This window comes from Hyperolius riggenbachi, chromosome 7 (genome assembly GCF_040937935.1).
Source record: "Hyperolius riggenbachi isolate aHypRig1 chromosome 7, aHypRig1.pri, whole genome shotgun sequence".
Taxonomy (NCBI): domain Eukaryota; kingdom Metazoa; phylum Chordata; class Amphibia; order Anura; family Hyperoliidae; genus Hyperolius; species Hyperolius riggenbachi.
In genome coordinates, this window is record NC_090652.1 from 312662577 (window position 1) to 312734665 (window position 72089).

General features: G+C 46.9%; 1 protein-coding gene across 2 annotated transcripts; it reads left to right on the forward strand.

Moving 5' to 3' along the window:
• The first annotated feature begins 4601 nt into the window (after positions 1–4601).
• Positions 4602–43351, forward strand: RALB (RAS like proto-oncogene B). Of its 2 annotated transcripts, none has more exons than XM_068246147.1 (5): positions 4602–4745; positions 31728–31897; positions 33903–34111; positions 41158–41335; positions 42468–43351. In XM_068246147.1, exons 2-5 carry the CDS (start codon positions 31784–31786, stop codon positions 42585–42587), a joined length of 621 nt encoding a protein of 206 aa, XP_068102248.1. In that variant the 5' UTR covers positions 4602–4745; positions 31728–31783; the 3' UTR covers positions 42588–43351. The 2 variants fall into 2 exon arrangements, with proteins under 2 accessions (XP_068102248.1, XP_068102249.1); XM_068246148.1 differs by lacking the exon at positions 4602–4745 and adding an exon at positions 23574–23674.
• The last annotated feature ends 28738 nt before the right edge of the window (positions 43352–72089 follow it).

Genomic DNA, 72089 nt, shown 5'->3' on the forward strand with positions numbered 1-72089 from the left:
AGAGTTTTCCCTTTGAAACTTTAAAATCGATTTTCTCAAAAACTATAAGCTCTTTTTGCTAAATTTTTTTTCCCTCTTGTACCCACTCCCAAGGTGCACATACCCTGTAAATTTGGGGTATGTAGCATATAAGGAGGCTTTACAAAGCACGAAAGTTCGGGTCCCCATTGACTTCCATTATGTTCGGAGTTCGGCCATGTTCGGCCCGAACCCGAACATCTAGATGTTCGCCCAACACTACACGTGACCCGTTCGGCCAATCACAGCGCTAGCCGAACGTTCGGGTAACGTTCGGCCATGCGCTCTTAGTTCGGCCATATGGCCGAACAGTTTGGCCGAACACCATCAGGTGTTCGGCCGAACCCGAACATCACCCGAACAGGGTGATGTTCTGCAGAACCCGAACAGTGGCGAACACTGTTCGCCCAACACTAAACCCTAGTAGGAAATCCACTGATCTTTCTGTTAGAATTTTCACTACCACTTGATAGATATATTATCTGTCATTTAAACTGCATTAAAAAACGTCAAAAACATTTTTCCTATTATCTGACTTTATAATCGATTTTCTCAGAGCATGTACTTTGCATGCTAACCGCTAAAGTTGGCGGCGGCGGCGCTATGAACTTCAGTATAATTTGGGAAAACTATTTCGGCAAAAATGAATCGAAATGACCGGATGTTTGAGGAAAATTCTCGCTCATACCTAATTATGGCCTCAGTAAGCTGAATTCCATCGAGTTACTGACTGAAAGTAGCTTTTATCAATCTGAGAGAGCAGCACCTGCACAGCTCCAAACAGCGCAAATCTAAGACTGGGGTCTCACGTCTCCATGTGCAAAAGCATCCGTTTTCTGCCATGACTGTTTCTGCATTTTTTCCTGCCTTTGCATTTTTACGGGTTCGTTTTTTTCCTGGATTTTTCAGTTATGGGGTTTTTTTCTACGAAGATTCATAATGGGCAAGTGTAAAAATACTAATTTTCAAATAATTGTTCCCCCCTTTTTTTTTAAAAAAAACACACATATGAGGCATAAAAACAGTTTATTTCCCTTAGCTGTCAAACTTCTGAACTCTCTCCACATAACTGCCCATCCCCACACCACAACACCATGTCTGCACTGAGGCACTCTGCAGGTGGATAGACGGCGCCCTAGCTCAAGCTGACTTTTTTAGGTTTTTTTTGTGTTGTAACTTATGCTACATTGTCTTTCTCTGCGTCTGGTATAATGTTCTGTTACTTTCTGTTTGACTTGTCCTGTATCTGTATCTATATTCTGTATCAGTACCCTGTACGTGCCAAGACCAATTCCCGGCACGACCCAGTCGTGCTTGGCGATAATAAAGATTCTGATTCTGATGAGCCCATATAACGAAATCTTCCAATAACGGTTTTGAGGAGTTTTGATCCACTGTATAAACATTATATTGTTTACGTACATCCTGGGTCTTTATAGGTTGGAATATTCTGCTGGAAATCCAATCAGAGTTGCAACAATTGACACAGCAGTTCCCATTTAGGTGTTAAAATGACCAACCATTCCGTGCTCAATGGAACTAGCAGCTGGCTATAAATATTCCATAAAGCACCACATGTGCCAAGACTACCTCTGGGATAGCTCCCAACCAAATTCCCCTGTCCCTCTTTCTTCCTCATTTGTCCCTCTTTTGGAACTCTTGTACAGATCTATGTAATTTTAATTTTATCTACTGCAAAAATGACTCTAAACCACAGGTGCTGAACTCCAGGCCTTGAGGGCCAGATCCATGCCAGTGTTTAGGATGGACTGAGAAAGAGAGGAATGTGTTCTACCTGATGGACCACGCCCTTCCTGATTCAGACGCAGCAATTAATTTGAGCTGTGTCAAAAATGTGTGAGGATCTTGGCCCTCGTAGGACCGGTTTGACATACCTGCTCTAAACTGTATTCCCATCCTCTAAGTTGATATATTTCTTATTTTCCTAGAGAACCAGAGATGAAGCACCCTCATGTATTTTACCATATATAGCAGTGGGAACATTAGAGAAAACACCTACCCTGCTCTCTGTTTCATCCTTCACTGCTCAGTCTGCTTGTTATCAGCCCTGATAAAATCCCAGACTGAGCATTCAGTCTGGCTTTGCTCAGGAATCATATATATAATTTATAGCTGAGTCTGTCTTCTCTGATGTCTTTTCAAGCCCAAGCCTGCCCCCTTCTGGCTCTGCTACAATGACTCAGCTATAATGATTCCTGAGCAAAGCCAGACTGAATGCTCAGTGGGGGATTTTATCGGGGCTGATAACAAGCAGGCTGAGCAGTGAAGGATGAAACAGAGAGCAGGGTAGCAGAAGCGCACGGAAGGGGTTGTTCCGGGTGTACAGAACACCCCCCTGCACCAAGACCGGAAGTCTCCCTCTAAATCTGAGCAGCGGCAGCCACAGATGCACAGCTGCCGCCTGCTCATATCTGTGTGCGGCGAGAAGGACTCTGACTAGAGCGAGGGGCCCAGGGATGCGGGAGCCGGCTTTATTCCTCGCTCCCTCCCTCCCTCTGAATTCCCCTCACCTGCGGTGATTGTGTGCCCGGCTCCCCCATGAGTGTGTGCGCAGCGGAGCGGTAGGTCCTCTTACCGCAGATCACAGGCGCACCGGCAACTAGTCTCTATGCTTCCTGTGACGTCATGGTAAACAGGAAGCAGGAGACTCCAGTTGCCGATGCGCCTGATCTGCGGTAAGAGGACCTACCGCTCCGCTGCGCACACACTCATGGGGGAGCCGGGCACACAATCACCGCAGGTGAGGGGAATTCAGAGGGAGGGAGGGAGCGAGGAATAAAGCCGGCTCCCGCATCCCTTATTGGCGCCGCCACAATTTTTTTCTCTCTTCTCTTCCCAGGGCAATCTTCTCCCCACACAGGGGCACCTTCCTCCACCTATCTAGTCTATACTGGGGGCATATACCTATCTAACCTATACTGGGGGGCATATACCGATCTAATCTATACTGGGGGGCATATACCTATCTAATCTATACTGGGGGGCATTTACCTATCTAATCTATACTGGGGGGCATATACCTGTCTAATCTATACTGTGGGGCATATATCTGTCTAATCTATACTGGGGGGCATATACCTGTTTAACCTATACTGGGGGGCATATACCTATCTAACCTATACTGGGGGGCATATACCTATCTAACCTATACTGGGGGCATATACCTATCTAACCTATACTGGGGGGCATATACCTGTCTAATCAATACTGGGGGGCATATACCTATATAACCTATACTGGGGGGCATATACCTATATAACCTATACTGGGGGGCATATACCTATCTAACCTATACTGGGGGGCATATACCTATCTAACCTATACTGGGGGGCATATACCTATCTAACCTATACTGGGGGGCATATACCTATCTAATCTATACTGGGGGGCATATACCTGTCTAATCTATACTGGGGGGCATATACCTATCTAACCTATACTGGGGGGCATATACCTATCTAACCTATACTGGGGGCATATACCTATCTAACCTATACTGGGGGGCATATACCTATCTAACCTATACTGGGGGCATATACCTATCTAACCTATACTGGGGGCAACTATATGGGCTACCTATACTGGGGGGGGGGACCTATAGCTGGCTACCTATACTGCGGGCACCTATACCTGTCTAAACGTTGGGGGCGCATTTTACGCCCTCACCCTGGGTGCAATTTAGCCTAGAAACTGCTAGTATTTGGCTCCACCCACACCATGTTTTGGCCACGCCCACACACCGCTTTCAGGAACCCCCCCCTTGGAAATCCTGGATTTGCCCCTGGGTAGGTGTTTTCTCTAATGTTCCCACTGGTATATATGGTAAAATACATGAGGGTGCTTCGTCTCCGGTTCCCTATAAAGGAAAATGAACCAGGATAGGAAGGACCAGGGTAGATTGAATTATAAAACAAAATATTTTTCTCATGAAATCTTTATGGTATGTGTGTCTAGGGGTGTGATGGGGCGTGGCAGGGGTGTGGCTTAAGTGTCCCTCTTTCTTATCTCACAAACTTGGGAGGTATGCTCTGAGGTACCCTCTGCTGCATTTGTCACCCCAAGCATCTGCCTGGTATGCCTATGCCTAAAAACGGCCCAGGGGGTGTACAGGTGTTCCTGTGGGTCAGCGCCCTGTGTGCATGCCCTGTGTGCCTCACACGTCGCCCGGTCTGCACACATACAGGATAGGAGGGGGGGCAATGCTCAGGTGGGCCTTCCAGCCGCCCCTCTGTCACCAGGTGTGTCACTCCATGCCCTGGAGAATGTGACAGCAATTCACAGGGGACACAAACAGCAATAAGAGACAAGCACAGTCAGGGAGGCTGGGGAAACCTCAGTTATAATATGGAGTATGGGGTTCCCTCTGACGTCATTACCACACACAGGGATGGGGGTCTCCATAGCAACCAGCCAGCAGCATCCAGGACCCGGAGAAAAGCGCTCCACAGGTTGACAGAACGCGCGCATGCGCTTTTTACCGTGCCTCTCCGGACACAGCAGTGCGCCTGCGTAGTGAACTCTCTCCGGAGACTGCACAGTGCGCACGCGCCATGTGTCAGGCGAGGGAGGAGGAGGAGGAGTGTCCCGGCCGGCGCCCCGTACCAGTGCTGTGAGGAGGAGAGTCCCTGCCCGGGACCCGTAGCGGCTGCAGGAAGAGGGGAGCCGCCCGGAGAGGGAGCTGGAGGCCGAGAGGAGGAGACCCTCGAGTATGTATCTCCTCTCCAACTATATGTATTACCCCCACACTGTTACCTCTGTATGTACCCCCCCCCCCCCCCCCCCTCACACACACTCTCTCTATTACTACTGTTTGTATCTCCCCCCACCTATTATGTATACGTAATGCATACAACTATATGTATTTCCCCCACACTGTTACTCCTGTAACTATTACTACTGTATGTATCTCTCCACCCCCACCACTAACCTAACACTCCTGTATGTATTCCCCCAACTATTACTACTGTATGTATCTCTCTCCACTAACCCAACACTCCTGTATGTATTCCCCCAACTATTACTTCTGTATGTATTACCATATATATATATATATATATATATATATATATATATATATATATATATATATATATATATATATATCTCAACACTGCTACCTCTGTATGTACCCCACACACACATACTATCACTCCTGTATGTCCCCCACCCTCACAATTACTCCTGTGTATCCCTCCCCCCAACTATTACTCTATGTATGTGTCCCCACACTAATACTTCTGTATGCATTCACCCCCTGCTATTACTCCTGTGTACACTCACACTCACCCCCTAATTTGTGACTATGGCACCTGGTAAGAGGTGGAAGCAGGGACAGTATTTTAGGTAATAATATGCAGAAAGCAAGAAAAATGGGCACATCTTCAGTCACTTTGGGAATGGCAGAATGCCCTAGATAGCTCATGGTAACCCTTGAGGGCAAGTTCACAGTGCTTAGCTGCGTTGCAGAATAATTCTGCATGACATCTAGCTGCCCATACAATCCTATGCTGTAACGGATCACTCTATTCTAACCCACCGCATGCAGGCTTTGTGTTAAAGGGGTTCTGTAGCGGTATATAAAAACAAAAAGTGTCACTTACCTGGGGCTTCTAACGGCCCCCTGCATATATCCTGTCTCGTGCCGTCACCCAAGATTCCTCCGTTCCCCGACGCGGGTCACCTTCCAATTATTCGTCTGACTAGCGCCTGCGCAGTGAGTTCCCGGAGATGCATTTTGGAGTGAGGACACGCCCGACTTTGGCCGTGCAGCCGCAGTGACATTCGTCTAGTTAGACGAATAATTGGAAGGTGATCATGCAGGGGGCCATTATAAGCCCCAGGTAAGTGACACTTTTTGTTTTTATGTACCGCTACAGAACCCTTTTAATTGCCTAGCTACTGCTCCACACCGATTGGCGTGAGCAGCGTGGCAGCCCTAGGATCACTCCACGCCGATTGGCGGCAAGTCCTGGGCCGAAGATTGCAGGGGATCGCGCCCCACTTGAATCACGGAGCCAAGCTTCGTCATCGGTCTCCCAGCGGCAAAATCTAAGACAGCACTGTACTGGGGACAGCCATGTGACATGGCTGTACCCTCTGTAGACAGGGACGTGATCCGCTGTCATAGGCTGATGCCTATTATTATTATTTAGTATTTATATAGCGCCGAGATCTTCCGCAGCGCTGTACAGAGTATATAGTCTTGTAACTTACTGCCCCTCAGAGGAGCTCACAATCTAGTCCCTACTACAGTCATATGTCTGTGTATGTATCATAGTCTAGGGCCAATTTAGGGGGAAGCCAATTAACTTATCTGTATGTTTTTGGTATGTTGGAGGAAACTGGAGTGCCTGGAGGAAACCCACGCAGACACAGGGAGAACATACAAACGCCTTGCTGATGTTGACCTGCCTGGGATTCGAACCAGGGACCCAGCGCTGCAAGGCGAGAGTGCTAACTGCTATGCCACTGTGAAGCCTATGACAGCTAATCACGCTGATTGGCTGGCGGAGGGAGGGAGGAGTACAAAAAAAAGGAAATGTATTAAGAGTTAAAGCAATAAATATTTATTAAAAATAAACAATCTTGGCAGCGGTCAGAGCCCACCAATAGAGATCTCTGTTGGTGGGCAGAAAAGGGAGGGGAATCAGTTGTGTGCTGAGTTCTACGGCCCTGCAGCGAGGTCTTAAAGCTGCAGTGGCCTATTTTGGTAAAAATGACCTGGTCACTAGGGGGATTTTAGGCTGGGTACACACTATAAGATTTTCTGGTCGATTTACTGTTAGATCGATTTTTTTCCATCATGTTCCATTTGCTTTCCGATCGATTTCCGAGCATTTTCAGATCAATTTATGCGCACTTTATAGGTAATCAATCGAAAAATGCTCGAAAATCGATCGGAATGCAAATCGGACACTTTGGAAATAATCGATCTGACAGTAAATCGGCCAGAAAATCACATAGTGCGTACCCAGCATAAGACCACGGTCCTCAAGAGGTTAATGTCTATGTCCAGTCTCCATTGAAGTTCACACTCATAACACGTGTTATGCCACTGACCACTGTGAATCCAGCCTAAAGGGATCAAAGAGACCAAGAAGCCCTCTTACTGTAGAGTAATGCCGATGTGGTGAAAATTTTTGCAACTTTATAAAATTTTGCAGCTGGTTGCATTGATTTATAGGTATAGCTATCAGAAAGTGCCACCTAAGCATTGACTTAAGCTATTGTTATCAGAAAATGCAACCCAACCTAATGCTGGATACACACCATGCGTTTCCGCATTCGATGCGTCCGGCGATACGCATCGATTCGATTATTTCCGACATGTCCGATTCAAGATTCGATGGATCGTTAGGTCGATTTGCCACACTTTACAGGGCAATCGACCTAAAAACCATCTAAATGCGTTCGGAAATGCTCGGAAATAATCAAATCGACTCGTATCGACGGACGCATTCGACGCAGAAACGCATGGTGTGTATTCAGCATAACCCTATTCTGATACAGAACCCTCCTCAATTGGACAACTAATAACCCCTTACTGGAGGTAACTAATAACATGCGATGTATGGCAAGTTGCAAAAAGTAATGGTTTGATGCATCATGGGAAACCACAGCTGCTCCCTTTTACTTTTAACATTGACCATCCCTAATCGGTCCATGCCTTGCCTCCATCCCACAGTAATCCTATGCAGGAAGGCTAGAGAGGAATACATTGCATGGAATGTATTGAATTCTGCTCTGCTCATTGTGCGGTAATTCTGATTACGGCAGTTTAGTGAGTACACCCCTATGTGTGCTGAAAGTGGAGCTGATCTCTTGCACAGGACAGAAGGGAAACCTAGAGAAGGGCACCCTGTGTGTATTTAGAGAGTTTAGCCTGTCTAATTCCACCTCATCTGTCACTAATCACAAGTTGTAATCTGATTAGTTCAGCTGTGTCAGCTCAAGAATCTCCTCTGCATGGCAGAGCTGCTTACTGGATGTTAAAGAGGAACTCCAGTGAAAATAATGTAATAAAAAAAGTGCTTCATTTTTACAATAATTATGTATAAATGATTGTCAGTGTTTGCCCATTGTAATATCTTTCCTCTCCCTGATTTATATTTTGACATTTATTACATAGTGACATTTTTACTGTTGGCAGGTGATGCAGCTGCTGCATGCTTTTTTGGCAGTTGGAAACAGCTGTAAATAGCTATTTCCCACAATGCAGCAAGGTTCACAGACAGGAAACTGCCAGGAGTATGTACTTTTCTTGTGGGAGGGGTTTCACCACAATATCAGCCATACAGCGCCCCCTGATGGTCTGTTTGTGAAAAGGAAAAGATTTCTCATGTAAAAGGGGGTATCAGCTACTGATTGGGATAAAGTTCAATTCTTGGTCGGAGTTTCTCTTTAACCCTATGTCTACTTCCATGAAAGCAGGAAGTAGTCGCACTGCAGATTTATTGCAGTATTTGTATCCGCTGTAAAGAAGAAATGTTTTTCTTTAAATGTTATTATGCTGGTGCTTATCTTTTAGAGCAGAAAGGGAGTTCTGAGATAAGGTCCACTAGAAGTATTGGTAAGATGGGAGAATGAGTGCGGAGGGATCATTTACAATTACAGAGGGACCGTTTGTTGGATGTGATCTCGTGGTCGAGCGCTGTAATTACAGAGCAGCAGATTTGGGCGCAGCCGGCGCCACCGTAGACTGTAATAGGAGTTACGGCTTTAGTGGAGCTCAGTCAGTAACTTCGGCACCATCAGAAGAGGGAGCTTTTAAAATACTGATATTTGGCCGCCAGGAATAGCTGGAACCGATTTACATCATTCTCCACTATCCATGTAGACCTGGAGGGGGAATAGTAATTACCGCCACTGGGAACTTGTGCAGCAGCAGGATAAACCGTATATCAGCTGTATCCTGCGCCCAAGTCTCCCAGCAGCTAATTCATATGTATGCCTCGTGGTCCCTGCCATGTATGAAGCCGCTAGTCCATGAGCTGCTCCATGCTATTGTGCCAGTTCACGCAGATGCAGTACGTCCGCAACTGTGAACTTTCAGGGGGTCTTTTCCAGCGGCGAGGGGGAGATGAGGACGTAGGAAGCCTCTGCAATATCCACTAGCTTCCACCTTCTTAGATAAGTATCCATCTCTTTATTTATTTATTTATTTTTTACAGGTCGGGTTTTCTGTAAAGCAGACCTAAACTCAGAACTTCCGCTTTGCTCTTAAAAGATAAGCAACAGCATAATTAACTTTAAAGCAAAACATTTCTGTTACAGCAGATACAAATGCTGCAATACATCTGCAGTGTGTTTACTTCCTGCTTTCATGGAAACAGACATACGGTTAACATCCTATGTTTACATATTGGCTGCTTTGTGGAGAGATCAAATTACACTTGTGATTAATCACAGATGAGGAGAAATTACAGGCCTTCAGTATGTATAGTATGAACTGTTACTCTGTGCCTGTACTGATAGTAATCTAGCTGCAGTGTGTGCTGATCTCTTCTGCCTCCATTATGTACAGTATAAGCTGTTACTCTGTGCCTGTACTGATAGTAAACTAGCTGCAGTGTGTGCTGATTTCTGTTACCTCCAGTATGTACAGTATAAGCTGTTACTCTGTGCCTGTATTGATAGTAAACTAGCTGCAGTGTGTGCTGATCTCTGCTACCTCCAGTATGTACAGTATAAGCAGTTACTCTGTGCCTGTACTGATAGCAAACTAGCTGCAGTGTGTGCTGATCTCTACTGCCTCCAGTATGTCCAGCATAAGCTGTTACTCTGTGCCTGTACTGACAGTAACCTATCTGCAGTGTGTGCGGTCTCTGCTACCTCCAGTATGTACAGTATAAGCGGTTACTCTGTGCCTGTATTGATAGTAAACTAGCTGCAGTGTGTGCTGATCTCTGCTACCTCCAGTATGTACAGTATAAGCGGTTACTCTGTGCCTGTACTGATAGTAAACTAGCTGCAGTGTGTGCTGATTTCTGCTGCCCCCAGTATGTACAGTATAAGCTGTTACTCTGTGCCTGTACTGATAGTAAACTAGCTGCAGTGTGTGCTGATCTCTGCTACCTCCAGTATGTACAGTATAAGCTGTTACTCTGTGCCTGTATTGATAGTAAACTAGCTGCAGTGTGTGCTGAGCTCTGCTGCCTCCAGTATGTACAGTATAAGCTGTTACTCTGTGCCTGTACTGATCGTAAACTAGCTGCAGTGTGTGCTGATCTCTGCTGCCTCCAGTATGTACAGTATAAGCTGTTACTCTGTGCCTGTACTGATAGTAAACTAGCTGCAGTGTGTGCTGATCTCTACTACCTCCAGTATGTACAGTATAAGCTGTTACTCTGTGCCTGTACTGATAGTAAACTAGCTGCAGTGTGTGCTGATTTCTGCTGCCCCCAGTATGTACAGTATAAGCTGTTACTCTGTGCCTGTACTGATAGTAAACTAGCTGCAGTGTGTGCTGATCTCTGCTGCCCCCAGTATGTACAGTATAAGCTGTTACTCTGTGCCTGTACTGATAGTAAACTAGCTGCAGTGTGTGCTGATTTCTGCTGCCCCCAGTATGTACAGTATAAGCTGTTACTCTGTGCCTGTACTGATAGTAACCTATCTGCAGTGTGTGCGGTCTCTGCTACCTCCAGTATGTACAGTATAAGCTGTTACTCTGTGCCTGTACTGATAGTAAACTAGCTGCAGTGTGTGCTGATCTCTGCTGCCCCCAGTATGTACAGTATAAGCTGTTACTCTGTGCCTGTACTGATAGTAAACTAGCTGCAGTGTGTGCTGATTTCTGCTGCCCCCAGTATGTACAGTATAAGCTGTTACTCTGTGCCTGTACTGATAGTAACCTATCTGCAGTGTGTGCGGTCTCTGCTACCTCCAGTATGTACAGTATAAGCTGTTACTCTGTGCCTGTACTGATAGTAAACTAGCTGCAGTGTGTGCTGATCTCTGCTGCCTCCAGTATGTACAGTATAAGCGGTTACTCTGTGCCTGTACTGATAGTAAACTAGCTGCAGTGTGTGCTGATCTCTGCTACCTCTAGTATGTACAGTATAAGCGGTTACTCTGTGCCTGTACTGATAGTAAACTAGCTGCAGTGTGTGCTGATTTCTGCTGCCCCCAGTATGTACAGTATAAGCTGGTACTCTTTACCTGTACTGCAGCTAGTTTACACATGAGAATAGGAAACAGAACACAGACTGGTTTCTAGGCAGGATCAGTGATATATATACAGTGTATATATATATCTACATTAGTCCTGTAGTGGTGCGTGTGACCTGTAATCAGCACCCGCACTGCACACACCCCGGCCAGTGACACGTGTGTGCAAACACAGATATACAGGCCGGTGACACCCTTCCTCTGGCCAGGCTGCAGGCCATACACCCATAGATTTCCACCCAATGTCCCAAAACCGTGCATTCCTTGCTGGAAGGAATCGATTTCTGCCGCACACAGCAAATCAATTTCTAATACATTCAGGAAGCGAATCTTTTGAAAATCGATTGAATGTTGCACTATTCGTTGCATTGTAATGCTTGAGGACACCGATCTACCTAAAGGTGGCCACACGTGATACAATAAAATTATCGGATTTTACGGCAATTCAATAAATATGATCGTATCTCCCAAAAAATGACAGCTTTTTTTTTTCGTTCGACTGAAAAATGCAATTGGATTTGCTGTTTTTTTTTATTTTTATCGATCCGGAATGATGGAAATCTTTCTTCAATTTTTCTAAACATTCTAACACCGTGTTAGATTGTCAATTTATAAACGTACACAACCTAGCAATTTTCTCAGTTTCCAATCATTTTTATCATAATTGGGGGAAAATGTAACGTGTGTGCTACATTGGTCAGATTTTTGAAATGTTTAAGATGTGATAGTTTGTGTTGTAAAAAATTGAAAAATATAAAATACTGAAAATTTGATGTGAACGTTTTTCATATTTTCCGATTAATTGACCAGTCAATGACGTATTATGTATTGACGTAATGAGATTTCTGTGGTCGAACAAAAACGGGAAAAAAATTGTTTGGCCACTTATTTCCATCCTGTTCAATCGATGTGGCGATTGTGGGAAATAGATTCACAGCTGATAAATAGAATCTGCAGAGATTCAAATGGGAAAATTGATGAGTGTATGGGCACCTTAAAGGTCAACAGAAGTGAGAGGGGTATGGTCCATTAACGTGGACAAAAACTCCTGCACAGGACAGAAGGAAACCTAGAGAATGCACCCTGTATGTATTTAGGCCTGGTGCACACCAAAACCCGCTAGCAGATCCGCAAAACGCTAGCAGATTTTTAAACGCTTTTTTTTATTTTTATGAGGCGTTTTGCTAGCGTTTTGCGGATTGCTGCTGCGGTTTTCAGTATAGTAGATTTCATATATTGTTACAGTAAAGCTGTTACTGGACAGCTTCTGTAACAAAAACGCCTGCAAAACCGCTCTGAAGTGCCGTTTTTCAGTGCGGTTTGCGTTTTTCCTATACTTAACATTGAGGCAGAAACGCATCCGAAATCCAAAAAATGCCTCACCCAGGCATTTTTCGTTTCTGCAAAACGCCTGCCGCTCTGGTGTGCACCACCCCATTGAGATACATTGACCAAGCGGATCCGCAGCCGCAAGCGGATCTGAAAACGCCCAAAAAGCCGCTCGGTGTGCACCAGCCCTTTGAGAGTTTAGCCTGTCTGATTCCCCCTCATCTGTGACTAATCACCAGCGTAATTTCATCTCTCAGCTGTGTCAGCTGACTGCCTTCACAGAGCATATATAGAGGATATTGAGGCTGACATTTATTTCCTTTTAAACAATGCACATAGCCTGACTGTCTTTCTGATCCTCTGCCTCTAATACTTTTAGCCATAGACCCTGAACGAGCATGCAGATAAGACGTTTCTGACTGAGGTCTGACTGGATTAGCTGCATGCTTGTTTCAGGTGTGAGTCAGACACAAATACAGTCAGGGCCCTTTTCCACCAGCGCGTTTGCGCTGGCTGAATCGCAAAGTCGCAAACCGCTAGCGATTTTACAATCGCTACGGTTTGCTTTTTAACATAGGAATCGCGGTAGGTCATTTCCACTACCGCGATTCGTTTTTTACCCGAACGCGAACACGCGGCAGAGCGATATTTGCCGCGATTTTGCTATGCAGTGCATAGCATAGCAAAATCGCGGCCGCAAAACGTCGTGGAATCGCTGGTTTTGCGATTCAGAAATCGCTAGCGTTTAGCGTGAACGCTAGCGACTGCAGGTGGAAAAGGGCCCTCAAAGAGATCAGCAGGACAGCCAGGCAACTTGTATTGTTTAAAGGGGAACTACAGCAAAAAAAACTGTAAAATTGAAAATATGTGCAAACACATACAAATAAGAAGTACGTTTTTTCCAGAGTAAAATAAGCCATAAATTACTTTTCTCCTATGTTGCTGTCACTTACAGTAGGTAGTAGAAATCTGACAGAAGTGTTAAGTATCTAATCAGGTTTTGGACTAGTCCATCTCTTCATGGGGGATTCTCAGTGAGGCTTTTATTCTTTATAAAGATATTCCCGAAAAAGGATTTAAACAATGCTGCTGGCCAGCTTCCCTACACAGTTTTTTGGCAGTTGGACAGAGCAACTGCCATTCACTAAGTGCTTTTGAAAATAAATCCCTGAGAATCCCCTATGAAGAGATGGACTAGTCCAAAGCCTGTCACTTCTGTCAGATTTCTACTACCTACTGTAAGTGACAGCAACATAGGAGAGAAGTAATTTACGGCTCATTTTACTCTGGAAAAAATGTACTTATTTGTCTGTTTGCACATTACATTTTTTACAGTTTTTCGCTGTAGTGCCCCTTTAAAATGGACCTGAACTCTTGCACAGAACAAAAGGAAATCCTAGAGAAATGCATCCTGTAAGTATTTATAGAGGTTAGTCTGTCTAATTCCCCTCCATCTGTGACTAATCACATCTGTAATTGTATCTCTCCGCTGTTAGCTCAGGAATCTCGGTAGTCCTTGGCAGAGCCGCTAATTTGTAAACACAGGATGTTGATCCTATATCTGCTTGTATGAAAGCAGGAAGTAGGTGCACTGTAAATTTATTGCAGCATTTGTATCAGCTGTAACAAATGTTTTTCTGTAAAGGTCATTATGCTGCTGCTTATCTTTTGGAGCAGAGAGGAGGTTCTGAGTTCAGGTCCGCTTTAAAAGCAAATAAAACATGGCAGCCTCCATGTTCCTGTCCCTTCAGTTGTCATGGCTTGGGATATACATAGAGAAAGCCTCATATAGAGACTAGCTGCCTGTATCAGTAATGATGGGATTACTCTGTACTCTACATCTCTCTCTGTGTCAGTATAAGTTTCATTCTATGTTTAGCTAGAGTTCTGATTTAACGCAGGAACAACCTTTTGTCAGACGATCCCTGCATTAGAGAGATTGCTGGTTTTTTTGTTAATGCTTCTAAATGTATACATCTGTAGGTCTATTCTGCCCAGATGGAAGAGGGGATTGTATAATCTCCTGCCTGGCTGGTTTACTTCTTGTGATAAATGATTTGGGGGCACGGAGGGGGGGGGGGGGGGGTTGCAGGGACTGGTTTGGAGGAGTTTGGCGGAGGGCAGGCCTGGGATAGCCTGCTTTGCGTTAGCTCTGGGACCGCGGCCTCGCCAGTGACGTCGTAGAACGAGAAGCTGAAGCCGGGGGTCTTGTGAAATGTTCAAGGAAACTGGACTAATGATGAGAACAGCTGTGAGAAAACAGGAAGGATGACCCGAGGCAGGGCCGACATGTCTGAATCGCTCCACGGGCCGATCGCTCTATTATAGGCTGGCTGAGATCATGCTGATGTCAGAGTTTAAAGGAAACCTGCTGTGAAAAAAGTGACCAATCTGGGCAGCTACCTACGTAGAGGAAAGCCCCTGAATAATCCAGAGGCGTCCTCGCGGGGCACTTCTCTGCAGACTGCCTTAGTGGAGAGCAAAGTAGCATGTGTACAAAGTATGTGTCATCTGTGGACTTCCCTAGGCAAGCAGATGCAGCAAGCGTGAGTGCGCAGAGAATAGTGAGCAAAGAAGATCCGCGGGGCGCTCCTCCTCGCTGTTCCTGTTCTGGGTGCAGCCCAGAAAGGCGTCAAGCACTTGTCGACGGCGTTTGCCTTCCAGTATCACGGACAATCTTGGCTTTTTCCACTGAAGGTCCGTGCTACAGTGCAGGCGAAATGCGTCGGCGCTCGTGTCCATACGGAAGCGCAACTGCAAGCTTCGGGAGGACGCGCCGCTGGAAGGAGACTAAGGAAACCTCTGGATTTAACTTTTTATTGTTTGCAAACCTCAGGGGTTTGCTTTAAAGGTGACCTAAATCCAGCTGTATGACTCAAACTACCTACAGAAGATTGGTAGAAGCTGCCCACACCAATCATAAGTGTATCTTTCTAAAGTTAAAGTAATGGAACCATCTCATGTGATGACATCCTGTCCCGTTAGCAGAAATTACCTACAGCCAAGTCTTCTCTGCACACTCATGCTTGCTGCGTCTGCTCCCATAGCAAAGTACTCAGATGACACAGACGCTGTACACGCACTATCACTTCTTGGTTCTCAGCTGAGGCAGACAGTAAGGGACACCTCTGTGTGTGTGTGTGGCAGCCTTGATGTGTTAGTGAAAGATCTGATCATCTGAGGCTATTCTGTTGCATCAGACATGCATAGCATTGCTATAATGACATATCCGCCTTCCATCCTGTCGGGGAATCGTCGCAGGTGTCACAAGAGTGAGTTCCACTCGTCACAATGGACACAACACATTTGTGCAAATGGGCTTGTATGAGGGCATCCCGCATGTAACATAGGATCCGTCAACATGGCTGTTGCGGAAAAAATAAACTACCCAGTATGTATGTAAGCAGTTACTCTGTGCCTGTACTGATAGTAAACTAGCTGCAGCGTGTGCTGATCTCTGCTACCCCCAGTATGTACAGTATAAGCTGTTACTCTGTGCCTGTACTGATAGTAACTAGCTGCAGTGTGTGCTGATCTCTGCTGCCTCCAGCATGTACAGTATAAGCTGTTACTCTGTGCCTGTACTGATAGTAAACTAGCTGCAGTGTGTGCTGATCTCTGCTGCCTCCAGCATGTACAGTATAAGCTGTTACTCTGTGCCTGTACTGATAGTAAACTAGCTGCAGCGTGTGCTGATCTCTGCTACCTCCAGTATGTACAGTATAAGCTGTTACTCTGTGCCTGTACTGATAGTAAACCAGCTGCAGTGTGCTGATCTCTGCTACCCCCAGTATGTACAGTATAAGCTGTTACTCTGTGCCTGTATTGATAGTAAACTAGCCGCAGTGTGTGCTGATCTCTGCTACCACCAGTATGTACAGTATAAGCTGTTACTGTGTCTGTACTGATAGTAAACTAGGTGCAACATGTACGAATCTCTGCTACCTCCAGTATGTACAGTATAAGCTGTTACTGTGCCTGTACTGATAGTAAACTAGCTGCAGTGTGTGCTGATCTCTGCTACCCCCAGTATGTACAGTATAAGCTGTTACTCTGTGCCTGTACTGATAGTAAACTAGCTGCAGTGTGTGCTGATCTCTGCTACCTCCAGTATGTACAGTACAAGCTGTTATGCTGGGCATACACGACTCGACGGCTCGATTAGCTGCTGGATGGACTCCCGGCGCGTCCCTGCGGGCGGCCGGATCGATTCCCACTCGACCCCGCGGGCGCTCCTTATCTTCCGCTCGATTCCCCGCTATTGTCTGCTATGGGCTCGATTGATAAAGGTGCATCGGCCCATGTATGCCCAGCATTACTCTGTGCCTGTACTGCTAGTAAACTAGCTGCAGTGTGTGCTGATTACATTAACGTGGACCAAAACTTTTGCTACCCCCCAGTATGTACAGTAAAAAGTATTGTTCTTTGTGCAAATAGTAAAGATCTCTGCTGCAATGTAAGCTGTAGCTCCACATCTGTAACTCAGGCTGAGAGCTCTTGGTTTAGCCTCACCTCTATAATTTGCCCCCTTGGTGTACTTAGCGTTCTGCTCTTGCCTTCTTCTCTCTATTAGGATCCTGTAATACTGGTTCTGCTTGATTGTTTTTCCAGCCATAAGTGAACTGCTGTACCGTTCTGCCATATATCACCAGAATATAATTTATGGAGGAAATAAGCCATTCAGATTTAATCCAATCATGGCCGTAATTGGGCCTTAATGTTGTGATAGATGTTTGCAGTGGAATCTATGCGGCATCATGGCGTGCAGAGCGCAGTGCGAATGTCTCCGGTGAGGACTGGTGGTATAATAACCTCAGCCGAACTCTGCACTGTGTGTGACAAGACCAGAAAGGTTCATCCCAATTCACTAAGGTCAATAGCAAAGTCAAACTGAGACCCTGGCATTCTAATCCGATAAGTAAAGTCTTCCCATTTATTCATCGAGAATGTGCCATGGGAGGTTTCAGAGTCCTTTTAGAACCCCTTCATCAAGATAAATGCCCTGATGAAGGGGGCTTCTGTGACTACGAAAACCTCACTCTGCACATTCTGGATGAGTGTATGCAACCTGTATAGGTAGTCAGCGGAGGGTAGGACAGCCCTATTGCTCTGCATTGGGAAGCGGCCCTGCTGCTTACTCCTTCAGCTAGTCTTTTCCCCGTTTTTATTAAAACAGGATATGTACAGGAAGTGCAACATTTAAGAATTCCGCTCGCTAGGCTATCTTTTTGTTATTATTATTGGATACTAGCAGACCTAAGTCCGTTTAAAAAATGGGCTCTAGGCCACCCTCACAACAACCCCACTCCCCTCCCGCCTGTGTCTGCCGCCAGCCGCATGTCAGCACCCATGCGTGCGCACCGTACACATGCGCAATAGCACAAAAGCATGGACACAGGGACAGGAGGGGATGCGGAGACAGAAGCGAATTATTATAGGGCCCCGCGGGGTTGGCTGCATAAAGTAGTACAGCTTTACACACCTTATCTGAGAGTTTTGGTGAGCTTGCCTAAATTGAATGGTGTTACGCCATTGGTCAATCATCTAGTCTATGGGCATCTTTACTGACACTTTCAAATGATAAATTGCCCTAAAGTGGTCACGTTAATCAGAGGCATATATGGGGGCAGCAGTTGTCTGGCAGGTTTGCAGTGATTTTACTCTCCCCTCCGTGCGCGTCCTGATGCCACCCCTGTTCTCAGGGCCTCACCCCTTACTCTCTACCCCATGCCCCCCCATGTGTCACATTCCGTCACGCACTCACACACACCAGCGCATCTAGTAGTTTAAACATTCCAGCCATTTATATCTGAAGAAGTTGATTTGGCTGGGAGCCAGGAGGTGGGCATACCCTCTGAGAGCTGCCTTTGCTCATCCCGGGGTCAGTATGAATGAGGCCGGGGGACACAGAACTGAGCTGCCTCTGCCCATCCCGGCGTCAGTGTGAATGAGGCCGGGGGACACAGAACTGAGCTGCCTCTGCTCATCCCGGCGTCAGTGTGAATGAGGCCGGGGGACACAGAACTGAGCTGCCTCTGCCCATCCCGGCGTCAGTGTGACTGGGGCTGGGGGACACAGAACTGAGCTGCCTCTGCCCATCCCGGCGTCAGTGTGACTGAGGCCGGGGGACACAGAACTGAGCTGCCTCTGCCCATCCTGGTGTCAGTGTGAATGAGGCCGGGGACACAGAGCTGAGCTGCCTCTGCCGATCCCGGGGTCACTGTGACTGAGGCCGGGGGACACAGAACTGAGCTGCCTCTGCCCATCCCGGGGTCAGTGTGAATGAGGCCGGGGGACACAGAACTGAGCTGCCTCTGCCCATCCCGGGGTCAGTGTGACTGAGGCCGGGGGACACAGAACAGAGATGCCTCTGCCTATCCCGGTGTCAGTGTGACTGAGGCCGGGGGACACAGAACTGAGCTGCCTCTGCCCATCCTGGTGTCAGTGTGACTGAGGCCGGGGGACACAGAACAGAGCTGCCTCTGCCCATCCTGGTGTCAGTGTGACTGAGGCCGGGGACACAGAACTGAGCTGCCTCTGCCCATCCCGGGGTCAGTGTGACTGAGGCCGGGGGACACAGAACAGAGCTGCCATTGCCTATCCCGGTGTCAGTGTGACTGAGGCCGGGGGACACAGAACTGAGCTGCCTCTGCCCATCCTGGTGTCAGTGTGACTGAGGCCAGGGGACACAGAACTGAGCTGCCTCTGCCCATCCCGGCGTCAGTGTGACTGAGGCCGGGGGACACAGAACTGAGCTGCCTCTGCCCATCCCGGCGTCAGTGTGACTGAGGCCGGGGGACACAGAACAGAGCTGCCTCTGCCCATCCTGGCGTCAGTGTGAATGAGGCCGGGGGACACAGAACTGAGCTGCCTCTGCTCATCCCGGCGTCAGTGTGACTGAGGCCGGGGGACACAGAACAGAGCTGCCTCTGCCTATCCCGGTGTCAGTGTGAATGAGGCCGGGGGACACAGAACTGAGCTGCCTCTGCCCATCCCAGCATCAGTGTGACTGAGGCCGGGGACACAGAACTGAGCTGCCTCTGCCCATTCCAGCGTCAGTGTGAATGAGGCCGGGGGACACAGAGAAGCGATTCCCTTCCTGACACCTGACTGCAGCATTTCACCGGCCGGTGCCACAAAATTCACACAGCCTTCAAAGACTGTCAGACGTCTCTGGAATGACAAAACCGTTCGGAGGCTTCTTTCCTCGTGTGCTCGGAGCAGTGTGACTAATTCATATATAATGTGGCTCTTCAGCATGCACGGAGCGCAGAGGGGGTGTTGTGCTGAATTACTACCCTAACAAAATTATAGTTCTACTTGTATAACTCTGACATCTTCTGCAGCACATTAGAGTACATAGTCATGTCACTGACTGTCCTCAGATGAGCTCACAATCTAATCCTACCATAGTCATAGTCTAATGTCCTACCATATTATTATTATTATGTATTTATATAGCACTGATATCTCCTGCAGCACATTACAGGGTACATAGTCATGTCACTGACTGTCCTCAGATGAGCTCACAATCTAATCCTACCATAGTCATAGTGTAATGTCCTACCATATTATTATTATGTATTTATATAGCACTGACATCTTCTGCAGCACATTACAGAGTACATAGTCATGTCACTGACTGTCCTCAGAGGATCTCACAATCTAATCCTACCATAGTCATAGTCTAATGTCCTACCATATTATTATTATGTATTTATATAGCACTGACATCTTCTGCAGCACATTACAGAGTACATAGCCATGTCACTGACTGTCCTCAGAGGAGCTCACACTCTAATCCTACCATAGTCATAGTCTAATGTCCTACCATATTATTATTATGTATTTATATAGCACTGACATCTCCTGCAGCACATTACAGAGTACATAGTCATGTCACTGACTGTCCTTAGAGGATCTCACAATCTAATCCTACCATAGTCATAGTCTAATGTCCTACCATATTATTATTATTTATTTATATAGCACTGACATCTTCTGCAGCACATTACAGAGTACATAGCCATGTCACTGACTGTCCTCAGAGGAGCTCACAATCTAATCCTACCATAGTCATAGTCTAATGTCCTACCATATTATTATTATGTATTTATATAGCACTGACATCTTCTGCAGCACATTACAGAGTACATAGCCATGTCACTGACTGTCCTCAGAGGAGCTCACAATCTAATCCTACCATAGTCATAGTGTAATGCCCTACCATATTATTATGTATTTATATCAGGGCTGTGGAGTCGGAGTCGGGGCAATTTTGGGCACCCGGAGTCGGAGTCGTCGTTTCAGAAACTGAGGAGTCGGAGTCGTATGATTTTTGTACAAAATCCACAGCCCTGTTAAGTATTAGACTAAGGAGTCGGAGTCGAGTAGTCGGAGTCTGAGCAATTTTGGGTACCCGGAGTTGGAGTCGGAGTCGTGGTTTCAGAAACTGAGGAGTCGGAGTTGGGAGTCGGAAGATTTTTGTACCGACTCCACAGCCCTGATTTATATAGCGCTGACATCTTCTGCAGCACTTTACAGAGTACATAGTCATGTCACTGACTGTCCTCAGAGGAGCTCACAGTCTAATCCTATCGTAGTTCTATGTTCCTCCCATATCCTAGAACCAGTTAACTAGAGTAAACTGTAGTGCAGAAGGGAGGGTGAGTGGCAGTGATATCCACACCCCCATCAGAGTGAGCAGCAGGGGGAGGGTGAATGGCAGTAGTGGTGTTAGCCATGCCTCTATTTCACCTTTAACTGTAGAAATGGTCAGTGAGCTGCTAGTAATCCCAACCTGCTCTGTTTTATTGGAAATTATCAGCTTTGAACCAACCGAATCAAATGCACTTCCTGCTAATTTGGTTTAGGCAAGTCCCAAGTTGCATTAAATTTGCATACTAGCTGTAACCATTAGCAACTCATCCCCATCTCTAGTGAACAGCTGGAGGGGTGGGGAATGGTGGAGGGGGTGTGGCTTGTGGCACATCTCCGCCCAGATGGCGTAATGCCATAAGTGACCACCCTCAAGAGGACCTCAAACACCAGACAGGAATTATGACATCACCATTGAACTTCCGAAGGGGATTTTGTGTATGGTCCTGTTTTAGCTCTGTGGACTGGGTGTGGTTTGGATTGTAAACATTTCCTTTTTCCTAGAGGTTCAGGTTCCTCATTTCCACTTTTCCTGTAATTGGCTTTCTTTTCTCCCCTCAGACCAGGCAGTGAAGAAGGGGTTAATTCTCTGCCCTGGTCTCTGCCTTGATCTTCTTCCGTTTTCTGTTCTGCTTTTCTGTGGAGATTCTTGTGGCTTGTGTATGTAGGGAGTCATCAGATGATAAATATTATATTGTGGATGGTTTTAGCACCACACTTCCTATTTTATAGATGTTTCTGTTATGCATAAGAAACACGGTCATAAAATACACCCGAGATTTCACTTCTGCTAAACCTCTGATTACCCAGTCGTGTTTCCTCTATGCCAGCTGCTTCTGCTGCCGCATTGTTTGTGTTTCTTATTAACCACACCCCTATTCCAAAGGGAACAGCAAGAGGGAGGGGGAGTGGCAGTGATAGCCACACCCCTGCCTTATAGAGAACAGCAAGAGGGAGGGTGAGTGGCAGGATTAGCCACACCCATGTTCTATAGTGAAAAGCAGGAGGAGAAAGGTGAGTGGCAGTATTAGCCACACCCATGTTCTATAATGAACTGCAGGAGGGAGGGTAAGTGGCAGGATTAGCCACACCCATATTCAGTAGGGAACAGCAGGAGGGAGGGTGAGTGGCAGGATTAGCCACACCCATGTTCTATAATGAACTGCAGGAGGGAGGGTGAGTGGCAGGATTAGCCACACCCTTATTCAGTAGGGAACAGCAGGAGGGAGGGTGAGTAGCAGTCATAGTCACACCGATATTCTGTAATAAACAGCAGGGGGGAAGGTGAGTAGCAGTGTCAGCCACACCCATATTCTATAGTGAACAGCAGGAGGGAGGGTGAGTGGCAGTAGTAGCCACACCCATATTCTATAGTGAACAGCAGAGGGAGAGGGTGAGGGGCAGTACTAGCCACACCCCTTTCACCTAATGAACAGTAGGAGGGAGGGTGAGTTACAGTATTAGCTACACCCCTGTCCATTAGTGAACAGCAGGAGGGAGGGTGAGTGGCAGTCATAGCCACACCCATATTCTCTAATTAACAGCAGGAGGGAAGGTGAGTAGCAGTATTGGCCACACCAATATTCTATAGTGAACAGCAGGAGGGAGGGTCAGTGGCAGTAGTAGCCACACCCATATTCTGTAGTAGACAGCAGGAGGGAGGGTGAGTGGCAGCAGTAGCCACACCAAAATTCTCTAATGAACAGCAGGAGGGAAGGTGAGTAGCAGTATTAACCACACCCATATTCTATAGTTAACAGCAGGAGGGAGGGTGAATGGCAGCAGTAGTCACACCCCTGTCCCTTAGTGAACAGCAGGAGGGAGGGCATGTAGCATTATTGGCCACACCCGTGTCCCAAAGTGAACATCAGGAGGGAGGGTGAGTGGCAGTATTAGTCACACCCATATTCTATAGTGAACAGCAGTAGGATGGGCCTGTGGCGGTATTAGCCACACCTTTTTCTTATAGTGCACATCAGAAGGGAATTACCTCCTGATGTGCGGTTATTCACCTGTTTGGCTTGCGTGTTCCGTATACAGCACTAAAGCCCTCTATGCGCTCATAGTTGCATGGATACCCTTGCACCACCTCCATATAACTCCGCCCATCACACGGTACTTTCACTTTAAGTGTGAAGAAGTGGCAGCATGCACACCGTGTAGAATCAGAGCAATGCCACAAGCCACACACTCTCCAAACACCACCAAACAATGTCTGGAAGGTTTATGTGCTGTTATGACTCTGCAGAGACTCCTGTGCTGTTTCCTATGGGGTGTGCCGCCCGCCCCTCTCCCTTCCACAAACACATGATGTCACAGAGGCTGGTGTAGTAAGCAGAATCCGCTTCCTTTCTGTAGCTGGTGCCCAGGCAGAGAGATAGGGACAGGAGGTGTGGATTACTCGGTTCTCTGGCAGCGATGAGGGCGGATAGCTGTGCGGGGGAGCAGAGATATCTGTGATTTGTACCGGATAACACAGGTAAGATAGTCTGGCCATTCTCCATCTCTCTCTAACCTTTATCTGTCTCTTTATAATGTAGCTTTATAGGGATCACCAAGATACATACAGGCATTGCCAAAGCAAGGAGAAATAGAAATGGGGGGCATGAAAGTGTGTCCTGAGGGGTGGGATAGAGGTATGGTAGGTAAGCAGTCCGTGGACTTTTTTAGATTAATAGTTTATTTATGCTCCTATTAGTCTGCGGCATGCTGTGACATAGTGTGCAGCAATTGTCACCGGGGATTCCTCCTCTGTGTGGCATGGTGTGACATAGTGTGCTGTGATTGTCGCCGTGGATTCCTCCTCTGTCTGTGGCATGCTGTGACATAGTGTGCAGCGATTGTCATTGTGGATTCCTCCTCTGTGTGGCATGCTGTGACATAGTGTGCAGCGATTGTCACCGGGGATTCCTCCTCTGTCTGTGGCATGCTGTGACATAGTGTGCAGCGATTGTCATTGTGGATTCCTCCTCTGTGTGGCATGGTGTGACATAGTGTGCTGTGATTGTCGCCGTGGATTCCTCCTCTGTCTGTGGCACGCTGTGACATAGTGTGCAGCGATTGTCACCGGGGATTCCTCCTCTGTGTGGCATGCTGTGACATAGTGTGCAGTGATTGTCATTGTGGATTCCTCCTCTGTGTGGCATGCTGTGACATAGTGTGCAGCGATTGTCACCGGGGATTCCTCCTCTGTGTGGCATGCTGTGACATAGTGTGCAGCGATTGTCACCGGGGATTCCTCTTCTGTCTGTGGCATGCTGTAGCATAGTGTGCAGCGATTGTCACTGTGGATTCCTCTTTTCCTAGTAAAATGTAGAGTTTTATCTCATCCTCTAGTCTATAGAGTGAAAGTCTTGAATTGGGGGTCTATCAATTTCTTAAAGCAGTTGTCCCTGGTAACAGTATATTTGGGGCAGTGCAGCAGGAAGTGATTCTCTTTCTCGAGGGTCTTCTGCTCACAGTGTTGGCATAGTCTATTCTTCCTGGCTTTGAAGGTCTCTGTCTGTCCCTCTGATATCAGGGCATTTGTTTCACAGCAATTATCAGTGTTGGGTGCAGGACTCTGCTCTTCATCTAACAGGATACACCCAGAGGAAGTTTGTTATATTCCATGCAGGAAACGGTTGCAGGAAGCTCATAGTCCTCCTCTCTGGGGGTTAGATCTGTTTGCCACTGGACACAACATTTTCAATATCACGTGTTGTTGTCTTTTATGGATGAAAGGACTTTCGGTAGTGTTTTATGGTGGGGTAATTATCAAGCATGCATTGGTGACCATACAGGACCAGTCATGAGATGTGTGAGGGAACCGGGCAGCTGAGGGTCCTGGTCTCTTCACCAGACATTGTCAAAGAATCCTAAAGGTTAGGAAGAGATATACGTCTTCTAAAGGCAGTGGGTAAGTATCAGAATATGAGGAATGGAGCTGTATGTAGTATTGCCTCGGGTGGTTTGAGCAGCAGGGAGCAGAGGAGTCAGTGGAGTGTGTGTGTGTGGGGGGGGGGGGGGGGGTATTGCTGCCATATTTATTTCCTGTTATCCATTATCATTTGCTTGGCTTTTCTGCTGATCTCTCTGGATGCAGTAGTGTCTGAATTACACCCCTCCACTAGTTCTGTCACACTGCACTCAGAAACACCTGATATTCATGCTTATTCACGGCCTATGGCTAAAGGTATTAAAGTGAGAGGATCAGTAGGACAGCCAGGCAACTAGTATTGATTAAAAGGATGTAAATATGGCATGCCTCGTATGGTAAAGGTCTAGGACAAGGGGTGTATGTAGAAAATGGAAGAAGGATGTCGGGGGGCGGGGGGGGGGGGGTAGATGAGCAGTAGATGTAGGAAATGCTAGTAGAATGATGTTTAGACTTTGATGGGGGGGGGGGGGGGAGTAATGGAAGAAGGGTGGGAATGGGGGTAGGAGGTAGATGGAAGAATATGATGAAGGGTTGGATGAGGAGTAGATGGAAGACTATCATGAAGGGTTGGATGAGGAGTAGATGGAAGACTATCATGAAGGGTTGGATGAGGAGTAGATGGAAGACTATCATAAAGGGTTGGATGAGGAGTAGATGGAAGACTATCATGAAGGGTTGGATGAGGAGTAGATGGAAGACTATCATGAAGGGTTGGATGAGGAGTAGATGGAAGACTATCATGAAGGGTTGGATGAGGAGTAGATGGAAGACTATCATGAAGGGTTGGATGAGGAGTACATGGAAGACTATCATGAAGGGTTGGATGAGGAGTAGATGGAAGACTATCATAAAGGGTTGGATGAGGAGTAGATGGAAGACTATCATGAAGGGTTGGATGAGGAGTAGATGGAAGACTATCATGAAGGGTTGGATGAGGAGTAGATGGAAGACTATCATGAAGGGTTGGATGAGGAGTAGATGGAAGACTATCATGAAGGGTTGGATGAGGAGTAGATGGAAGACTATCATAAAGGGTTGGATGAGGAGTAGATGGAAGACTATCATAAAGGGTTGGATGAGGAGTAGATGGAAGACTATCATGAAGGGTTGGATGAGGAGTAGATGGAAGACTATCATGAAGGGTTGGATGAGGAGTAGATGGAAGACTATCATGAAGGGTTAGATGAGGAGTAGATGGAAGACTATCATGAAGGGTTGGATGAGGAGTAGATGACAAAGACAAGACAAATAACATTTATATTGCGCTTTTCTCCTTGCGGACTCAAAGCGCCAGAGCAGAGCAGCAGCCACTAGGGCGCGCTCTATTGGCAGTAGCAGTGTAAGGGAGACTTGCCAAAGGTCTCCTACTGAATTAGTGCTGGCTTACTGAACAGGCAGAGCCGAGATTCGAACCCTGGTCTCCTGTGTCAGAGGCAGAGCCCTTAACCATCACACCATCAGTCAACGGAAGAATATGATGAAGGGTTGGATGAGGAGTAGATGGAAGACTATCATGAAGGGTTGGATGAGGAGTAGGTGGAAGAATATCATGAAGACCACTGAGGAGTAGATGGTAATTGAGGGGTTGGCCTAAAGGATACCGGAGGTGACATGTGATATGATGAGATAGACATGTGTATGTACAGTGCCTAGCACACCAATAACTAGGTTGTGTTACTTTTTTTCTTTCTCTGCCTGAAAGAGTTAAATATCAGGTATGTAAAGTGACAGTTCCTGTCTGAGTCAGGACTGGGTCAGACTACAGTGTGACCCTCACTGATAAGAAATTCCAACTATAAAACACTTTCCTAGCAGAAAATGGCTTCTGAGAGCAGGAAAGAGATAAAAATGGTCAATAGTTCATAGATTTTTTAGCTCTGCCATACTTCAGTGAATGTGTCATTGAGCAAAAACAATAAAACAGTAAAGAGTACAGTAAGAGTAAAAAGTAGATTTAAATATAAAAAAAAGCTGTGGAATATCTTAAAAAAATCAATTTTAAGAGAAGGAGAGGATAGATACAATTGTTTATTTCATTAGTTTATTTTCACTTCGGGTGTCCTTTAGGAGTACAAGGATGGGTGGTGGATACAGGAATGAGAGGACTGGATGAAGCATACAGGAAGTGGTGGAACAGTTGTTGGAACATTGAGGAAGCCATATGACAGGGAGCGCGTTAGGAAGGAGAAGCGATATCTGCTGTGAACACCTGACGCAATGTTGTGTTGTGCTGATGTAGAGCGCACAGGCCCGTTCCTCGACTCTCGTTTTCTCAGAACTTCTGGTGTTTCACAGTCTCGGAGATTTTACAAGATCAAACCACACGTGCGTCTCGTAGTGGTGAAACCACAGAGCTTCCTCCGAAGGGTAATTAGCGTCTGATTTCTCTCCTCCATGCGGCCTCCCAGGTTCACCACCAGCTGTATGAGAATCCAACGATAACAAATCAGGTTAACCAGATGAGCACAGAGCTGTCGGGGGGGGGGGGGGGAGGAGAGTCCTGTGCAGCGCAGGGTGTCGTCACTCCATCACAATCCAGGTTTCTTACACAGAATCTATCGGTCTCAGCTTCTGCATTTACCGCAAGCCTTCCAACCACGGAAGCACTAGATTGCAGCATGGGCTGTTGCGCAGCATCTTGGGAGTTCTAGTTCAACGCTTGGACACTCCTGATCTGAATCTTTGTTCTTGATCTAGTTTCACTTTCTTCAGACCACACGTAGTGTCACAATAATCTGTTTGGCCAAGAGAGGCGCTCTTTGCTTGGCTGAACAGATTACTGCGGCACTACATCTGGTCTGAAGAAGTGGGCTCTGACTCACAAAACTCCTTACCAATGCTTAAAGTGGACCTGAACTCAGAACTTCCTCTCTGCTCTATAAGATAAGCAACAGCATAACTACCTTTTGAAAAAAAACCTTTTTTTTTACAGCCGATACAAATCCTGCTATAAATCTGCAGAGTCTACTTCCTGCTTTCATAGACACAGACATAGAGCTAACATTCTGTATTTACAAATTAGGTGCTCTGCAGAGGCAGTCAGCTGAGATATCAAATTACATTGGTGATTAGTAACAGATGGGGGGAGGGGGTAGACAGGCTAAACTCTCTAAATACATACAGGGCACATTTCTCTGTTTTCTTTTTATCCTATGCAAGAGTTTAGGTCCACTTTAAAGTGACACTTCAGCAGGGGGAAAAAACCCTTATAATATTATGAATTACCGTATATGTGTAGTACGGATAAGGCATAGAACATTAGTAGCAAAGAAAGTAGCCTCATATTTTTATTCTCAGTTCTATAGCGTTTCTGCAGTTTGCTCTGTATTTTAAACTGTAAAACAGAGTGTGAGAGTTATTGCAGGGTTTGTATTAGCTGTAACAAAGACAGGTTTTACTTTACATATTATTATGCTGTTGCTTATCTTGTAGAGCAGAGAGGAAGTTCTGAGTTCAGGTCGAGTTTCCTGAAAGCTCACGAGTTCTGTGTTGACGTCTCTATCTTTTCACCTGCGGTGTAGCGGTTTAGCTGTAACGGCTCACAGATATCCGTGAACATGGATTCCTGTGTCAGTGGCGTGCGGTTATGTTAGATTTTTGTTCTTTTGGGGAATGTGGCATTTGGAAGTCTGAAATAAACATGGAAAGTCTCGCTGCACGGCAGCGGCAGGAATTTGGCCTCGCGCCGCAGATTTCAGGATTAACAAATGTGTAAATGAGATTGCAGCCAGCCGCGAGTGTGTGTTACCTTCCAGTGTCTCCATACATGGTGCCCGCACCCTGGGGGCCTATGCCAGGCCAGCCGCGAGTGTGTGTTACCTTCCAGTGTCTCCATACATGGCACCCGCACCCTGGGGGGCCTACGCCAGGCCAGCCGCGAGTGTGTGTTACCTTCCAGTGTCCCCATACACGGTGCCCGCACCCTGGGGGGCCTACGCCAGGCCAGCCGCGAGTGTTTGTTACCTTCCAGTGTCCCCATACACGGTGCCCGCACCCTGGGGGCCTCCGCCGGGCCAGCCACGAGTGTGTGTTACCTTCCAGTGTCTCCATACATGGTGCCCGCACCCTGGGGGGCCTCCGCCGGTCCATCTGCGAGTGTGTTACCTTCCAGTGTCTCCATACACGGTGCCCGCACCCTGGGGGGCCTCCGCCGGGCCAGCCGCGAGCGTGTTACCTTCCAATATCTCCATACATGGTGCCCGTTAATATCTCCATACATGGTGCCCGTATCCTGGGGGGCCTACGCCAGGCCAGCCGCGAGCGTGTTACCTTCCAATATCTCCATACACGGTGCCCGCACCCTGGGGGGCCTACGCCGCGCACAGGGGGGAATGTCAAAGACCACTATCGGGAACCATTTATACATTTAAAATACATATTTAGAATAAGCAAATTCCTCCTAAAGTAAAATTCACTATAAATTTTTCTCCTATGGGGCTGACACTTACAGGAAGCAGGAAAACTGGCAGATCTGACAGGTTTTGGACTGGTTCACCACCTCATCGGGGATTCTAAGAATGAGGGAGTGAAGGCTGTCTTTCTGGTCTCATCCCAAGGAAGAGCTGCTGATAAACTTACTGCTGGCCATGAGAGAGAGCTGTCAGAACACTGTGTAGCTGCAGACCTCTCAGAGTGCCCATGTGACTCCATTCACCAAGGAAAGTGCCTCTAGTAGACATCAGATCTGGACTATAGACCAATTATTATTATTATTATTATTATTTAGTATTTATATAGCACTGACCTCTTATGCAGTGCTGTACAGAGTATATTGTCACTTAACTGTCTCTCAGAGGTGCTCACAATCTAATCCCTACTATAGTCCTATGTCTGTGTATGGATCATGTAGTGTATGTATCGTAGTCTAGGGCCAATTTAGAGGGAAGCCAATTAGCTTATCTGTATGTTTTTGGGATGTGGGAGGAAACTGGAGTGCTCGGAGGAAACCCACGCAGACACAGGGAGAACATACAAACTCAGTGCAGATAGCGCCCTGGCTGGGATTTGATCCAGGGACCCAGCGCTGCAAGGCGAGAGCGCTAACCACTACGCCACCGTGCTGGCCATGAGAGAGAGCTACCAGGACACCGTAGCTGCAGACCTCTGAGTGCCCATATGACCTTATTCACCGGAATCTCGATCTGATGAGTCATATTTCCCTCGATCTCCATATTCCCCAGATCTCAGGGCTGGACCCAGTAGAATGTGGGAATTGCAATTGCTTAGCGCTTTTGGTAGCGAGCTTTGCAGTGTTTTTCTGAGCCATTTCTATTATTGTTGAAGCAATTTTGAATTTAATACAGGCGGTTTGAGCAGCAATTGCAATTTCCATAGCGATTTGGGATTTCCATAGGTTTGGGAATAAGCGTTGCGAAATGGCTTTGTTCAGCGATTGCAAAGTAATTTTGCAGCCAGGGCTGTGGAGTTGATACAAAAATCATCTAACTCCGACTCCAAGTACTCAAAATGGCTCCGACTCCTCGACTCCTTAAGGTGGCCACACACCATACAATTTTTGTTGTTTCTGTTCAATTTAAGAATTGCAATCAATTTCTGACTGATTGTAACATTTCAAAAATATGACCAATGCACCACACACCTGTGTTCAATATTTCCCCAATTATAATAAAAATGATTGGAAATTCAGAGAAAATTGCTCGGGTGTGTATATTAAATTGACAATCCAACACGCACCATACAATCTTTAGTAGGAATTGAAGAGAAATATCTGGCATTCTGGATCGATTTAAATCGGAAAAAAAGGGGAAATCCGATCGTATTTTTTAGTCGAATGAAAAAAGCTTTCGATTTTTCGAGATACGATCGTTTTTATCGAATTACTGTAAAATCTGATCATTTTATTGTATCGTGTGTGGCCACCTTTAGTCTAATACTTACCAGGGCTGTAGATTTTTGTACAAAAATCATCCGACCCAGACTCCCGACTCAGACTCCTCAGTTTATGAAACCTCCGACTCAAACTTCGACTCCAGGTACCCAAAATTGCTCCGACTTTGACTCCTCGACCCCAACTCTGACTCCACAGCCCTGTTTGCAGCGATTCTATACTTTGTTTTTAAGTGCAAATGCTGCAGAACCTGTAGAATCAGGAAATTGTGTGTCACCTTCATTGTTAACCTTGGGCTTTTGAAATCGCCGGTTGAAAGCGCTGTGATGGGCTGCAGGTCTGATTGGGCATCTGGGAAAACGAGGCCCATGGAGGCCACACCTTCACACCTTATAGGACATGCACTGGGGGGGGGGGGGGGGGGCACCATACTATGCGGGGAGGTGCTGATGTGGGAGACCAGTGTATGACATAAAGTGAAAATATTCATAATCTAGTTTCAGTGGCAGTAGTGCATCTTTGTATGCACACATGTGCAGCCAGCCGCCATTCTCAGTAGGGGGCGGTCACTGTCATGCAAATAATTCCAAGTTGAAGCAGGATTATTCAAATGTATGCAGCTTGTAAATGGACCAAAGGAAGTAGTAAGTTATCAGAGCTTAGCCTCCGTGTATCAGGCCCCCCCTGTGTGTGTATATGTGTGTGTGTGTGTACCCCACACCCCGTGACTTCTATGTGACTGTAATGATGCTGATGTCTTTGCAGAGGTTGGGAGCGGCTCGCTGGATGGTGTGTGACTGCAGCTGACACAAGGACCCAACATGGCTGCCAACAAGAATAAAACGCAGAGCTCCTTAGCGCTACACAAGGTCATCATGGTGGGCAGTGGCGGTGTGGGCAAGTCTGCGCTCACCCTACAGTTCATGTATGACGAGGTGAGTGTCGCACGGGACTCAAGCCAAATACCTCCCAGTTCTACAATCAGTGGGGAAAGGACAACTGTCACACAAAAAACAATGTGAAATGTACATTTACATTTCTGCCAGAATAAAATGCACCATAAATTATTTTTTTACCGTTACACTGGGCAGTTAAAAACTAAAAGGTTTTGGACTAGTCCATCTCCTCATGGTGGATTGTTAGTTAATTCTTTATTTACAAAAGGCGTGACTAGCTTACAGGGACAACAACGGATAATTTGCCTATTTCATCAGTGGTGCATTGTGGGTGACATCTCAGATCGCACTCCAACCTGAATTATCGCAAACAGGGATGAGCAGAAACTACGCCAGTGCGAATTTACGCATCGTAGTTCGCGTCTACGCACCGTACTTCGTAGGTGAAGTTTCAAAACTAACGCTTACGAATTTACGCGTAGCGAAGTACTGCTGTACGTAGCTTACGCCCACTATGCGTAGTTAACATGTGTATTGCGTAGTGAACTATGAATGCGTTACTTGCGTCTAATTTTCCGCGTGCGGTTCTATGCTTACAAATTTACGCATTGGAAAGGGGAATGTACGCATAGATGAGTTCCCGGTATAAGCCTTTAAAGAGGAAGTAATGCGTAAAATGTTCTGCATACGGGCATAAGCATCCGTTTCGCATCGCACTACGCGTAATTGCGTATTTTAACGCGTAGTCTACGAAATGCATTAGAAGCGAATATTTGATTTCAAAGCCGTAGTTTGGCGAAGCGTAATTGCGTAAAACTATGGGTAGTTCCAGCGTAGGGACGTTGGCTGACTACAACCATCCCTGATCGCAAATAAAACGTTTTCCTTTCCATTTTATTTTACAAAAATTATATATTCCACTTTAGCCAGCGCTCAATGTCCCAGACTGCAAACACCACCTCGATGCTTGGGTCTTCAGATACACCTTTAAAAATAAACAGCAAGAGAAGATCTCATAGTGCAGGATGTTTATATATTGCACTCACACCTCTGTGCTCCCGCAGCCACACACTAAAAACACTCAGGTGGTGCTATAAACTCTTCCACAGGGGACTAGGGGTGGAAGAGTTTATAGCACCACCTGAGTGTTTTTAGTGTGTGGCTGCGGGAGCACAGAGGTGTGAGTGCAATATATAAACATCCTGCACTATGAGATCTTCTCTTGCTGTTTATTTTTAAAGGTGTATAGGTATCTGAAGACCCAAGCATCGAGGTGGTGTTTGCAGTCTGGGACATTGAGCGCTGGCTAAAGTGGAATATATATGTTGAACTGGCCTGAGGAGGCGTAATACGGTAGCGCTCCACCAAAGTAAAGCAAGTGGGAATAGGGTATAACAGCGAGCGCGGTTTTTACTCTGCATATATTATTTTACAAAACCACTTCCTAAACTGCTGTTGCTCAGTCCAGCTGCCAACATAGTGTTGGCTGACCTCTTTATAGAGTTTCTCTCCAGGGAGTGCTTATGTAAAGGATAAGAAAAAGTTTACAGTTTTGGATGGTGTTAGACCACTTATGAGTTTTTATTGTTGTCTTTTGTCCCCATGTGTGGCGATTTCTATCACTTCCCTCCAGACTAGAGATGGTCAACGAGACTCTAATCTTTCCAGGCTTGCATGCAAATTGAATGCAAATGAAGCAGCTTGGGTCTGCGCCAATCAAAGTAAGCAGGAAGTCCATCTGATTGGACCAATCCCAAGGTGCATACCATTTGCATTACATTTCCACGCAACCCAAAAACATCAAGATCTCACTAATTATGTAGTCCAGAAGACCAGACATGAGTGACAGACGGCAGTGCTTGTAGATTAAAGAAACCCAACAGGTTTTTGTTGCTGTTTCTCTCCTCCTGTCCCCTCTTCCGGTCCCCTCTTCCTGTCCCTTCTCTTCCTCTTCCTGTCCCTTCTCTTCCTGTTCCTCACTTCCTGTCCCTGAGATGCCACATTGATGTTATTGAGTCCTGTAACTCCTGCTCTTGTATTGCAGTTTGTGGAGGATTATGAGCCCACCAAGGCGGACAGCTACAGGAAGAAGGTGGTCCTGGATGGGGAGGAGGTTCAGATCGATATTCTGGACACAGCGGGCCAGGAGGACTATGCTGCCATCCGAGACAACTACTTCCGCAGCGGGGAGGGCTTCCTGTTGGTCTTCTCCATCACTGAGCACGAGTCCTTCACCGCTACAGCCGAGTTCAGGTCAGTGTGACGAACAGTTATATACCGCCACTGTGGTCTTACCTCTGTTCCTCGGCAGCTCTGAGTCTGCGGTCCATGTGTAGCGAGTGTCACTGCTCTGAGTCTGCCGTCCATGTGTAGTGGGTGTGGCTGCTCTGAGTCTGTGGTCTATGTGTAGCGGGTGTCACTGCTCTGAGTCTGCGGTCCATGTGTAGTGGGTGTGGCTGCTCTAAATCTGCGGTCCATGTGTAGCGAGTGTCACTGCTCTGAGTCTGCGGTCCATGTGTAGCGAGTGTCACTGCTCTGAGTCTGCGGTCCATGTGTAGTGGGTGTCGCTGCTCTGAGTCTGCGGTCCATGTGTAGTGGGTGTCGCTGCTCTGAGTCTGCGGTCCATGTGTAGCGGGTGTTGCTGCTCTGAGTCTGCGGTCCATGTGTAGTGGGTGTCGCTGCTCTGAGTCTGCGGTCCATGTGTAGTGGGTGTCGCTGCTCTGTCTGTGGTCCATGCGTAGCTGGTGTCGCTGCTCTGAGACTGCGGTCCATGTGTAGCTGGTGTCGCTGATCTGAGTCTGTGGTCCATGCGTAGCTGGTGTCGCTACTCTGAGTCTGCAGTCCATGTGTATCGGGTGTCGCTGCTCTCAGTCTGCGGTCCATGTGTATCGGGTGTCGCTGATCTGAGTCTGCGCTCCATGTGTATTGGGTGTCGCTGCTCTGAGTCTGCCGTCCATGTGTAGCGAGTGTCACTGCTCTGAGTGTGTGTTCCATGTGTAGTGGGTGTCGCTGCTCTGAGTCTGCGGTCCATCATGTGTAGCTGGTGTCGCTGCTCTGAGTCTGCAGTCCATGTGTATCGGGTGTCGCTGCTCTGAGCCTGCGGTCCATGTGTAGCTGGTGTCGCTGCTCTGAGTCTGCGGTCCATGTGTAGCGAGTGTCACTGCTCTGAGTCTGTGGTCCATGTGTAGCGAGTGTCACTGCTCTGAGTCTGTGGTCCATGTGTAGCGAGTGTCACTGCTCTGAGTCTGTGGTCCATGTGTATCGGGTGTCGCTGCTCTGAGTCTGCGGCCCATGCCTAGCGAGTGTCTTTGCTCAGCAATGTCCTCGGCTGCTCAGAGTCTGCGGTGAAGCAGGTAATTATAACTAGCATGGTTGTGCCAGTCACTGCAAGGGCTCCAAAATCCTGAGCTCTATAATTAGGGATGACAAGAACAGGCACACTGCAATGGGAGGGGCACATTAGCAAGGCACACACTATACAGGAAGCTCTAAATTCAAGGGCTGCACAATTAGCAGCACAGTAATAAAGGGAGGCTGTGAAGAGTTCAGCCACACCCACCTTTAATGACCACGCCTCCTGCAAAACAAGTCTTCCCCCAATAATGAATAGGTTTGCTACAGGAGGAGGCGTCCACCAATCCTAATAGCCCAGCTACTTGGAGAGTGCAGCAGAGCTAACGTGGTGTGATCAGGATATGTAAAGGACACCCAAGGCAAGGGTAAAGAGTTCAGGTTATCTTACCTGGGGCTTCTTCCAGCCCCTCCTTCACCCCCCCACCCCCTCCCCATCCCTTCCCCATCCCTTCCAATCAGGTCCCTTGCTGTGCTTCCGATCTCCTGCAATGTGCCACTGCCCCCTCTGAGAGATCCGCAAGCACACCTCCTCGATCGCGCTTCCATGGCTGGGCGCATTGTGTGCATGCGCAGTGTAAGTCTTTATGAATTACACATGCGCAGAGCATTACCAGCCACAGGATCGCTTTTGCCAAGGTGTGGGGCTGCGCACATGCAACTTGGCACACTGGAGTGGTTACAATTGCAGCAAGGGACCTGATAGGCTGCGCGGAGGCTGAAAGAAAAAGTACCATTTTAACATATCTTCAGATTTTAAAGAGACCCAGAGATGAAGCACCCTCATGTATTTTACCATGTATATCAGTGGGAACATTAGAGAAAACACCTACCCTGCTCTCTGTTTCATCCTTCACTGCTCAGCTTGCTTCTTATGAACCCTGATAAAATCCCAGACGGAGCATTGAGTCTGCCTCTGCTATAACGACTCAGCTATAATGATTCCTGAGCAAAGCCAGACTGGATGCTCAGTCTGGGATTTTATCAGGGCTGATAACAAGCAGGCTGAGCAGTGAAGAATGAAGCAGAGAGCAGGGTAGGTGTTTTCTCTAATGTTCCCACTGCATGTATATGATAAAATACATGAGGGTGCTTCCTCTCTGGTTCACTTTAAGATTAAGGAGAGGTTTACAGTAGGACATTGCAGTGCTGCGTTATAAAGTCTTGTAATGCACTGCAATTTAAAGTCTATGCGACACTCACAGTGCGACGTTAGCGTTACACTGTAATGTGTTGCGTTATGGTAATGCACTGCTGCAATGCGTTACCTCTCAACGCGCACGTTTCCAGGTACAGGAAAGCATACTTTTCATTGCCTGTATGCTTCACTGTACCTACTGTATGCAACCATAACACAGCATCAATGTGTATTACCACTTTTTGTTGCTTTGTAATGTTACATTGCAACTTTACAACGCAACTTCCTACTATGAACCTAGCCAGAATGAAAATTTAAATCAGTGGAGGTTTGAGAATGTTTTTGGGAGCCTCCTCTTTAAAGTGAACCTCCAGACTAAAAATCTACTCTAACAGTTTCACAGCATCAGAACTTTGTTTTTCTTACCCAAGCCTCATTTTTAGCTGCACAGAAACTAAGCTCCGCCCCATCAAAAAACAACTGCTCGGGCAGGTTTCCCCTGATGCTGTGCAAAGCATGGTGGGATTTCTGATTATGTTGTTCTCGTTGCTTAGCAACTGGGAAGGGTGAGCAGGACACAGGACAGTTGGAACTGTCTCATGCTCCCTGTCACCTCCTTTCAAACAAAAAGATGGCTGCCCCCATGAAATCACAAACACTTGCCTGTTCTTTTAAAACAGGGTGGGTAAGAGATTATATTATCTATCTATATATATAATAGAGTAAGTGCCTCAACCTTTAAGCAAGAAGAAGAAGTAGCGCCCTGCCTCCAGGGCCGGTCCAAGCAAGAAGAAGTAGTGTCATATCGAACCAAGGGCAAAGAGAAATAATTTGCATATTCAGTAGCAGTGCACTGTGGGTAACCACAAATGTTGACTTATAGCTGAATTATTGCAGATTTGCTTCTGTTTTAAGAAGGAAAATTACACCAAGCTTTGCTTTTTTTAGTAGGAGGGCTTTTTGGTCCCTTTTATCCTCCTATACATTCTTAGTAGTTTGGGTCACCCTGAGCTGCTTGGTTACTCTGTTGTACTTGTCCAAGCCCTATCTCATACAGCCATATCAATCCCTGCTATGTACTGATGAGGACCAAATGTCTGAAATAGGCTGTCACATGTGGGTTTGATATGACTGTGTAAAACGTAAAGCTCTAGGCTTGCTTGACTTACCAAGGGTGAAAAGAAATAATTTGCATATTCAGTAGCGGTGCATTGTGGGTAATCACAATTGTTCACTTATAGCTGAATTATTGCAGATTTTCTTCTGTTTTAGGAAGGCAAATTACACCAAGCTTTGATTTTTTTTCTTTTTTTAGTAGGAGGTCTTTTTGGTCCCTTTTATCCCCCTATACATTCCGAGTGGTTTGGGTCACCCTGAGCTGCTTGGTTACTCTGTTGTGTTGGTCCAAGCCCTATCTCACACAGCCTTATCAATCCTTGCCATGTACTGATGAGGACCAAAAGTCTGAAATAGGCTGTTACATGTGGGTTTGATATGACTGTGTAAAATTTAAAGCTATATGCTTGCTATACACCAGCGGCTCTGGATGCTTACTTAGCTTACCAAGGAGGAAAAGGGGTAATTTGCATATTTAATAGTAGTGCATTGTGGGTAACTACAAATGTTCCCTTACAGCTGAATTATTGCAGATTTTCTTCTGTTTTAAAAAGGCAAGTTACACCAATACAGTGTGCGGCATTGCAGGAAGTGACGACAGTGGAACGCACGATGGAACACGGAGAGGTGAGTCATCCCCGCCTGCTGCCTCTTACTAATAGTGGCGGCTGCTACTGTGCTTAAGCAGGAGGGGGAGTGCACATGGGGGACCCAGATGAGGGGGAGGTTCCTGCTGAGCTTAAGCAGGAGGGGGAGCGCACATGGGGGACCCAGGTGAGGGGGGTTCCTGCTGAGCTTAAGGAGGAGGGGGAGTGCACATGGGGGACCCAGATGAGGGGGAGGTTCCTGCTGAGCTTAAGCAGGAGGGGGAGCGCACATGGGGGACCCAGGTGAGGGGGGGGGGGGGGGGGTCCAACCCCCCCTCCCCGCCACTGTGCCCAATACCCCCTTCCTGCCCATTACCCTCTTATGCAGCGTATGCTACGCCGCGGGTCGGCTAGTTTTAATTAACATAACTAATTTAACTTAATGACAGTATGTTTGTTTAGGCTGAAGTTCCTCTTTAAAGGATAGCTGCGCCACTTTACTAAAATCGTTTCCTAGTCCTTTAAAAAAAAAGAAATAATAATAATAATGTTGCGTCATGTTTTATTTCTATGAACGCTGGACGTTGGGGTTTGGCGCGGTGCCCAGGCTGTGCAGAGATGATGCTGGGCGTGGCACAGATCAGTGACACTCATCGGCTCTGCTGATTGGTCAGGAATCCAGCGCCGGCTCCTCTCGCCCCCGTACTCTTCAGGAATCTCTCTGCCTGTGGCTCGGCGTGCTCCGACGGGCGCCGACGACATCCCCCCAGGGCGTGATGCAGCCTGCAGCTCTGGGGATTCCGCTCAGCCTCGAGTGGCGTTTCTCCACCTGTAAAGAGGATAAAAGTTCATCCCTGAACGGGTGACTACTTCGCTGAACTGACAAGCCGTGACTAGAGTGAAGATAGACGCAAACGCCCAGAGGTGAGAAGCGAAGTTCAGCAGAGCGCAGCCGATCGTTACCAACAACAGTGCTCTGAAAACATGGGAACTCCTTCCTCCATCAGAACATAAGAAACACAAATAGTCACAGGTAATAGGTGGAAGTGTGTAAGACCACCGCGGCGGTAACAGGAAGTTAAGGGGACTCTGAATTGTGTTTAAAAAAAAACAAATTCTGGACTTACCTGGGTCTTCCTGCAATGACTTGCGAGGTCCTCTGGAGTCCTCATCAGCTCTACCTTGGTCCCACTGGTGGCTCCGTTACATCGCGCGTTCCCGCACCTGTTGCGTCATTACGCCAGTTGCTGTAAGCATGCTGCGCATGGCCGGTTCAGTCTTTAGAGAACCGCACATGTGCTAGACACTTACGGCAAGCGGCGCGATGACTCTATGGATGTGCGCAGACAGTCGCCGGAATGCAGGTGCCACCAGCGGGACCAAGCAAGAGCTGATGAATATGCCGGGGGACCTCACAGGGGGCTGGAGGAAGCCCCAGGCAAGTCCAGAAATCGTTGCGGTTTTTGGGGGGGGGGGGGGGGGGGTTGGTTTTTGTTTTTTTTACTATTCGGGCTCCCTTTTTAAAGGCATTATAGGTCTTGAATTGTACCTGTAGGGAAAAAAAGTGTCCAAATAAGGGGCAAATCCATAGACTTCCTCTGTCCTCCATCATGTACCGTCCCCTCTGCAAAACCGATGACAAGTCCTTGTCGTCAGCTCGAGCATGCGCAGTAGCATGGACCCGATTGGGCTCTCCTTTTGTTTGCTGAAACCTGAGTGGGCCCCTGCTTCTGTGCAGGCGCAGTGCGGCAAGCTTCAGCGAATACACAGCGCTGGAACGGGGAGGGGGCGTGGCTTCTCTCTCCTGAGGTAAGTATCTTTTTCCTTAATATGGGTCACAGTACTAATAAGAGCACAACACGAACAAGCAGATAGCTGCACAAAGGATTTAAAGTGTAACTGTTGGGAATAAAATAAAAAAACAATTCTTTCTTTTTATCTGGTAAACAAGTAATAAGGATGCTAACCAGGCAATCCAAAAGTTAAAATCAATCTTAGGCCCAGTGCACACCACAACCACTAGCAGATCCGCAATACGCTAGCGGTTTTGGGAGCTGATTTCAGAGCGATTCTAGGTATGTTTAGAGAGGTTTTCTAAACATACCTAGCGGTTTTGGGTGCGTTTTTGTGTAGCAGATTACACATATTGTTACAGTAAAGCTGTTACTGAACAGCTTCTGTAACAAAAACGCCTGGCAAACCGCTCTGAAGTAGCGTTTTTCAGAGCGCTTTGCGTTTTTCCTATACTTTACATTGAGGATGAAACGCTTCCGAAAACCGCAAATGCGCAGCAGGAGGCACGTTTTGCGGCTTGTCAAAAACCTCAAACCGCCGGTGTGCACCAACCCATTGCAATACATTAGCCAAGCGTTTTTACAGGCGGATGCGGCCGGCGGATTGCTCCAAAAACCGCTCGGTGTGCACTGGGCCTTACTTTTCTTGTTGATAAACTATCATTCCCCAGTTTACCTGACTCTTATTTGGTACATCTGCCGCACAAAGGAAGTTGCCGGGCATGCTGGGTTGTCTTTTTGCTTCTTCATTGCTATACAATGCTAGACACACACCACAGAGAAACAAACAATGGTGCGCAGACTGCAATGTAAGGGAAAGTATAGCAGACGAATCACTGAGTCCATATGGGGGAGAAGAGCAAAGGGGAGGTGGGCCCTGCCAAATAGGCTTACAATCTAAGGGGTGGCGGAGAGAGGGACACCTAAGGAGAGGTGTAAATTCAAGGGAGGGGCTTATAGCTATGAAGATGGTGAGTGAGAAATGGTGAACAGATGGGTCTTTAAGGCCTCCTTGAATGAGTTGAAGGTGGGGTGAGCCTGATAGGGGGAGGGAGTTCCATAGAGTAGGGGCTGCTCTGGAGAAGTCCTGGAGCCTCCCTAGTGATACGAGGGGTGGACATCCATAGAGTGTTGGAGAAGCAGAGAGTGTCTCTGGGTGAGATCGGAGATGTATGAAGGGGAGGGATGGTGAAAGGATTTGTATGCCAGGCAGAGCAGTAATAGGCCTGGTTCATATAGAGTTATTGTGATCTTAATCAGACGTTGTTTGTATGGCTTCCTGAGACAAATCGTGTGTGTTTGTTCCGGATGCAGAGAGCAGATCCTGCGTGTGAAGGCGGAAGAAGACAAGATTCCTCTGCTCGTCGTGGGGAACAAGTCCGATCTGGAGGACAGGAGACAAGTCCCTGTGGACGAGGCCCGAGGCAAGGCCGACGAATGGGGGGTGCAGTATGTGGAGACCTCGGCCAAGACCAGAGCCAATGTAGATAAGGTGAGTGTGTAACCGGGTGTTTCAGAATAGTGTGTCAGGAGCAGAGGCCTCCCGCAGCACAGAGTATATCAGGAGAGGAGAGGCCTCCAGCAGCACAGAGTATATCAGGAGAGGAGAGGCCTCCAGCAGCACAGAGTATATCAGGAGAGGAGAGTTAGATAGAGGAAAGAACAGAGTCCTCCAGCAGCACAGAGTATATCAGGAAAGGAGAGGCCTCCCGCAGCACAGAGTATATCAGGAGAGGAGAGGCCTCCAGCAGCGCAGACTATATCAGGAGAGGCGAGGCCTCCAGCAGCACAGAGTATATCAGGAGAGGAGAGTTAGATAGAAGAAGGAGCAGAGTCCTCCAGCAGCACAGAGTTTATCAGGAGAGGAGGGTTAGAGGAAGGAGCAGAGTCCTCCAGCAGCACAGAGTATAGCAGGAGAGGAGAGTTAGAGGAAGGGGCAGAGTCCTCCAGCAGCACAGAGTATATCAGGAGAGGAGAGTCAGAGGAACTCTGTTGGTTGGTTCCATCTAGAGTTGGGCGAACTGTTAGCGCAACTGCAGCCGAACTGTTCGGCTGCCCAACCTGTCATGTGGCTGTGGTTCTTACTACTTCCGGGTCGCAATGACCCGGAGTAGTACGTCTGCGCTGGCCCGACGGAGCGTGTCCTAGATCGCGCTCCCGTTGCCGGGCACTCTCTGCGCATGTGTGTGAGGTCACTCATGATGTCACACACATGCGCAGAGAGTGCCCGGCAACGGGAGCGCGATCTAGGACGCGCTCCGCCGGGCCAGCGCAGACGTACTACTCCGGGTCATTGCGACCCGGAAGTAGTAAGAGCCACAGCCACATGACAGGTTGGGCAGCCGAACAGTTCGGCTGCAGTTGCGCTAACAGTTCGCCCAACTCTAGTTCCATCTCAGAAGCGATGGTATGTTCTCTAGCTGAGGAAACTCTGTAAAGTAGAGCAACAATTACACTTTGGCGTTTGGGGTGGGTGGAATCTTCCAGGGGCCTGTCTGAACATGGTACAGCCCAGCGGTGTGAAATGTTGGTTGTAGATGGAGCTCTGCTTCACTTTTAGGTTTTTTTTTTTGTTTTTTTTTTTTGTACGCATATTTTTCACCTGGTGTCTCCCCCTTTTTTAGGTTTTTTTCGATCTAATGAGAGAAGTCAGAGCGAAGAAAATGTCTGAAAACAAAGACAAAAACGGGAAGAAAAGTGGGAAAAACAAGAAGAGCTTCAAACAGCGGTGCTGCCTGCTGTGACCACCGGAGGGAGCTGCCTGCGAGGGGCGGGGCTGTTTGCAGCCCCTCCTCCAGACCCGCCCTTGTTTTCTAATCCAACAGTTTTGTATTTCATTCTTTCAGTGCTAAAAGACTAGCAACCACTCGGAACGTTGCCCCCTGTAGGCCTGGGGGGTGCGGTCCCACCGCTATTACTTATGCTCTGGGTCTTTCCTTTTTTCTCTTTCTATCCTTTGCCGAAAAAAGAACAAATAGTTTTTTGTTTGTTGCCATCAAGTAATGTCTTCATCCATGAAACTGTCGGCCAGAAGCTGTGAGCTCCACCCCACGACTGGGGAGTGAATATTTGAGAAGTTTGTTTCACTACGTACGGCGCTAGCAGAGGGCTCGATGCAGGAGGTGTCAGCGGACGTGAGAGGAGGTCTGTAGATCGGTTGTACCGCGAGGATTGGTTGTAGGACTTGTGTGACTCTTACAAACATTTTTTGTGGTTCCTGCGGCCCATGTTGATGCCAGAACTCCTAGGGCTCTCTTCTACGTTTGAAGATCTTTCTGAGATCGGTTTAAGGCCTGATCTAACGTGCCTCACTCCTCCGTACATAGATTAACCCAGTTTTGTATTATAATTCTTCTTTTTTTTTTTTTTTTTTTAACTCAGGTTATATTGCAGTATTTTTTGCTTGCCAACTTTATTCTCTACGCAGACAACTGCCAATTTCTTTCGTCAGTCGGCAAAAGCCCCACCAGACTTTATCGAAATATTAATAAAGTTGTTGAAACACTTTTGCAGTTGTCCACGTGGCCCGGAGGACTTTCTTTGGCGGGGAAAAGAAAGGTTGAGGGGTTTTCTTTTTTCGAAGGTTCTAAGTTGGCTTCGGAGAATCGTCAGTAAAGAGGAGAGATGCTCAGTGGAATCGGCCCACAAGGGACAAGTTGGAGTATTTGCTATTAAAGAGACACTGAAGTCTCGTTTTTTACTTTTTCTTATTCAACCTTCTTCAGCATTAAATTCTAAGCTGAATTGCTGCATCCCCGTGGCATAATGAGTTATTTATAGCCCTGGAATTTCCCTGCATAGTTACACAGGTCGCATCCTTCCGCTTCCTGGTAGAAGCAGAGCTTTGTGCAGTAGCTCTGCCTCTTCTCCAGTCAATCTCTGTTGATCCCCGCCTCTCTCAGACTTCTTTCACTGAGAGGCGGAGATCTGCAGAGATTGACTCCAGCAGAGGCAGAGCTACAGCCCAAAGTTCTGCCTCCCCCGGGCAGCAAAATCTACCACCTGCAAAGTTGTGGAACTTTGCTGGACAATATCAGGGCTATAAATAACTTGTTCTGCCGCGGGGATGCGACAATTCAGCTTTGAATTTAATGCCGAAAAAGGATGAATAAGAAAATAAGGTTAAAAAAAAGAGACTTCAGTGTCTCTTTAAGGTGCCGACTAACAGTACAATTTTCTGGGAAGAGTCACCAAATCGATCTGATAAATGCGATGGGAAATGCATGTTTTAAAGGATACCCGAGGTGACATGTGACATGATGAGCTAGACATGTGAATGTACAGTGCCTAGCATACAAATAGCTATGCTGTGTTCCTTTTTTTTTTCTTTCTCTGCCTGAAAGAGTTAAATATCAGGTATGTAAGTGGCTGACTCAGACAGGAAGTGACTACAGTGTGGCATCACTGATAAGAAATTCCAACTATAAAACACTTTCCCAGCAGAAAATTGCTTCTGAGAGCGAAAAAGAGGTAAAAGGGGGAATTTCTTATCAGTGAGGGTCACACTGTAGCCACTTCCTGTCTGAGTCCGGACTGAGTCAGCCACTTACATACCTGATATTTAACTCTTTCAGGCAGAGAAAGAAAAAAAGGAACACAGCCTAGTTATTTGTGTGCTAGGCACTGTACATACCCATGTCTATCTCATCATGTCACATGTCACATCGGGTATCCTTTAATATATTGAATATTCCACCATCAATGAACCAGTCTGGGCTTCCTATCCAGACCATCACAACCGATTATAAAAAAAAAAACCATTTTTCACGATTAACTAAATTGTTGCGGAACAATCGCCATTAGAATCGATCACAGTCGATTTGGGACATCAAGGTTTATTTTCTGCCGATCTGATTGCTCAGACAAATCTTTTCTGAAAGTTGAACAGTTAGTGGGCACCTGTAGAGCTGTTATTGAAAAGCTGGCGGGTTTTCTGACTTTGGTCTGTGTAGGGGGGGGGGGGTTTAGAAGCCCGTTTCCAGTTCTGTTATTTGGACGCCACAACGTGTTCGCTTAATGCTGTTTTTAATGCATATGCTAAAAATGTATTCTAATGATTAAAATGCCTTATTCTCGCTAATGAGATCTGTTCATTAGATGTAAAGGGTTCTTATTCTTCCCAAAAAGGACGGCACTTCAGATGTAGGCGGAGTCTAACGGGCTTAGTTTTGTTCTGTTTTCCTCTGTGGTTTAAGGTACCCGTTACGTTAAGGATCTAATTTTCCAAACAATCGATTCCCCACCCGATTTGATCATTGCGATCGATCAGAAATGACCAGCAGAGGGGAAAATAAGTAAGCTGATCAGACCAAAAGCATCATTCTTAAATTCAGATCGAGAGAACGATCATTTGTCAACGATCTGCACTATTAATAGCACCTGAACCAATCAATCGTACCAGAGATTGTACTATTAATGGGCATCTTAAAAGTGCAATTGATTTACACTGGGCATTGATTCACTTACAGAATTGGGGGCTACTGGTGATGGTTGAGGGGGAGTTATGTTATAAAATTCATACTTACCTCCCATGTCTTCTTCACGGAGCTGCTGATGCCACGCCCGATCCTTCATGTCTCCTTCCCGTAGATGCTGATGCCACGCCCAGTCCTTCATGTCTCATTCATGTAGCTGCTGATGCCACGCCCAGTCCTTCATGTCTTCTTCACGGAGCTGCTGATGCCACGCCCATTCCTTCCCCTGATGTCATGCACTACTGGGCCACTCCTTCCCATCACATGGCAGTATTCTCCCAAGGATTTTTTTTTTCCAGTTGGGGCCTGACGGGGGAATGCAGGGGTGGTGCTTCTCTGAACAACTCTGCTTACAGCATCGGAAGCGGATGAGGAGGTGAGCTGATGACAGCCGGGTGCTCACCAAAATCAGCTGGGCGGAGCACCTGGCTAAAAGAGCCTAGGGAGAACACTGCATGATCATGTGATCCTCCTTCCTCATCACATGATCATGTGCCACTCCTTGCTCATCACATGATCATGCTGGAACTAGTAACAGTGATGTGTCTGCCAGTCCTGTGTGAGATGACACATGGGGATACACACCAGTAGGGGGCCATAGAGAGACCTGAGACTGGTGAGTTAGGTGTCCACTGGCCTGGGGGACACAAACCTCTCCCCTGCAGCCTTGCTGAACTTTAAAACAGAGTTCCAGGAATACAGTAGAATCTCTTTATAGTTAACGCCAAGGGACTGGGAACAGTAGTTTACTATATCAGAAATGGTCGTACTGAAGCACATAACGTATACTGTAGTACTGGATCTTTATTCAGTTAATATTTGGATGTCATTTTTTCTTTTCAATGCGTCAGCAAGCGAGCACAGACAGCAACTAAGCTAGATCAGAATGCACAGGGATTTGCATGCAATAATCATGACACAGCTTGCACAGGAAGCATAGGTCTCACCATTTATTGCAGGTACAGTACTGATAGTGTGTCCACATTCCTGTGCAGCCTTGGATGATGATGTAACGTTGCAGCCATGCACAAGCAAGTCACAGATGACAGGCAATTCCCTCAGTAATCAGGCAACAGCTTACACAGGAAGCATAGGTCTCTCCAGTTATTGCAGGTACAGTACTGATAGTGTGTCCACATTCCTGTGCAGCCTTGGATGATGATGTAACGTTGCAGCCATGCACAAGCAAGTCACAGATGACAGGCAATTCCCTCAGTAATCAGGCAACAGCTTACACAGGAAGCATAGGTCTCTCCAGTTATTGCAGGTACAGTACTGATAGTGTGTCCACATTCCTGTGCAGCCTTGGATGATGATGTAACGTTGCAGCCATGCACAAGCAAGTCACAGATGACAGGCAATTCCCTCAGTAATCAGGCAACAGCTTACACAGGAAGCATAGGTCTCTCCAGTTATTGCAGGTACAGTACTGATAGTGTGTCCACATTCCTGTGCAGCCTTGGATGATGATGTAACGTTGCAGCCATGCACAAGCAAGTCACAGATGACAGGCAATTCCCTCAGTAATCAGGCAACAGCTTACACAGGAAGCATAGGTCTCTCCAGTTATTGCAGGTACAGTACTGATAGTGTGTCCACATTCCTGTGCAGCCTTGGATGATAATGTAGCGTTGCAGCCATGCACAAGCAAGTCACAGATGACTGGCAATTCCCTCAGTAATCAGGCAACAGCTTACACAGGAAGCATAGATCTCACCAGTTATTGCAGGTACAGTACTGATAGTGTGTCCACATTCCTGTGCAGCCTTGGATGATGATGTAACGTTGCAGCCATGCACAAGCAAGTCACAGATGACAGACAATTCCCTCAGTAATCAGGCAACAGCTTACACAGGAAGCATAGGTCTCTCCAGTTATTGCAGGTACAGTACTGATAGTGTGTCCACATTCCTGTGCAGCCTTGGATGATAATGTAGCGTTGCAGCCATGCACAAGCAAGTCACAGATGACTGGCAATTCCCTCAGTAATCAGGCAGCAGCTTACACAGGAAGCATAGGTCTCATCAGTTATTGCAGATACAGCACTGATAGTGTGCTCCTCTGCCCACATGTCTGTGCAGCCTGGATGATGCTGTAGCATTGCAGCCATGCACAGGCAAGTCACAGATGACAGGAAATTTCCTTAGAAATCAGGCAGCAGTTTACACAGGAAGCATAGGGCTCACCGGCTGGTGCTTTTGAAGTAATCCACGCAGGGCCAGAGTAGCATGCAGATAGCGAGCAGCCTACAAGTGTGACAAGATATTTATATTGCACTCTTCTCCTTGCTGACTCAAATCACCAGAGCTGCAGCCACAATGACGCGCTCTATAGGCAGTTGCAGGGTTAGGGAGTCTTGCCCAAGGTCTCCTATTGAATATGTGCTGGCTTACTGAACAGGAAGTGCCGAGATTCAAACCTTGGTCTCCTGTGCCAGAGGCAGAGCCCTTAAAGAGGACCTAAACTCAGAACTTCCTCTCTGCTGTAAAAGATAAGCAACAGCATAATAACCTTTAAAGAAAAACATTTCTTTGTTACAGCTGATACAAATCCTTCAATAAATCAGCAGTGTGTCTACTTCCTGCTTTCATGGAAGCAGACAGGGTTAACATCCGGTGTTTGCCAATTTGCTTCTCTGCCATGGGCATGGCAGTCAGCGGACACAGGTGAGGGATCAAATTACAACTTGTGATTAGTCACAGATGAGGGGAAATTAGACAAACCTCTCTAAATACATACAGGGTGCATTTCTTTGGTTTCCTTCTGTCCTGTGCAAGAGTTCAGGTCCACGTTAAAGGGAACCTAAACTGAGAAGGATTTGGATTTTTCCTTTCAAAATAATACAATTTGCATGACTCTCCTCCTGACCCTGTGTCTCTAATATGTTTAACCACAGCCCCTCAACAAGCATGCAGCAGATCAGGTGCACTGAGTGAAGTTAGTTAAGATTAGCTGCATACTTTTTTCAGGTGTGTGATTCAGCCACTACTGCAGGTAAAGAGATCAGCAGGACTGCCAGGCAACTGGTATTGTTTAAAAGGAAATATCCATATTCCTCTCAGTTTAGGTTCCCTTTAAAAATACAAAAGGAACAGGAGCGCACCTCTAGTGCAATAAAACTTTTTACTAAAAATTGACACGCATTAAAAGTTACACTCACAGTGTATCAGTAGGTACATGCGCCTGTCAGGCCTGCTGGCAGTCCTCTCCTCTCACCCGCGCTTGGCCAGAGCAGCGGGGACCGATGACTCTGGTGAGGAGCTGGAAGCGGTGGGCGGAGCCAGGACGTGGAGATGCTGTCTGACGTCATGACGCGTTTCGGCGTTAACCACGCCTTTGTCAGGTGACACGATGGCGGGGACGGCAGTCTTTTATCTACCCTCGTATGGGAGGGGAAAGGGGAGGAAACGGGAGGTGTTTCCAATGCGTAAATAGGGCCACCTCTCGGGGCTCGCTATTTGATACATAAATGTTTTAATATAACAACAATTGAATTATACATTAAAAAGAAAAACGGTTATTAAAAATTGATAGTATGTGTCTCTGTACTTGTGGACTAGTACAGGAGAACGGTTTCAGCTGGACTCTATAAGAGATGAGGGCTAGCGTGCCCTTGTTAGAGTACAAACTTATGCCATTAATAGGTAACTTTTATATAGAGAAGGGCGGGGGAGAGGCGGTGATGCGCCGCTGATAGATGCGCTGAGAGGCGGGGCTGCAGCCGTTAGCCCTGCCTCCAGCAGCAGCAAAATCTACCACCAAGTTGGTCGTTGATTTTGCAGAGGGGGATTTGGGGGGTAAGGGATCCCCGTTCAGCCGTGGGATAGTGGCGTTTTAGCACACATGCCCCTGCTGAATATAAGCACTGAAGCGAGATTTATTCTCTCTTCAGTGTCTCTATAAAACGGAAGGTATTTGTAATTATTTAGGTTGGCATGACTAATATGAGGTCTCCTACAATGCATCACTGCTGAATATGCAAATCATCGTTTGTTGTCCCTGAAAGCTAACCATACCTCCAGAACCGCTGGAATGCAATGACACGCTAGCTTGTTCATTGTACAGAGCCACCCTAATGAAACATGCACACAGACTGTTTTGTCCTCCTCAGTCTACAGTTAACAAGCTGATACATCATTTAACTTTCAGGGACATCAAAGGGATGATTTGCATATTCAGCAGTGATACAGCTCACTCCAACTAAAATAATCGCTAATACCTTCTGTTTTAAGATGATTTTTTGTAGAAAAAACAGCGGGTTGGCACTACTGTGAGAGCTGGCGTCCTGCGGTGGTCTTGAATCTACCCCACTTCTAGCATAGCGTGCTCTGGTGTATAGAAATGTACCAGGTGGCAGAGGAGGCAAAGCAAATGGATACCGGCACTGCTATAAGCTATATTTAATAAATATGGTGAATACAGTACAAAAAGCATACGAAAATCCAGGTTGCTGTAGCTGTGTTACAAAATCATAGCATATCAGGTGGGATACCTTGTGGTGCGGTGGGTGCCGGGTGAGGTTAAGCCTGACGGCCGTTTCGCGCACGTCTGCGCATCTACGGAGGCTGCAAAGGCGGGGGAGACGGATTGCCGGTATTTGTAACCAGGCGCGCACAGCGGTGACGTCCCGCTTCTCGGCTCCGCCCCTAAACTTCCTTCTCAAGTCTACAGACGGCTGGAGCGCATAGCGCACCAGCAACGTCTGACGTGATGGCAGCGTGGATACACTGAATCAGTTGATCAGTGTAGCGTGCATTACGCTTAGTCACGCGCCTATGGTGCTAGTTGGGCCGGTCTGGCACCATCTAGTGTTAAAAAATGAGAAAGCACCTCCGATGTGGTTTCAGGGTAGAATAGTGGGAAATAAGGATGAAAGGCATGAAAACAGGTAGCAAGAAAAAGTGAGAGTGACGTGTTACCGGCAATCCGTCTCCCCCGCCTTTGCAGCCTCCGTAGATGCGCAGACGTGCGCGAAACGGCCGTCAGGCTTAACCTCACCCGGCACCCACCGCACCACAAGGTATCCCACCTGATATGCTATGATTTTGTAACACAGCTACAGCAACCTGGATTTTCGTATGCTTTTTGTACTGTATTCACCATATTTATTAAATATAGCTTATAGCAGTGCCGGTATCCATTTGCTTTGCCTCCTCTGCCACCTTCTGTTTTAAGAAGGCAAATTTCTGTTTTGTAAAAGAATGAGATTAATATAGAAAAATATTAGGAATGAAAGAAAGAGAAACTGGTTGTCTCATGGCAGTCTATGGAACTACCATGTTCATTGTAATTGTAAGTCTAAATTTGGTAGAAAGTTCTTCAGGACGAACACGGTAAATCCAGCGCTGGAAACTTGGGCGCAGCAGCGCAGGAGCCTTGGGGGCAGCCGGTGCCACCATAGACCGTAATAGGAACTACGGCTATCGCAGGCACAGGGAGTAACTTCAGCGCCGTCAGAAGACGGACCTGAAGTTGCTTTTAAAACAATAATTCGGCTTCCAGCAATTGCTGAAAGCTGAATTATTTCATTCCCCCACTATCCATGTCGGCCTGGAGGGGGAATAGTATTTAACACGGCCGGGACTTGTGCGGCAGCAGGCTCAGCCATATACTGGCTGTGTCCTGCGCCCAAATCTCCCGCGCCGATATCTCTCGTACGCCTTCAGGAGTCCAAATAAAAGAGTTGGACCTGGAGCCAAGCAGGCCGGCAGATAGATCTGGGATGGAGCGCTGGTTGAGCAAGCATGGAAGGACCCCGATAGTCTGGGTTTCAGCCCTGTTTGTGTCCCTCTCTAGTGGGGAGGCTATACAAAGTGAGAGGATCTCACCTTTAGCAACGTGAGGCCAGGCTGGGGTCAGCCCAGGAAGAGAGTTTCAGCACCCAACATTGGATCATGCCAGAGCTCTGTGGCTGTATAGCAGATGATCTAATCAATGCCAGTTTTGTCTCCAGCATCTTTTCCAAAGTTCATGCATATCAAACACAGGGTAGTTATTATTTTTACATCACATAAAGGTCATATCTTGATTTGAGCAAAGGCCACAATGAGGATTGACATCCTGACAAATTCATAATTTGTCCAGTGACAATCCCACTTAGCTCCGTAAGGCTGGCATGAATAGAAATATGGAATTATGATAGAAAACCTATGTATTCCTAGGTGAATCAGAGATGACATAAATGGCTGCCAGGACCTATGGGGGAAGTCATCTTCCTGTCAGGCCTTCAATTAAGTGGTCTATGGTAGGACAGTGGTCTTCGATTCCTCTAATTTGGAAATCGCACTGCCTCGTCTGGCGCTCTATGGAGGAGGTGTGGAGGCTGGAAGGTCGGTGTATGACGTCACATGACAGGATATTCAGTATGATGTCACGTGACTCGGTTATTCAGTATGTCAGGATATTAATTATGACAACACATGACAGGATCTTCAGAATGATGTCACATGACTGGATATTCAGTATAATGTCACATGACAGACATAACTACGACTAAGGGCAGATGGTAGGCCCGATACGCGTTAGTTGATCCTGTGGTTTTATTGCACTGTCTGTGGATTTTTTCGAATAAACTCATCAGCCTTTTTTTTTACCTCAACCTGTTGTGGTCTGCGGATCCTCCTTTCTACATTTGTCCTGCTATGGTCTGGCTTGCCTGATCTTGCACCGATTGGTATGATGGTTGGGGGTAGAGCGTCATGAACTTTCCCATTATCTTCAGAATGATGTCACATGACAGGATATTCAGCATGGCGTCACATGACAGGATCTTAGTATGACGTCACATGACAGGATCTTTAGTATGACGTCACATGACAGGGTCTTTAGTATGATGTCACATGACAGGATCTTTAGTATGACGTCACATGACAGGATATTCAGTATGACGTCACATGACAGGATCTTTAGTATGACGTCACATGACAGGATCTTTAGTATGACGTCACATGACAGGATCTTCAGTATGACATCACATGACTGGATATTCAGTATGATGTCACATGACAGGATCTTTAGTATGATGTCACATGACAGGATATTCAGTATGACGTTGCATGACAGGATCTTTAGTATGATGTCACATGACAGGATCTTTAGTATGATGTCACATGACAGGATATTCAGTATGAATGTTGTGCTGATCACATAGCTTCTCTCCCTTCCTCCTATGCCTTCCTACGGAGATGGGTGGGGTTCTCCCTTCAAACTAGTTATATGATGATCTCACCCTTCACAGATAACAGTATTTACATCGGCGTTCACTTCCTGCGATGAGGAACGAAGACTGAACTCTGTCATCGAGCTGCGCCCCAATCTGATTTCCATCATACAAAGACAAACCGTTTAATTCCACTAGCGGAAGCTGAATAATGGTACCATTCATTAGCCTTATCTCCTGCCGGCGGGAGTGACATCACTGCGAGTGGGCGTGGTCGCTGCACGTGTGCTGCTGCAGAGAGCTGACCTTTGGACGCGTCCGCCAGAGAGGCCAGCTGTAAGCAGCACTTAAAGTGACACTTGGGGCCTATTCACACTTGCAGACGCAAAATGCTAGCGTTTTGCACCAATGATTTTTAGCCGTAATCTCCCCAGTGTGAATGGGCCCTGAAGCAAAAAAACCTTATGATATAAATTGTATGTGTAGTATGGAAATTAGTAGCACACAAAAGAGTCTCATATTTTTCAGTTTCATAACTGGTTTTCTATAACATCACATCATTTTCTAATATTTGCAGCTCACAAATTACACTTTGTATTTTAAATGATGGAACAGAGCAGAGCTAATGACCCTTTGAACTTCCTGGCAGAAAAACCTGATGAAACAAGAAAACGGTGAGAGACAGACTGAGATAAGTGCTTCAGAAAACAGCACTGTTGCTGACCTCAGTTGGGTCAGAGAGCTCAGAGAAGCTCTTTTGCATGGATAAATTGAGTTTCTGAACTAATGTTCTATTTCTTAGCTGTACTACACATACAAGTCATTATATTATAAGTTCATTTTCACTTCAGATTCCCTATAAAGAGTACCTGCAGTGATGACATAGGGGTGTATTCACTAACCTACAGTAATCCAGACAGTAAAGTAGTATGTGTTTTTGTGCAATTAGCGCACCCTGCGTTGCCTAGGTAACACAATTTTTATGGTGCCACGCTGCTTGAGTAGCACAGTACTTTGGGAACGAACATGTTACCTAGGAAACGGGGGTGGGGGGGTGGGGCATGGTATTTGCGAAGCACCTGGTACCCTGGCCCTGGCACTACTATACTGTCAGCATTACTGGTAGAATTGCTGTATGCTACCGCGGCTTGCAGTTTGGTCCCATTGATAATTTCTAACAATTTTTGGCCCAATGGATTAAAATTGCAATCTTTCGGATATGTTGGGTCATAGATTTCTGTCAGAAGAGGTGTAGACAGCACCAAGCTATAAACGAGGATGACCCGGGCGTTCCTTTCCGTAGGGCCATTTTCCACTAAGCAACGTGATCTCTTAATCATGCTGCAATGCTACAGCGTTTCTTCCTATTCACCAATGCTGCGATCCGCCGGGCGTACAGCACAATCGCAACGTGTTTGTGATTGCAGACAGGAGTAAAAAAAAAAAAAAAAAAAACTTCAGCTGGAAAATGATGTGAGTTACTGAATCATGAGAAAATCACATAGCGGTGCGACTGCGCAACAGCTAATTCCGGCGCAGAGCTGCATCAGTGATTTGGGTGCCGCCATTGGTCGTAATGTTAATTATGGCTATAGTGGCACTCGGTGACTAATTTGGCCGCCGGTGATTGCCGGAGCTCGAATTAGGAAAAAAAAAAAAAAGGTAAATTGGCCGCCCCTTTAAGTGCTAGAACTCGGAGGTGAAATAGCACTAATGCCCTCCCGGACTTTCAGCAGGCGGAGAGTGAGCAGTCTGTCGGCTTCATCCTGCGCTGAAATGTGGCCGCGGTGATAATAAATGTATGCAGTCCCCCCCAGCAGTAATAGGCAGTGCTGGTCGTAATGGAAAAATCTACGCTTACGGATCATTACGCATAATTTTACGCTATTACGCAATTATGGTTATGGCGTAGGAAATTATCTACGGTTCATCACTGTAATTACGCGTTAACTTACGCAGTTACGCGTAAGGATACCGTAATGTAGGTGCTTACACTACGATGTTACGCTTAGTGCCGTAATACCCATTAATGCGTATTTTTTGTCAATGTGACAGCTATTGCGTACATATCATTCGTATGCGTCAAAACGTACGCTATATACTGAAGGGCGGGAGAAGATACTATTGGTTGCTTAGGATGTTGACTGATTGGCTACTCTTAGAAAAGGGGAGTTTGTACATTAGTAATTACACGTAAAATTACGCGTAAGTCTTCGTAAAATTACGCATACCTAGCAATTACGGTAGACAGCGTAATTACGATACCACTTAACTCCTTACGCGTAAATATTTATGCGTAAGAACGTAAGTTACGCGTAACGCTTACGCGTAAATTTACATTGAATTACGATGCGTAATTACGCTCATGCGTAATTTCGGCCCAGCACTGGTAATAGGTATCTCCCTACACTGACTACCCATAACATGGAGAATCCTTTTCAGAATTGGCATGCTAACATTCTTATCCTACACGACCTAGGCCCCGGATACATGAAGAGTTTGTTACAACTGCGTCACATCTCCCACAACCTCAGATCAAAATTAACCTATAACTTGATCACCCTCAGAGTCCAACTAAAAGCCTTTGGAGCCAGAGCTTTCTGTCATGCTGCCCCTACCCTGTGGAATGCCCTACCAAACGTAATAAAGAAAGCTCCATCCCTGGACACTTTCAATCAAAACTGTAAAGCCCCCTGATTAGTCTGGCATTTATGATCACATAACTTTCCCCCTGTACACATCATCACTATGTACTGATGCGAGACAAGCTTACGGGAGAAAAACGCTTTACAAATGTTTAGTCGTTGTAGCCTTTCTGTGCACCCCCCATAGCAGTATTATCAGTAGCAGTTATGGGCAGCCTTTCACCCAAACCTCCCATGTTATTGGGTATCCTGTCTCTCCCCCCTAAGATAAAGCAGTGGCAATGGAACGTGATCTGCCAACCTGCTCTCATTGGCGGGACAGGTACTCGCTTCTGTCCTGTGTGTGTGTGTGGGGGGGGGGGGTATTAGCAGGTCAGTATTCCTCACTTATCTGTTATGTGAGAGTGAGATAGAGTGTAGCATGAATAACCGGTCTCAGAATAACAGGAAACTCGTGAGGAAGTCTCAAGGTTCCTGGCTGGAATATTCTGCCGGGGGGGGGGGGGGGGGATCAGCAGAGGGATCTGAATTCAGACTTTACGCTTGGCTGAAAGCCCGATATCTCACACAGATGTCTCCCCTTCTCTGTGCAGCACTCGGAGGCACAGCTTGCCTTTGTGTACATTTACTGAAAAAAAAAGGTATACAAACATTTAATGTACTGGGTGGGAGAATCTCCTCCTGCAGGTGGTGCTCTTAGGCAGCTCTGATTGTGCCCCGCCCCCTTGCACTCTGAACAGCATAATGATGCAGCGGCTGCCCTGCAGCTATCTCTATAAATAGTCATGGAGAAGCTTAAGATTCCAGTTTCCATGAAAATATACTGCGGACTGTATTCATCCTTGGAATTAGGCCAGTCAGAATGGACAGGAAGTGCATCTGATTGGTCCAAATCCAAGCCCCGACAGGCTTATATGCATAGACCCGCCCCCCGGTTAGTGACATCACTGGTATTCCTGCCAGTTTGTGCATCGCCCATTGACTTGCATTACCGCATAAACCATGTGGTACGTGCGGTTCATGCAGTAAGGCGCTGCAGATTTTGCGACTGCATTGCAGCAATTTGCATAGTTCAGTCACGCCGCATCGCGTCAGCTGTGCAAGTCTCCATAGACTCGCATGTCCCTTGCAGCGGGGCATGTCCTAGGGCCAGTGTGCACAGGGCCTGAAGAAATGATCCTTATCTAACAATTTAAAGAGGAACTGTAGTGAAAATAACATAATGAACATTTTTTTTATAGATGATTTAGTCAGTGTTTGCCTATTGTAAAATCTTCCCTCTCCCTGATTTACATCCTAAAATTCATCACTGGTGGTGACATCTTTGGTTCTGCCAGGGGATCTGTACGGAATGTTCGTTTCTGAGAGCTCTATGCACAGAGGGAGATACTGTTTAGTTGGTAGTTGGAAAAAGCCATTATTTCCCACAATGCAATGAGGTTCACAGACAGGAAACTGACATCAAACAAATGACAGCGCTCATAGGTTGCAACTGAATTGTAGGCCAACAGAGGCATGCAGAGCCCCACAAAGGGCTAAATACATGCCTTGAATGCAAATCAGATGCAAATCATGTACTAGTCCTAATCTATAATTTGAATGCAAATGGAAGCACATGGATGCAGCTAGCCATAGGTATAGTTACATGAGTAACTATACTTGAATGCAAGTTGTGTAGTTTAGTCCACATTGTGGAGCTCTGCACATCTATTGCAGGTAGTCAATTCGGGTGCAGCCTCTGTTTGGAATTGCTGCCAATGTCTCCTGCTGTACAGACAGGAAACTGTCAGGACCATGGTCATGACATCACACTGTGGGAGGGGTTTCACCCCAATATTAGCCACACAGCTAACTCCCCTCCCCCGCAAGGATCTATTAGAGAAAAGGTAAAGAGTTCTCATGGGAAAGGGGGTATCAGCTACTGATTGGGATGAAGTACAATCCTGGATAAAAGTTCCTCTTCAAGGTCACGCTCTCTCATCCGATTATCGGCAGATTTGGCAGGATCATAGATTGCTTGATTTGACTGAGATTTCTCAGTGGTCGTTCCTTTCTTCAGATCATCGCTTCACTTTTCCTTGCATAGTAGTGCGATCCCTTGTTGAAACGGATGTTTTCAACATCTACAAGATGCCCATTAAAGGGAACCAGAGAGGAAGCACCCTTGTGTATTTTACCATATATATCAGTAAGAACATTAGAGAAAACACTTACCATGCTCTGTGTTTCATCCTCACTGCTAAAAGTGTCTGTTATCAGCTGTGATAAGAATCCCAGACTGAGCATTCAGTCTGGCTTTGCAGGGAATAATTATAGCTGAGTCATTATAGCAGAGCCACAAGGGGGCAGGCTTGGGCTTGAAAAGACACCAGAGAAGACAGACTCAGCTATAATCTCTGAGTGCTCAGTCAGGGATTCTTGTACAGAACACCAGGAATTGCGTGGAGAAAATTAGAACAAAACGATTCTATGGTCGATGTGAACACAGAATTTTGCTAAACTAATGTTGGATTTTGCGATTCTATCTGAAGAAAGAAAGTGCCCTAATTCACCCATTTATGGGAACAATCGATATTACTTGCAATGCCAAAAATCTTATTTGATGATCGATCTGCAGAAAATATTGTAGAGTTAATGGGTACCTTTAGTTTAATATATGTAAAACGCCAAGGCTAACGTGTGATTTTTGCTGCCCGTTTGCGTCCGTTTCACCTATATAAGATTTTTCACCTGGAAATAAAAGCCCGTGTGATGTAAGCTGGTAGATTTTCCACGAATGTCGTCCTCCCGTCTTTGCAGGGTTCCCGCGGCGTCCTCAGAAATCCATTTCAAAGCTGTGAGCGTCCGTCCGCTCTGACAGCAGCGGGCTCGACAATCAGCGGGAGATTTCCATAACCCCCCATAATTACAGGCGCTTTGTAATATTTCCAAGGACCCTGTGATAAAATATTCCATTTGAGAAGACGAGCGCTTTTCTTTGCGTTGGTTTCCCCGTGACGCGGCGACGCGCAGGGACCGCTCAGATCTGTAGGTACAAAGTATGATGGATAATGTATAGAATCTCCTCGGGGGGGGGGGGGGGGAGGACTGCGGAAATCTTGTCATCGTTTCTGTTTGAAGTTTCAGGGTTTTTTTTCTCTGACAGTCGCTGTTCCCTTGTTTGAGCTCCTCTTTGAATTAATGTTCTTTATCATCCTATATTTATTATTAATCTCCAATTTCTATACTGGAAGGCGGTTTAACCCCTGCGTAGCAGCATACGGGGTCCACAGAAGGCTTCATATTGTCACCAGACTTCGTGGTAATAACACAAAACCTCTTCTAGTATTTTATTAAAGTGGGATAAAACTCTGACATAACATTCAATACAAATGTTTTTTCCTACGTTTTATTACCCATACAGTACAGTTACCGTATTTGCTTTTGTGCACAGGTAATATTGTCTGTCTACAAATTACACATTCCCAAAGTGCAGTTTATCTGCTCTGAAAGCTGCCATTGCATTTTATTGCATAGCTGCTATATTTATACTGTATATTATAATGTATCCAGTGATCACTTCTCAGCTCTTTCTGGTTCTACGATGTGTGCAGTTCAGTGTCAGCAGCTGCTGGCCGGATACTAATAGTAACAAACAAAGGAATGTAAACAAAAGATAGTGTCATCTTTGGCTGTGGCCAGAAGCTTTCCACTGAAGAACAAAGTGTTGTTCTCAGCTTCGGCAATAAGGGACTGCATGTTCAAACAGGTACATTCTCCAAACAGTGTAATCATTATTATTTTTATTTTATTTTATTTATTTTTTCTTGTGGGGGGGGGGGGGGGTAATGATTTATATACATTTAATCAATGTAGAAATCATTTTTTTATTGAAAAACAAAGTTTTATAATCTTTTTGTATTTACTCAGTGCTAACATCTTCTGCAGCGCTGTACGGAGTACACGGCCGGTTTAAGCAACAATGGGGCCCCAGGGCAAAATAAACCTGCCCCCCCCCCCCCCCAACATATACCCCGGAACAAAAATCGGCATTAGGGGACCTTTTTTGCTGCTGGTATAGTCAGGGTGTGAAGTCCCAATCGGTCAGAGCTCCACATTCTGGCTATCCCAGCCTGCATGGGGGACAAGGGGTTAAAAAGTTTCAGGAGGGGGGACCCCATATCTTTTTTTTTTTTTTTTTTAAATTCCCACAATCTAAACATAAAAAAAAATTGGGAAAGTAGGAAAAAATGCCAGGGACCTTCATACAGCCATATTGCGGCTGTATAGCGATCCCTGGCCAAATCGCTGCGGCTGCGTATAGACCCCCTGGAAACTCCGTCAGGAAATGTATTGCGCTTTCGTTTGATGCATGTAAAATTACACTACTGTTAGGTTTGCTACTAAAAGTGACATTTACCGCATTTAAAACTATACTTTTTTCCTTCTAAACTTTAAAATCGATTTTCTCAAAAACTATAAGGTCTTTTTGAAAAATAGTTTTTTCCTCTTATTCCTAATGATCTCCTTAACATATCCTGCAAATTTAGGGTTTCTAGCATTTAAGGTGGATTTGCTATTAACCATTAAAGTCGGCAGGTTTTTAAATGTGTTTTTTTTTTCCTTTCAAACTTTAAAATCGATTTTCTCAAAAACTATAAGGCCGATTTGAAAATGTTTTTTCCTCTTGTAGCCACTGGGGGCCCCTACACGCTCTGGGGCCCTGGGGCAGCTCCCTCCTTTGCCTTAATGGTAGTGCCGGCCCTGACGGAGTATATTGTCTTGTCACTTAACTGTCCCTCAGAGGGGCTCACAATATAATCCCTGCCATAGATAGTCACATGTTAATGTATGTATCGTGTAGTGTATGTATCGTAGTCTAGGGCCAATTTAGGGGAAAGACAATTAACTTATTATCTGTAGGCTTTTGGAAGGTGGGAGGAAACCAGACCCGGAGGAAACCCACGCAGACACGGGGAGAGCATACAAACTCCTTGCAGATAGTGCCCAGCGCTGCAAGGGGAGAGCGCCAACCACTACACCACCGTGCTGCCTGATTTTAATCATATTCTAGCATTAACTCCTTACTGATACCTGACCAGCAGCAGCCTTTTATGATCAGTATTCGATTGATAATATGCCGGGGGCGTTCTTAGGATCCTCAGAGATCCGGGGGGGACTTTTGGGCACACCAGCTGGAAAATGGGTGTGGCCATGCACCCGAATGTGGGCGTGGTCATGGGTGGAGCCAAATTTACATGAACTTAACAGCGGTCTAAGTAGGCCAAAATGTTGGATGAAGCCCCGCCTCTCCATTAATACAAAAAAAAAATGCAGCATATCACATAAATAGGCAGCGTCACTTAAACATAACTAGGCACACTTAGGGCGTGTTCACACTGCAGGCGGTTTGTTATTTTTTAAGCGCAGGCGATTTTTGAAAATTGCCCTGAAAGCGCTTACACAAGGATTCTGTATGAGATAGTTCACATTTGAGCGGCTCGGGGTGCATGTGCCATTTTTTAGACGATTTTGCCTCGATGGAAGGTATAGAAAATGCAAAACGCTCACAAAACCGCTCTGTGTAGCGACTGAGTTCGCGTTTTTAAGAATAAATACATTGTATTTATTCTTTTCCGGATCAAAGAGTTCACTTCCTGACTTGCTTCAGGGAGTGAATTACCAAACTGCTCGGGAAAAAGGCATCGGAAACCACTAACCACAAAAACGAATCGCCCACCCAAGCGCCGGAAATTGGAAAAAAAATGCCTCAAAAAAGGCCCACCGCGGACGGACATGCGAGCGGAACGCAATGCGAACAAGGCCTTACCTGGCTTCTGTGCTGGCTGGTCTGACTTTCTGCTGGGCGAGCTGGCCTGCTGCTGCCAGTCCCCCATATCGTTTCCTGACCTTCTAGTGGACCCCTCCCATGCTCCCACGGGCCTCCCATTGAGGTACCATAACTCCCAGCATGCTTCCATAGACAAACCACAACTCCCTTCATGCCCCCATAAAGGCATCACAGCACCCAGCATGGCTGCACAGCACCTAGTAGGCCCACATAGATGCCCTGTGTGGTGCCATGCTGGGTGCAGTGGTGCCTTAATTGGGCATGCTGGGTGTTGTGGTGGAGAAGGGAAAGAAGCCCAACAGAGGAGATGTCTGGAGAATGTGGAGATCAGGTAGCCAGAAATGAGCACTGCCTGACTCTGCCGGGGCGATATCCGAGGCACCCCAGAATAGATCCGGGGCAAGCGCCACTGATCTTTGGGGCTAGCAACCCCCCCGCAATACGCCACAGGATATCGATGGAAAATGATCGGGAGGAATCTTTGAACTGAACAGTTTTTAACAGATTCAACATTTTTGCTAAATCTGTTTTTTGTTTTTTTTTGTCAAACCCGTCAAGAGATATTGGGTAATGATGTACTCCTAGCTTTGGGAATATCTGACCATGTATTCGGCTGATGCTGACACAATGCTGTGATTCGGCTGATGCCCTCTGCTGGTGGTGCAAGGAAGGGACAGGCTCTCTCTATGTGAGACCCATTCATCATGGCCTGACTGACATCACTGCTAACATCTGCTCTGTCACATGAAGCAGTCACCATTTCACGAGTTCAGGCAGAACTTTTACCTCAGAAAAGTAGTGATATGTAAATCCACGGCAAGCATTGTGAATCGCTGATGGTCTGCGTCTCCAGTGAACAAGACGTTTGAAACGAACAGTGATTATTCTCAATTGGTGCCGTTGCGCTCCCTCCCGCTTGCATCTGCCGCCGTTCGTCACATTAATGAATGGGAACTTTGTTCTACATTCATTCTTCTCCCCTCTAGGCCACCGTGATTGCCGACATCAATGAGATGTCTGCGTCATTGTACGCTTATAGGAAATAATGCACAAGGACATCTTGTGGCCAAATAGTAATATTACACATACATACATTGGGGAATGCATTTTTTTGTAAAGGGGAACTGAAGTAAGAGGTATACGGAGGCTGCCATATTTATTTCCTTTTAAGCAATACTAGTTGCCTGGCAGCCCTGCTGGTCTATTTCTCTGCAGTAGTATCTGAATAACACCAGAAGCAAGCATGCGTCTTGTCAGATCTGACATTAATGTCAGAAACACCCAATCTGCTGCATGCTTGTTCAGGGGCTATGGCTAATAGTATTAGAGGCAGAGGATCAGCAGGGCTGCCAGGCAACTGGTATTGCTTAAAAGGAAATAAACATGGCAGCCTCCATATACCCATACCTCCCAACTTTTTGAGATGAGAAAAAGTGACACTTAAGCCACACCCCTGCCACACCCCCGATGATGCCCTGTCACACCCCTAGTCACGCATACCATAAAGATTGCATTAAAAAATATGTTGCTTTATAATTCAAACCACACTGGTCGTTTCCACCCTGGTTCATTTTCCTTCATATTAACATTTTACAATTAGTAATATATCAATTTAAAGGATGGGAATAAAGTTCAAGAGTCAATCAATCAAACACATTTTTTAGTAGAGAACTATATATATATATATATATATATATATATATATATATATAGAAAGAGGGACAAAGTCCTGAAAGAGGGACAAATGAGGAGGAAAGAGGGACAGGGCTCCCAAAGAGGGACAGTTGGGAGTTATGCATACCTCTCTCTTCAGTTCCGCTTTAAAGGGAACCTGTAACAAAAAAAAAGTTCCGCTGGGGGGTACTCCCCTCGGGATGAGACAGCCTCAGGGTCCCAATGATGCTTCCCCCTCCCCTGTAGCTGCAGGCAGTCCAGCGCTGGCTCCCCCGAAGTGTCCCGCAATCCAGTCACGACAAGCCTGATAAGCTACATTTATTTACCTTCCCGGCTCCAGTGCAGGCGCAGTATCGGCTCTCCGCTCGGAGATAGGTGGAAATAGCCGATCTCTGTTGGGTCCGCTCTACTGCACAGGTGCAGGAGATTTGCACCTGCGCAGTAGAGTGGCCCGACAGCGATCGGCTATTTCCCACTATCTCCGAGCGGAGAGCCGATACTGCGCCTGCACTGGAGCCGGGAAGGTAAATATTTACATCCCCGCTGTTCGGAGGGCCAGAGCGAGACCGCCTGGGACACAGGAGAACGGGGGAAGCCTCAACAGGATCCGGAGGCTTCCCCCACCCGAGGGGAGTACTCCCCAGGGGAACTTTTTGTCGTTACAGGTTTTCTTAAAGGGACACTTAAGTAAAAAAAAAAATGAGTTTTACTCACCTAGGGCTTCCAATAGCCCCCTGCAGCTGTCCGGTGCCCTCGCCGTCTCCCTCCGATCCTCCTGGCCCTGCCGGCAGCCACTTCCTGTTTCGGTGACAAGAGCTGACAGGCTGACAGGCTGGGGATGCGAGTGATTCTTCGCGTATGCTATATACCATATAGCAGCATAGAGGGTGCTAATGTGTCTGGGAACACGAAGAATCACTCGCGTCCCCAGCCTGTCAACTCCTGTCACCGAAACAGGAAGTGGCTGCCGGCGGGGCCAGGAGGTACGGAGGGAGATGGCGGGGGCACCGGACAGCTGCAGTGGGCTATTGGAAGCCCTAGGTGAGTAAAACTCATTTTTTTTTTGACTTAAAGGGAAGGTTCAGGGAGGGGATTCAAAAAATAAAAATAAATTTCCACTTACCTGGGGCTTCCTCCAGCCCGTGGCAGGCAGGAGGTGCCCTCGTCGCCGCTCCGCAGGCTCCCGGTGGTCTCCGGTGCCCGACCCGACCTGGCCAGGCCGGCTGCCAGGTCGGGCTCCTCTGCGCTCCATTTCCTGGGACTTCTGCGTCCCACGACGGCGCGCTGACGTCATCGGACGTCCGCCGGGCTGTACTGCGCATGCGCAGAACTACTGCGCATGCGCAGTACAGCCCGGCGGATGTCCGATGACGTCAGCGCGCCGTCGTGGGACGCAGAAGTCCCAGGAAATGGAGCGCAGAGGAGCCCGACCTGGCAGCCGGCCTGGCCAGGTCGGGTCGGGCACCGGAGACCACCGGGAGCCTGCGGAGCGGCGACGAGGGCACCTCCTGCCTGCCACGGGCTGGAGGAAGCCCCAGGTAAGTGGAAATTTATTTTTATTTTTTGAATCCCCTCCCTGAACCTTCCCTTTAAGTGTCCCTTAAAATATTTATGTCAAGAGAGTACCGGTATATTATTATTACATTTTTGGGCTTGTGATTAGTGATGGATGTAAAAGGTTAAGAGGAAATAAATATGGCAGCCTCCATGTCCCTCTCATTTCAGTTGTCCTTTAACTGAGACATAAAAAAGGGGGCTTCCCCCAGCACCCTGCACACACCCTGTGCCTGCGCCGGGACAAACATCCTCCAGTCTGCCGCAGGCAGCTAGCTTCATTTGGCGATTGGCCCGGCCAGTGTGCCTGCGCAGCCCTGGAATGCACAGGACAGAGCGCGATCAAGGGACGCGCAGGCGCATTGCTGAAAATGAAACTAGCTAATGTCTGCAGGGGGCTGGGGGAAGCCAGGCGGCGAAATGAAGCTAGCTGCCTGCGGAGGATCGGTTTGACCCGGCGTGGGCACAGGGCATGTGCAGGGGGCTGGGGGAAGCCCCAGGTAAGTGAAACTTTTTTTTTATGTCTCAGTTAAGGTTCACTTAAAGGGTGCCAACTTTATTTCCTGCATACGTCGTACGTAATGGAGTTTTTTTTAGTGATGGAAAATTTTACAAGCTGACTAATGAAACAACTTTATATGTAATTTCCTGTAGGAGCCTCAGCCATTCCCGCTTTGGTTTAATAGTTTGACGTAGTGCATTAATCAGCACCCTCTTAGCGGGATTTCGTCCGAACGCATTCCTTAATAGGTTAATGATGTCACCTAATGCTGCATGTTAGGCTTGGGGGCAGGAGGAGACTTGCGAGTTTCGATAGCCAGCAGGAGAGGCGGCGATCCCTGGCGTGGGCAGATTAAGAGATATTAATGGCCGCCGCGGCGTGTCATGGGAAAAATGCCATCAAGCTGAGTGACGGCCGGATCTTGGCTCTGAAGCGGACTGTTATACATTGCGTTTATCTGCTTATTACGCTTACATTCGCTGCCGTCTTCAAATGCAAGAGCAATCTCACTTTAAAGAGAACCAGAGATGAAGCACCCTCTTGTATTTTACCTTATAAATCAGTGGGAACATGACAGTAAACACCTAATCTGCTCTTTGTTTCATTGTTCTCTGTTTAATCTGACTGTTATCACCTCTGATAAGAATCCCCGACTGAGCACTCAGTCGGGGATCTTCTCTGGTGTCTTTTCAAACCCAAGCCTGCCCCCTTGTGGCTCTGCTATAATGACTCAGCTATAATTATTCCCTGCAAAGCCAGACTGAATGCTCCGTCCGGGATTCTTATCACAGCTGATAACAGACACTTTTAGCAGTGAGGATGAAACAGAGAGCATGGTAAGTGTTTTCTCTAATGTTCCCACTGATATATATGGTAAAATACACAAGGGTGCTTCCTCTCTGGTTCCCTTTAAACGCCCTTAAAGCGGAACTGTACATTGCTTAAAAAATAAGAGTGTCACTTACCTGGGGCTTCTGCCAGCCCCCTGCAGCCTTCCTGTGCCCTCGCCGTCCTGGACCGATCCTCTGTTCCCCTGCCGCAGCTAACTTTTCTTTCCTGTAATGAAGGACGGTCAACGTATAATTCGACCTCCATTGCGCCCTGGCTACGCACATCCTAGTACGTGTTCCAGTAGCCAGGAGCGCTCTGTACGACAAAATATCTACTGCGCCTGCGTAGTACGTATCCGGTTATGGGAGGGTGAACGATTTCCCCTGTAATGCGCAAAGTGAAAGTGACCCGCGGTGTGGGACCAGAGCATTAGTGAGCGGCTGTGTGGGAACAGATCGACTGCAGGGGGCTGGCAAAAGCCCCAGGTCTTATTTTTTAAACAATTTACAGCTCCGCTTTAAAGGACAACTGCAGTGAGAGGTATATGGAGGCTGCCATATTTATTTCCTTTCAAACAATGCCAGTTGCCTGGCTGTCCCACTGATCTATTTGGCTGCAGTAGTGTCTGAATCACACCAGAAACAAGTAGATTTGGTGCTGTGCAGAGAGTCACTGAGATTTGGTTTTCTGCAGAGAGTCACTGAGATTTGGTTTTCTGCAGAGAGTCACTGAGATTTGGAGTTGTGCAGAGAGTCACTGAGATTTGGTGCTCTGCAGAGTCACTGAGATTTGGTGCTCTGCAGAGATTCACTGAGATTAGTTGCTCTGCAGAAAGTCACTGAGATTTGGTGTCCTGCAGAGTCACTGAGATTTGGTGCTCTGCAGAGTCACTGAGATTTGGTGCTCTGCAGAGAGTCACTGAGATTTGGTGCTGTGCAGAGAGTCACTGAGATTTGGTGCTCTGCAGAGAGTCACTGAGATTTGGTGCTCTGCAGAGAGTCACTGAGATTTGGTGCTCTGCAGAGAGTCACTGAGATTTGGTGCTCTGCAGAGAGACACTGAGATTTGGTGCTGTGCAGAGAGTCACTGAGATTTGGTGCTCTGCAGAGAGTCACTGAGATTTGGTGCTCTGCAGAGAGTCACTGAGATTTGGTGCTCTGCAGAGAGACACTGAGATTTGGTGCTGTGCAGAGAGTCACTGAGATTTGGTGCTCTGCAGAGAGTCACTGAGATTTGGTGCTCTGCAGAGTCACTGAGATTTGGTGCTGTGCAAAGAGTCACTGAGATTTGGTGCTGTGCAGAGAGTCACTGAGATTTGGTGCTCTGCAGAGAGTCACTGAGATTTGGTGCTCTGCAGAGAGTCACTGAGATTTGGTGCTCTGCAGAGAGACACTGAGATTTGGTGCTGTGCAGAGAGTCACTGAGATTTGGTGCTCTGCAGAGAGTCACTGAGATTTGGTGCTCTGCAGAGAGACACTGAGATTTGGTGCTGTGCAGAGAGTCACTGAGATTTGGTGCTCTGCAGAGAGACACTGAGATTTGGTGCTCTGCAGAGAGTCACTAAGAGTTGGTGCTCTGCAGAGAGTCACTGAGATTTGGTGCTGTGCAGACAGTCACTGAGATTTGGTGCTCTGCAGAGAGTCACTGAGATTTGGTGCTCTGCAGAGAGTCACTGAGATTTGGTGCTGTGCAGAGAGTCACTGAGATTTGGTGCTCTGCAGACAGTCACTGAGATTTGGTGCTCTGCAGAGAGTCACTGAGATTTGGTGCTCTGCAGAGAGTCACTGAGATTTGGTGCTCTGCAGAGAGTCACTGAGATTTGGTGCTCTGCAGAGAGTCACTGAGATTTGGTGCTCTGCAGAGAGTCACTGAGATTTGGTGCTCTGCAGAGAGTCACTGAGAGTTGGTGCTGTGCAGAGAGTCACTGAGATTTGGTGCTGTGCAGAGAGTCACTGAGATTTGGTGCTCTGCAGAGAGTCACTGAGATTTGGTGCTCTGCAGAGAGTCCCTAAGATTTGGTGCTCTGCAGAGTCACTAAGATTTGGTGCTCCGCATAGAGTATTCTGATATCTATTGTCCTTCTTGCTTAGGGTGCCAGCAAGTCACACCCCACCCCACCCCACTCATCAGCTGAACCCAGAGAGGAGAGGGAGCAAGCCACACTGCCTCAGCATTCTGTTCAGCCCTGTACACCGTTTATATTCACTTATCATCCTGATTACTATTAGAGCTGGCTTTGTTTCTTATCTAGGTTTAATTTGGGCTCTCTGTCCTATCCTGAATTTATTAAAAATAAGTATCATACTTCTCAGCAAATCTATGATCTGATATAACCCAGGCTGCCCTCTAGCTGCAAATGCTGCAACTGCAACACAGCCATCTAAGCAACCTTGACCTTGATCTAAATATGACTCAGGTTGCCCTCTAGCTGCAAATGCTGAAACACACTTCCCACACTTCTCAGTAATTCTATCATCTGATATGATCCAGGCTGCCCTCTAGGTGCAGATGCTGCAGCTGCGACACAGAGCTATCTAAGCAATCTTGACTATAATCTGATATGACTCAGGTTGCCCTCTGCCTGCAGATACTGCAACTTCAGAATACTTTTGAACGCCTCTTGGCAACCCTGACTATAATCCAATATGACCCAGGCTGCTCTCAGCCAATCCTTCATTTATCCAATGCAGTGTTTAGCGCTGCCGGTAGTTCAGTTCTGCACTTCCGCTGCCAGCGGGTTCTCACTTCCCTCCGTCCCGGAGACTGCAGCGAGAGGAGGGAGACTCCCCCTGCTTTACGCTGGCCGTCACGAGAGCTCCCAGCATGCACAGAGCCTGCTCGGGGCTCCGCCCGCTGCTGAAACCGACGTTTTTTACGGCGACTTTTCCTTTTGAACCATTTAGCGAGAGCGACAGGTAGAAATGCGCAGAAGACATCAGGGCTGCCTGCTGTTTGTCGAGGAGGGGCGGTAATTGCGATGGGGGTAACGCCTGCCGAAACCCGTCCGACCGGTTTCCCCGCCACATTATACGCGGCGCAGGCGGCCCAGCTGAGTGCGGTTCTCTGCTCGCTGGAAGTCGCCGCGGGACATCAGGATGGGACAATTCTGCGCTGCCTGGAGGTCAAAGGTTAACAGCAGATGAGGGGGGGGAGGGGTTTCTTAAAAGTTAACCTCTTATGAGAGGAACATGGAGATTGTCACCACCAGAGCCAGATCAGCCACAAGGCAAACCTAGGCAGTTGCCTAGGGCCTGGAGAGAGTCTAGGGGCCTGGTGGATGCTAGGCTAGCCCCCACCAAATCTACTACCTACTCCTAAAACTAAAAAAACAGGTGACCATCTGCGGAGGGGCAAAAGCTGCTATCTTGCCTATGGCCACATTTCCCCATTTCATCCATTCCTGGTCACCCCTGGTTATTTCCCCGACCGATGCTCTATGGAGCTGAGCCCAGGAGCGCACTGGTCTGTGCAGAAAGTCATACGTTTTGTGCCGTGTGCGTTTCTACATTTTTCTCTGCATTTGCGTTTTCCGGAATTGCGTTTTTGTACGTGTTCGCGGTGCGTTTGGGTTTTTCATGCATTTGAGCTTTGCATTTTTTTAAAAAAAGAGAACTGAAGTGAAAAGAATAGGGAGGCTGCCATATTGATTTCCTGTTAAACAATACCAGTTGCCTGGCAGCTCTGCTGATTTTTTTGGCTGCAGTAGTGTTTGAATCGCACCAGAAACAAGCATGCAGCTAATATTGTCAGATCAGACAGTACTGTCTGAAACGCGTACGAGAGGAATCGGCGCAGGAGACTTGGGCGCAGGATACAGCCGGTATGGCTTATCCTGTTCCTGCACAAATTCCCATCGATTTTAAATACTATTCCCCCTCCAGGCCGCCATGGATGGTGGGGAACGAAATAATTCGGCTTTCAGCAATTGCTGGAGGCCGAATGATAGTGCTTTATAATCAACTTCAGCTCCGCCTTCTGACTCACTGCTGCACCCAAGTCTCCTGCGCTGGAATGGCAGTGTTTGTCAGAAATACCTGATCTGCTGCATGCTTGTTCAGGGGCTATGGCTGAAAGTATTAGAGGCAGAGGATCAGCAGGACTGCCAGGCAACTGGTATTGTTTAAAAGGAAATAAATATGGCAGCCTCCATATCCCTCTCACTTCAGTTGTCCTTTAAATATGCCTTTTAAACCATTGAAAAAATATATTGTTTGCAAATGTGAGTTTTTAAATCGTTACAGTGCAGATCGCAGAGAGCAATAATTTGCGACGCGACCCATAGACTTTCATGGGGTGGGATTTCTGGCGTTTTCTGTTTCGTGGCAAAACACACGTAATTCAAACGAGTGTGCTCCCAGTCTTTGGCCACGTTCACAGCGGTGCGTTACAGTGCGGCATAATGGCCGCATTAAACCGGAGAAAATCACGCCGCAATGCAACACTTACGTGACATTCACAGCGCAGCTGCTGCAGTATGGTGTGTGGCACCCCAACGCACCGCATGCCTCGTGTTACCGCATAACGTGCACGATAACAGTGGTGGTGAAGCATGCTTGTGACTGTATGCTTCACTGCCTGCGACGCAACGTGCAGCTAACGCGCAGTGTGACTTTTATGTTCTGTTGTGTTCCTGTTTTTACAGAGAACACAATGCCCAATGGGATCCTAGCCTTAAAGTGGAGCTGAACTCTTGCGCAGGACAGAAGGAAAACAGAAAGAAATGCACCCTGTCTGTATTTAGAGAGTTTAGCGTGTGTAATTCCCCCTCACCTGTGACTAATCACGACTGTAATTTGATCTCTCAGCAGTGTCAGCTGACTGCCACGGCAGATAAGCTCATTTGTAAGCACAGGATGTTAACCCTATGTCTTTTTCCATGAAAGCAGGAAGTAGACACACTGCAGATTTATTGCAGTGTTTGTATTAGCTGTAGCAAGTAAAGGTTTTTCTTTAAAGGTTATTATGCTGTTGTTTATCTTTTAGAGCAAAGAGGAAGTTCTGAAATCTAAAGAGAAAAAAAAATCAGTTTAGCTTACCTGCAGCCCCCTGCAGTTATTCCGTGCATGCGTCATCCTTCGTCCAGCAGCAGCGACCCCCTCAAAGCTAGCCGGCCTCCTCACCGGGACCCTGTACACAGCAGCATGCTGCACATGCACAGTATGGGAAATCGCTACTGCGCATGCACACAATGCTGTCAGCAACTGGAGCACGATCAGGGTGTGCACAACTTGGGGGCCGCGCATGCGCAATAGCCTCTTACTGGCCAGCTTTGTGGGGGTCTCCGCTGCTGGCTGGGAGGTCTCGGAAAGATGGCGCAGGACACAGAATGACTTCAGGGGGCTGCAAGAAGCCCATGGTAAGTTAAACCACTTTTTTTTACTTGCTTAAAGGATACCCGAAGTGACATGTGACATGATGAGATAGACATGTGTATGTACAGTGCCTAGTAAACTAATAACTAGGCTGTGTTCCTTTTTTTCTTTCTCTGCCTGAAAGAGTTAAATATTAGGGGCCTGATTCACTATTCGGTGCTAATCTAGTTAGCACGCCTTAAGGCTTTGGGCGTGCTAACTAGGGTGCTAAGTAGTTAGCACGCACCAAGCTGAATAGGATTGCACACAAAGTCCCGCAAAGGCCGGTGTGCGTGAAACGTTGCGACGTTTAGGGTGCATCCAATGCAAGGTTATAGGCTATATGATGCATTGTTTTTGTCGCACCCGTTACGATGTTTAATTAGCGCGCGCAAACAGGTTTTAGGCGTGGTAAAGGGCTTTTCACAAGCGTGCTAACAGCACCGTTTTGTGACTCAAGCACCAGGTATGTAAGTGGCTTACTCAGTCCTGACTCAGACAGGAAGTGACTACAGTGTGACCCTCACTGATAAGAAATTCCCCTTTTTATCTCTTTCTTGCTCTCAGAAGCCATTTTCTGCTAGGAAAGTGTTTTATAGTTGGAATTTCTTATCAGTGAGGGTCACACTGTAGTCACTTCCTGTCTGAGTCAGGACTGAGTCAGCCACTTACATACCTGATATTTAACTCTTTCAGGCAGAGAAAGAAAAAAAGGAACACAGCCTAGTTGTTTGTGTGCTAGGCACTGTACATACCCATGTCTATCTCATCATGTCACATGTCACTTCCGGTATCCTTTAAATAAACCTTTCAGGTGAATGTTTTCGACTTTGCAGGACTCAGAGAAAGCCGGAGCTGATGTGAACTTTGCTCGGAGCGATTCAGATCCGGAAAGCTGAAATGATTAATGACCTGACATGTCGCTTAATTCATCAGCTGTCGTCATGTGATGAATCATTCGCAATCTGATCAGCTCCAGCCACTGCTGGTTACTGCAGAGTGAAAAGGAAAACCCAAAACAAGGCAAAACGACAACTTATTGAGCTGAATTTCAGAGCCATGGTATAGATGGTCAGTCAGATGCTAATTATTTGTCCTTGCATGCAAATTGAATTCAAATTGTATGCAGCATGGAATTTCTGCTGATTCAGACCACCCCAATTCCAAGCCAAAAATTACATTTATTATCAGTGAGGCATTCCATCTGTGGCTTTCCAAGGGGGGGG

Excerpts from the sequence above, each read along its gene's own strand:
- RALB (XM_068246147.1), top strand. The coding sequence starts at position 31,784 with ATGGCTGCCAACAAGAATAAAACGCAGAGCTCCTTAGCGCTACACAAG. Across the intron at positions 34,112-41,157 it reads ACCGCTACAGCCGAGTTCAG|AGAGCAGATCCTGCGTGTGA; the intron begins GTCAGTGTGACG and ends TTCCGGATGCAG. Across the intron at positions 41,336-42,467 it reads CCAGAGCCAATGTAGATAAG|GTTTTTTTCGATCTAATGAG; the intron begins GTGAGTGTGTAA and ends CCCCTTTTTTAG.